At 39.6% G+C, this 56,846-nt stretch overlaps 1 protein-coding gene across 1 annotated transcript; it reads left to right on the top strand.

Annotated features, from left to right (window-relative positions):
* Positions 1-24,694: 24,694 nt before the first annotated feature.
* On the top strand, positions 24,695-50,962 carry LOC308351421 (olfactory receptor 7A17-like; the record flags this gene model as incomplete). The annotated part of the gene is made up of 2 exons (XM_080817059.1): positions 24,695-24,898; positions 50,171-50,962. 2 exons carry the CDS (start codon positions 24,695-24,697, stop codon positions 50,960-50,962), a joined length of 996 nt encoding a protein of 331 aa, XP_080673185.1.
* Positions 50,963-56,846: the final 5,884 nt, after the last annotated feature.

Here is a 56,846-nt window from a genome sequence, read left to right as displayed (position 1 = left end):
ACTCCAAAACTGCTAGAACTTATACAGGAATTCAGTAAAGTGTCAGGATATAAAGTCAATGCACAGAAATCAGTCACATTTCTTTACACTAACAACAAGACAGAAGAAAGAGAAATTGAGGAGTCAGTCCCATTTACAATCGTACCCAAAACCATAAGATACCTAGGAATAAATCTAACCAAAGAGGCAAAGAATCTATACTCAGAAAACTATAAAGTCCTCATGAAAGAAATTGAGGAAGACACAAAGAAATGGAAAAATATTCCATGCTCATGGATTGGAAGAACAAATATTGTGAAAATGTCTATTCTACCTAAAGCAATCTACACATTTAATGCAATCCCTATCAAAATCCCAGCCATTTTTTTTAAAGAAATAGAACAAATAATCCTAAAATTTATATGGAACCAGAAAAGACCTCGAATAGCCAAAGGAATATTGAAAAAGAAAGCCAAAGTCGGTGGTATCACAATTCCAGACTTCAAGCTCTATTACAAAGCTGTCATCATCAAGACAGTATGGTACTGGCACAAAAACAGACATATAGACCAATGGAACAGAATAGAGAGCCCAGAAATAGACCCTCAACTCTATGGTCAACTAATCTTTGACAAAGCAGGAAAGAATATCCAATGGAAAAAAGACAGCCTCTTCAACAAATGGTGCTGGGAAAATTGGACAGCCACATGCAGAAAAATGAAATTGGACTATTTCCTTACACCACACACGAAAATAGACTCAAAGTGGATGAAGGACCTCAATGTGCGAAAGGAATCTATCAAAATCCTTGAGGACAATGCAGGCAGCAACCTCTTTGACCTCCACCGCAGCAACTTCTTCCTAAGAACATCGCCAAAGGCAACAGAAGCAAGGGCAAAAATGAACTATTGGGATTTCATCAAGATCAAAAGCTTTTGCACAGCAAAGGAAACAGTTAACAAAACCAAAAGACAACTGACAGAATGGGAGAAGATATTTGCAAACGACATATCAGATAAAGGGCTCGTATCCAAAATCTATAAAGAGCTTATCAAACTCAATACCCAAAGAACAAATAATCCAGTCAAGAAATGGGCAGAGGACATGAACAGACATTTCTGCAAGGAAGACATCCAGATGGCCAACAGACACATGAAAAAATGCTCCACATCACTCGGCATCAGGGAAATACAAATCAAAACCACAATGAGATACCACCTCACACCAGTCAGAATGGCTAAAATTAACAAGTCAAGAAATGACAGATGCTGGCGAGGATGCGGAGAGAGGGGAACCCTCCTACACTGTTGGTGGGAATGCAAGCTGGTGCAACCACTCTGGAAAACAGTGTGGAGGTTCCTCAAAAAACTGAAAATAGAGCTACCCTACGACCCAGCAATTGCACTCCTGGGTATATATCCTAAAGATACAAACGTGGTGCTCCGAAGGGGCACGTGCACCCGAATGTTTATAGCAGCAATGTCCACAATAGCCAAACTGTGGAAAGCGCCTAGATGTCCATCAACAGATGAATGGATAAAGAAGATGTGGTATATATACACAATGGAATACTATGCAGCCATCAAAAGACATGAAATCTTGCCATTTGCGACGACGTGGATGGAACTAGAGGGTATCATGCTTAGCGAAATAAGTCAATCGGAGAAATATAACTATCATATGATCTCTTTGATATGAGGAAGTGGAGATGCAAGGCGGGGGGGGGGGTTGGGGGGAGGTAGGAAAAGAAAAAATGAAAAGATGGGATTGGGAGGGAGACAAACCATAAAAGACTCAATCTCAAGAAACAGACTGAGGGTTGCAGGGGGGAAGGGGGATGGGAGAGGGTGGTGGGGAAATGGACATTGGGGAGGGTATGGGCTATGATGAGTGCTGTGAAATGTGTAAACCAGACGATTCACAGACCTGTACCCCTGGGGATAAAAATACATTATATGTTTATTAAAATAAAAAAATTAAAAAAAAAAAAACCTTACCAAGATCTTAACCTCCATGTTAAAAAAAAAAAAAAAAAAAAAAAAAGGACAGGACCCATCCATATGTTGTCTACAAGAGACCCATTTTGAACCTAAGGATACACCCAGACTGCAAGTGAAGGGATGGAGAAGCATCTTTCATGCAAATGGGCCTCAAAAGAAGGCCAGGATAGCGATTCTCATATCAGATAAATTAAATTTTAAACTAAACACTGTAGTCAGAGATACAAAAGGACACTACATCATTCTTAAAGGGGATATCCACCAAGAGATGATCTAACAATTGTAAATATCCACACCCCCAATATGGGAGCAGCCAATTACAAAAAAAAAAAAAAAAAACAACTATTAATCAAGATAAAGAGTCATACTGCTATGAATATATTAATAGTAGGAGATCTTACCAGGCATCTCTCAGAAATAGACAGATCATCGAAGCAGAAAATCAATAAAGAAACGAGAGCATTGAATGACATATTGGACCAGGTGGACCTCATAGATACATACAGAACATTCCACGGGTATTTTTCAGAGAGCTGGAGCAAATAATACTAAAATTTGTATGGAATCAGAAGAGACCCCGAATTGCTAAGGAAATAAATAAATAAATAAATAAATAAATAAATAAATAAAACTGGCAGCATCACTTTACCGATTTCAAGCTTTACTACAAAGCTGTGATCACGAAGACAGCATGGTACTGGCATTAAAACAGACACATCGACCAGTGGAACAGAGTAGAGAGCCCAGATATGGACCCTCAATTCTATGGTCAAATAATCTTCAACAAAATGGGAAAAAATATCCAGTGGAAAAAGGACAGTCTCTTCAATAAATGGAGCTGTGAAAACTGTACAGCTATATGTAGAAGAATGAAACTCGACCATTCTCTTACACCGTACACAAAGATAAACTCGAAATGGATAAAAGACCTCATCGTGAGACAGGAATCCATCAGAATCCTAGAGGAGAACATAGACAGTAACCTCTTCGATATCAGCCACAGGAACTTCTTTCAAGATATGTCTCCAAAGGCGAAGGAAACAAAAGCGAAAATGAACTTTTGGGACTTCATCAAGATCAAAAGCTTCTGCACAGCAAAAGAAACAGTCAACAAAACAAAGAGGCAACCCACGGAATGGGAGAAGATATTTGCAAAGACGGTGCAGCCAAAAAGTTGATATCCAGGATCTATAAAGAACCCCTCAAACTCAACACACACGAAGCAGACAATCATATTAAAAAATGGGCAGAAGATATGAACTGACGCTTCTCCAATGAAGACATACAAATGGCTATCAGACACATGAAAAAATGTTCATCATCACTAGCCATCAGGGAGATTCAAATCAAAACCACATTGAGATACCACCTTACACCAGTTAGAATGGCCAAAATTAGCAAGACAGGAAACAACATGTGTTGGAGAGAATGTGGAGAAAGGGGAACCCTCTTACACTGTTGGTGGGAATGCAAGTTGGTGCAGCCAGTTTGGAGAACAATGTGGAGATTCCTCAAGAAATTAAAAATAGAGCTTCCCTATGACCTTGCAATTGCACTACTGGGTATTTACCCGAAAGATACAGATGTAGTGAAAAGAAGGGCCATCTGTACCCCAATGTTTATAGCAGCAATGGCCACGGTCGCCAAACTGTGGAAAGAACCAAGATGCCCTTCAACAGATGAATGGATAATGAAGATGTGGTCCATATACACTCTGGAGTATTATGCCTCCATCAGAAAGGATGTATACCCTACTTTTGTAGCAACATGGACAGGACTGGAAGAGATTATCTTGAGTGAAATAAGTCAAGCAGAGAGAGTCAATTATCATATGGTTTCACTTATTTGTGGAGCATAACAAATAACATGGCAGACATGGGGAGATGGAGAGGAGAAGGGCTTGAGGGAAATTGGAAGGGGAGGTGAACCATGAGAGACTATGGACTCTGAAAAACAACCTGATGGTTTTGAAGGGGTAGGGGGTGGGAGTTTGGGGGAGCCAGGTGGTGGGTATTAAGGAGGGCACGTATTGCATGGAGCACTGGGTGTAGTGCAAAAACAATGAATACTGTTACGCTGAAAATAAATTTAAAAAACATAGATTAGGCATGAAATTATCCCAAACAACAGTTTGAAACACAACAATCTAAAACTAACTTTCTAGACAGGCATAAAATAGTATTAATTTAGTGACACCAGCATCGGTGTCTAATTCAAGAGTAAAGTACAAAAGACTTGGAAACAGGGGCACCTGGCTGGTTCAGTCAGTAAAGAGTACAGGTCCTGATTTTGAGTTTGTCAGTTTGACACCCACATTGGATGTACAGATTACTTTTTAAAAGTTATAACAAAACAGTGGTTAGGAAGCATTATCTAAAGTGATGCCTTAATTTCCTATAAAGTTATGTATTATTTCATATTTATTTAAGAAGGTGAATGTTGGTCAAATGACAAAAAGGAATACCTTAAAAACATTGGCTGCCAATGACATGACTGAGAAATCACAAAGGGCCAAAAGGTACAATAAGGAATAATAGAAATGTGAACACAGGGTGAAAATATGTATAAAGGGGGATTTATTACTTTAGATGTTGCAGAACCATCTACACTTAAACTAGCAAGAGGGGGAGGAAAATATGATCAAATGATAGGTTTGAGCACACAAAATGTATTAACTTTCCTACTACCCTCGGATACATCTACACATATATAAAGGAACTGAAGGTCAGATAACAAAGTTCAAGGAAAAACTTCAATTCCTATGCTTGAAAAAATGCAACCAAAAAGAGGAATATGAACACTTGAAAGCCACAAAACAAAAGAGAAAACAAACGTCTAAGAAACACACTAATATACTCATCCTCACCAGGAAGGAAATAATTGTAATGTAAAGCTTTTCTTCTATACCCCTTTCACATATTAATTTAAAAAATTTATTGGACTGCCCAGGAAGGAAAAGGTCACTGTGAAATGTATGTCTTATGATCCATTGGTCTGGGTCTTTCTCATCAATATGGGAACATACTCAAATTTTCCCTGGCTTAAAATAATAAAAGAATGCCTTCATTTGACTGCCTAGCCATTGTAGCTAATACCCTATAACTTTATTCCTCTTAATTGCAAAGATTCTTGGACTGGTATTCTACTCACTGCAACCACTTTCTGTCACCCATCACCACTCTTCCATTAAGACTACTTAATTCTCAGCATTCTCTCCTGCATGGCTGATTTTGGTGTTTACTTTTCTTTTTAGGATCATAACTAAATCCAATCATTAACTAATCAAGCAACCCTACAACCTTAGCAATGTCATGGTGCCGGGCTAGGCTAAGGTGGCTCTCAGGTGGTTTCAGGTAAATGTTCTCACCCTTCTATTCTGTCTGGCCCTTTCTTGCAATGTCTGCTGGGCTCTCAGACTTACCTTTGTGGGGGTCTTTATGTAGAAGTCCTGATTTCTCCCTAGACAGTTGATGATGGACACTGAAGTCTGTTCTCAAACAATACAGCAGGCATCTCCTATCCAAAAGAAATAACCATGCTCCAGCAGCACAAGATTGCACCTGTTGAGAGACAACAGCAAAAGAGATATTTACAGCTCTCTATCTGCTCCTTAAGTGTATTTCCCTCCTGTTTCTCCAAACTTTGAGCACATCATCCCCCATGGGACATTGCTCTGGACAGATAGGACTTTTTTTCAGTAGTTTTTTCTGGTCCCAAGAGACCAAATTACAAGTCAGGAGAATCCAGTTATTATTATATCCTGAACTCACCTGCTTCCCATAGAACTAACCTTCTAGCACCTTATCCCAACCCTGATTTAAAGATTTCTCCAAATCTAAGAGTGAAGATCTGTTCGTTACTAGGATCCTTGGGCCTCCAAAATATAGGTTTGTGATGGAACACAGAACTGGTATCTCTAGAAAATGGCTATCCCCTCTTCCGTGAGGTGAAGAACTGTATTCCTCTGACATAAAACCATAAGTACTAGGTCCTTGGCTTCCATGACAGTTTTTCCAAAACTGTTAAGAATTAATGCTTTAAGATAAATTAAAAGGTATTGTTTCTTCTTTTTTATAATTTATATTATATTTTGGTAATTAAAAATATATATTTAGGTTTAGAACTTGAGGTTCACTAGAAGAAAAAATTTCTGGAGATGGATGGTGATGTCAGCTCACAACAATGTGAATGTATTTAATCCCACTGAGCTGTGCACTTAAAATGGTTGAGGGGCACCATGGTGGCTTAGTCGCTCCAGCCTCTGACTCAGGATCTCAACTCAGGTTTTGACCTCAGGTTCCTGAGTTCAAGCCCTGTGTTGGGCTCCCCACTGGGCATAGGGCCTACTTAAAAATAAAACAAACTGAGGATTTTGGATGGGAAGGGTTTGGGGAGTGGGGTGAGCCTAGTGGTGGGAATTAAAGAAGGCACACATTGCATGGAGCACTGGGTGTGGTGCATAAACAATGAAATTTGGAACACTGAAAAAAATAAAATAATTAAAAAAATAAAAATAAATGGTTAAGAGGTGGCTAAAATAGGTCATTGGGATTGAGCAGCACACTTGATTTGATGAGCACAGGGTGATGTGTGGAAGTGTTAAATTACTAAATTGTACACTTGAAACTACTATTCTGCTATATTTTAATGAAATGGAATTTATTTTTTTATTTAAATTCAATTAGCCAACATATAGTGTACATCTTTGGTTTTTGGTGTAGTGTTCAGTGATTCATTACTTGTGTATACCACCCAGTGCTCATCACATCACAGGCTCTGGAAACTTATAAACTACCAAGACTGAAACAGGAAGAAATAGACAATCTGAACAGACCAATAACTAGCAAGTAAATTGAAGTAGTAATCAGAACCTTCCCCAAAAACAGGAGTCCAGGGTCAAATGGCATCCCCGGGGAATTCTACCAAAATTTTAAAGAAGAAATCATACCTATTCTACTGGAGCTGTTTCAAAAAATAGAAATGGAGGGACAACTACCAAACTCATTCTATGAGTCCAGCATTACCGTGATCCCAAAACCACACAAAGACTCCATCAAAAAGGAAATTACAGACCAATACCCATGATGAACACGGTCCCAAAATACTCAACAAGTTTCCAGTTAATTCTTCTCTTAATTAATATTATATTCCACCATCGCTTCACCAATATGCATTTTAACCAACAGTACAAATAGTTCCAATTTCTCAAATCCTCACTGTTTTATCTGAATTTAAGTTGATTGGCAGCCCTGTTCAAGCTGCCACCTTAATTCTCCCTTGCAATATACAATATCATGTGCATGGGTACTGGGGATTAGGATGTGCACATATTTGGGAGGTCCTTATTCTGCTTTCTAAAATGGTTTTTCTTTTCATTATTTGATTAACTTAGTTCACTTAGCATAATGCCCTCCAGTTCCATCCATGTCCATGTAAATGGTGGGTATTCATCTTTTCTCATGACTGGGAAATATTCCATTGTATATATGAACCACATCTTCCTTATCCATTCATCTGTTGGAGGACATCTCAGCTCCTTCCACAGTTTAGCTATGGCGGACATTGCTGCTATGAACACTGGGGTCCAGGTGTCCCTTCTTTTCACTACATCTGTATCTTTGGGGTAAATAACTACTTGTGCAATTGCTAGGTCATAGGGTAGCTCTATTTTGAACTTCCTGAGGTACCTCCATACTGTTTTCCAGAGTGGCTGTATCAGCTTGTTATCCCATCCACAGTGTGGGCAAAGAGTTCCCATTTCTCCACATCCTCGCCAACACTTGTTGCCTCCTGTCTTGTTAATTTTTGCCATTCTAACTGGTGTAAGGTGGTATCTTATTGTGGTTTTGATTTATATTTCCCTGATGAGAAGTGTTGGGGAGCATTTTTTTCATGTTTCTATTGACCAATGTATGTGTTCTTTGGAGAAATGTCTGTTCATGTCTTCTGCCCATTTCTTGACTGGACCATTTGTTTTTTGGTTGTTGAGTTTAAGAAGTTCTTTACAGATCTTGAATACCTTGCCTTTCTCTGATATGACATTGCAAATATCTTCTCCCATTCAATAGGTTTCCTTTTAGTTTTGCTGATTTTTTTCTTTGCTGTGCAGAAGTTTTTTATCTTGATGAAGTCCCAAAAGTTCATTTTCGCTTTTGCTTCCCTTGCCTTTCAGAGACATGTCTTGAAAGAAGTTGCTGTGGCTGAGGTAGAAGAGGTTACTGCATATGTTCTCCTCTAGGATTTTGATGGATTCCTATCTCACATATGATCCTTCAACCATTTTGAGTTTAATTCACTCACTTTATTAAGATTCTGCTCTGTCTGATACACACAGAGTTTCCCCTTTGTCAATTACATGCCTGCTATGATTCACCAACAATGGATCACAAATGCCTAGAAAATTCTGTATCTTACCTGGGGCAATTAGGATTCTTAAAACTAATTTCATTTCAAATGAAACTATTTCATTTGAATTGAATTGTGACATGCCAAGTAAATTATGCCTAGATTTCCCAGGAGAATAATCCTGAGATGTATTCCTCATATTTAAGAAACTATATGTGGCCACTGAGCCCTTCACATAACTTTGTTGTAGAGGAATATACAAAACCTCAATTTTCACCTAGAGTCTGTCAGTTCTTTTACATCAATACCCTCACTCCTCTTCCTGATAATGTGGACTCTAACATCCTTCCCTTTAAGTCTCAAGCTATAGACAGGGATGCTCAGACTAGGAAAGCCAAGTTACTCCCCTGTACTCCTGTGCATGTGGACATTCCCACAGAGACTTCCCTCACCAAAGCCTCTGCTATTGCTGAACCGGTCCTTAGGTTCTTACTGTGATTGCAAGACACACCTCAGCAACACCCATCTGGGAAGTCTAACAAAACCAGGTATATTTTTCACAGGTCCTGGAGGGCAGAGGGGATGCCCAAAGGACATTCAGGGAGGTCTCAGAAGGAAAGAGAAGCATTGAGAGGGAGGGAAAGAGATTGCTGTTGGAGGATCTGTACTTATCCAGGTCCATGGCCAGGATGGTAAGGGACTGTATGATCAGGGTTTATTGGAAAATTTTATATGAGTAGAATTTAGCTGTGAAGAGGAAAGCAGAGTCACTCATGTGTCAGTATGGAGGTTACCCAAGGCTTTCTGAAGAGGTATTTCATGATTGGGGCAGCCTGAGTGTTTCTCTGGTAATTGTGTCCCATACCTGACAATGTGTTTACTCCACATGGTTGTCTCTGAAATAACCAGAAACTTAATATGAGGCACTTACTCTACAGACATCCTACTGTGTTCTAATGAGTCTCCTGTTTTTACTCGGTGACTCAGCTTAGTGTCCAGAAAACCTACCATAGCCCCTGCAAACACTGATTAGCAAACATATATCTCCCAATGGAGACTACATGGAAAAGACAAATTTGAATAAATAGATGAACCTGTTATGTTCTTAGTGTCATGGTGATCATAACTATGATGAAACAAAATTTAAAAATACTCATTTTGTTACTACTCAAATATTTCTTTTCTTTTTTGCATTTTTTATATCACAGTTGATGCTGCGCATCTATTTATTGAAACATGGAACAGCGGTGTCTGCAATGGAAGGGTTTATTCATTGACATAAAGGATTGCTTGGTGTCTTGTAGGTTTTATCACCAAGTGATCTTCCTGTTTCTACATGAACATTTCCACTGCTCCCTGCTAATACGATTCTCTCTATGGTTACATGAGATAACTCCCTTTTCCATTTGCCACAAATGCTAAGGGATCTTAGTATCATCTATTTCATACTTCCTTCCTGCTCAGAAATCTCTTCCACCTGTGTGATCAGAGGATGTTTCACAGGAGAGCTGGATGTCCTGCCCATCATGTAGTTCAGGGTTACCAGTTTTACTGCACAAAAGTTAAATGTGTATGTCATTCAAACTCTTCCAGTGACCCTGAAGGAAGCCCACATACAGTCACTTGTTCATAAAGCCATTGGAAATAAACTTCAGTAACTGCTCTCCTCATTGGTCAGATCATGGGCCACAAATAAAGAGCAGCACATGCTGTAGTTGTCCCATGTGTGTTCACGTGGATTAATAATGTCAGTCAGCACTTGCTGTGTAACAGGTTGTCCTTTTCAAAGGGAAGAGCAAATGATGCAAGCTCTTGGAACACACTAGTCAAGAGAGAATTCTTGAGCCATTTCACAAAAGAAGATTCTTTTATTATAGCATAAGAACAAGACCCCTGGACAGAAAGAGCTGCACTGAGATTGTGAGGAGAGACTGGTTACTTACTTTTAAATTTGCAGAAGGAAGGGTAATAGAGATAACGTAAGTTTCTAAGGAATTTCTGTATGCTGAATGTGAGGTTTACAACCTTACAATGTAAGGTTATTTTAGTCACTACTGAAACACCAAGATTAAGGCAGCCATGAGTTTCTGGGGTGATGTCACACTCTGAATGTCTAAATGATTCTGCAGGGACTGAAGATTATAAGGAGATAGACTCTTTATTTTTTCTTTTAAGCATAACATTATTCATTATGTTATGGAGCACACCCAGTGGTCCATGCAATATGTGTCCTCCCTAATACCCACAACCTGACTCCCCCAACCTCTGACCCCCGACCAGTTCAAAATCCTTACGTTGTATTTCAGAGTCCATAGTCTCTCATGGTTCATCTCCCCATCCGATTTCCCTCAACTCCCTTCTCCTCTCCATCTCCCTATGTCCTACATGTTATTTCTTATGCTCCGCAAATAAGTGGAGCCATATGATAATTGAATCTCTCTGCTTGACTTATTTCACTCAGCATAATCTCCTCCAGTCCCGTCCATGATGATACAAAAGTTGGGCATTCATCCTTTCTGATGGAGGCATAATACTCCATAGTGTAGATGGACCACATCTTCCTTATCCATTCATCCGTTGAAGGGCATCTTGGTTCTTTCCACAGTTTGGCGACCGTGGCCATTGCTGCTATAAACATTGGGGTACAGATGGCCCTTCTTTTCACTCCATCTGTATCTTTGGGGTAAAGACCCAGTAATCCAATGGCAGGGTCAAAGGGAAGCTCTATTTTTAATTTCCTGAAGAATCTCCACACTGTTCTCTGCACCAACTTGCATTCCCACCAACAGTGTAAGAGGGTTCCCCTTTCTCCACATCCTCTCCAACACACGTTCTTTCCTGTCTTGCTAATTTTGGCCATTCTAACTGGTGTAAGGTGGTATCTCAATGTGGTTTTAATTTGAATCTCCCTGATGGCTAGTGATGATGAACATTTTTTCATGTGTCTGATAGCCATTTGTATGTCTTCATTGGAGAAGTGTCTGTTCATATCTTCTGCCCATTTTGTGATACGATTATCTGTTTTGTGTGTGTTGAGTTTGAGGAGTTCTTTATGGATCATGGATATCAATCTTTTGTCTGTACGATCATTTGCAAATATCTTCTCCCATTCCACGGGTTGCCTCATTGATCTGTTGACTGTTTCCTTTGCTGTGCAGAAGCCTTTGATCTTGGTGAAGTCCCAAAAGTTCATTTTCACTTTTGTTTCCTTCGCCTTTGGAGACATATCTTGAAAGAAGTTGCTGTGGCTGATAACAAAGAGGTTACTGCCTATGTTCTCCTCGAGGATTCTGATGGATTCCTGCCTCACGTTGAGGTTTTTTATTCATTTCGACTTTATCTTTGTGTACAGTGTAAGAGAAAGGTTGATTTTCATTCTCCTACATATAGCTGTCCAATTTTCCCAGCACCATTTACTGAAGAGACTGTCTTTTTTCCACTGTATATTTTTTCCTGCTTTGTCGAAGATTATTTGACCATAGAGTTCAGGGTCCATATCTGGGTTCTCTACTCTGTTCCACTGGTCTATGTGTCTATTTGAATGCCAGTACCATGCTCTCTTGGTGATCACAGCTTTGTAGTAAGGCTTGAAATCAGGTAACGTGATGCCGCCAGTTTTCCTTTTGTTTCTCAACATTTCCTTAGTGATTCAGGGTCTCTTCTGATTCCATACAAATTTATAATTATTTGCACCAGCTCTTTGAAAAATACCAGTGGAATTTTGATCAGAATGGCATTAAAAGTATAGATTGCTCTAGGCAGTAGAGATATTTTCACAATGTTTAAACTTCCAATCCAAGAGCATGAATGGTCTTCCATCTTTTTGTGTCTTCTTCAATTTCTTTCATGAGTGTTCTATAGTTCCTTGAGTACAGATCCTTTACCTCTTTGGTTAGGTTTATTCCCAGGTATCTTATTGTCCTTGGTGCTATAAAAATGGAATTGATCTCTAATTTTCCTTTCCATGTTTTCATTGTTAGTGTATAAGAGAGCCACTGATTTCTGTACATTAACTTTGTATCCTGCCACGTTACTGAATTGCTCTATGAGTTCTAGTAGTTTGGGGGTGGAGTCTTTTGAGTTTTCTTTTTAAAGTATCATGTCATCTGGGAAGAGAGAGAGTTTGATTACTTCCTTGCCAATTTGGATACCTTTTATTTCTCTTTGTTGTCTGATTGCTGTTGCTAGGACATCTAATACTATGTTGAAAAAGAGTGCTGAGAGTGGGCATCCTTGTCATGTTCCTGATCTCAGTGGGAAGGCTGAAAGCTTTTTCCCATTGAGGATGATATTTGCTGTGGGTCTTTCATAGATAGATTTGATGAAGTTCAGGAATGTTCCCTCTATCCCTATACTTTGAAGCATTTTAATCAGGAACGGATGCTGGATTTTGTCAAAATCTTTTTCTGCATCAATGGAGATGATCATGTGGTTCTTCTCTCTTCTCTTATTGATTTGTTCTATCACATTGATTGATTTGCGAATGTTGAACCATCCTTGTAACCCAGGGATGAATCCCACCTGGTCAGGGTGGATAATCTTTTTAATGTGCTGTTGGATCCTGTTTGCTAGGATCTTGTTGAGAATCTTAGCATCCATATTCATCAGTGATATTGGTCTGAAATTCTCCTTTTTGGTAGGGTCTTTGCCTGGTTTGGGGATCAGGGTAATGCTGGCTTCATAAAAAGAGTCTGGAAGTTTTCCTTCTGCTTCAATTTTTTGAAACAGCTTCAGGAGAATAGGTGTTATTTCTTCTTTGAAAGTTTGATAGAATTCCCCAGGGAATCCGTCAGGTCCTGGGCTCTTGTTTTTTGGGAGGTTTTTGTTTTGTTTTTTTTTTAAAGATTTCATTTTATTTATTTGACAGACAGAGATCACAAGTAGGCAGAGAGGCAGGCAGAGAGAGAGAGAGGAGGAAGCAGGCTCCCTGCTGAGCAGAGAGCTCGACGTGGGGCTCGATCCCAGGACCCCAGGACCCTGGGATCATGACCTGAGCTGAAGGCAGAGGCCTTAACCCACTAAGCCACCCAGGTGCCCCTTTTGGGAGGTTTTTGATCACTGCTTCAATCTCGTTACTAGATATCGGTCTATTCAGGTTGTCAATTTCTTCCTGGTTCAATTTTGGGAGTTTATAGTTTTCCAGGAATGCATCCATTTCATCTAGGTTGCTTAGCTTATTGGCATATAACTGTTGATAATAGCTTCTGATGATTGTTTCTACTTCCTTGCTGTTAGTTGTGATCTCTCCCTTTTCATTCATAATTTTATGAATTTGGCCTTTCTCTCTCTTCTTTTGGATTAGTGTGGCCAATGGTTTATCGATCTTACTGATTCTTTCAAAAAACCAGCTTCTAGTTTCGTTGATATGTTCTACTGTATCTCTGGTTTCTACCTCGTTGATCTCTGCTCTAATCTTGATTATTTGCCTTCTTACGTGTGGAGTTGGTTTGATTTGTTGTTGATTCTCCAGTTCTTTAAGGTGTAGAGACAGCTGGTGTATTATGGATTTTTCAATTTTTTTGAGGGAGGCTTGGATAGCTACGAATTTCCCCCTTAGGACCGCCTTTGCTGTATCCCATAGGTTTTGGAGTGAAGTGTCTTCATTCTCATTGGTTTCCATAAATTGTTTGAGTTCTTCTTTGATCTCCTGGTTGATCCAAACATTCTTAAGCAAGGTGGTCTTTAGCTACCAGGTATTTGAGTTCCTTCTGAACTTTTCCTTGTGATTGAGCTCCAGTTTCAAAGCATTGTGATCTGAGAATATGCAGGAAATAATCTCAGTCTTTTGGTATCGCTTGAGCCCTGATTTGTGACCCAGTATGTGGTCTATTCTGTAGAAGGTTCTATGTGCACTTGAGAAGAATGAGTATTCTGTTGTTTTAGAGTGGAATGTTCTGTATATATCTATGAGGTCCATCTGGCCCAATGTGTCATTCAATGCTCTTATTTCTTTATTGATTTTCTGCTTCGATGATCTGTCTATTTCTGAGAGAGGCGTGTTAAGATCTCCTACTATTAATGTATTCATATCAATATGACTCTTTATCTTGATTAATAGTTTTCTTATGTAATTGGTTGCTCCCATAATGGGGGCATAGATATTTACAATTGTTAGATCATCTTGGTGGATAGTCCCTTTAAGAATGATGTAGTGTCCTTCTGTATCTCTGACTACTGTCTTTAGTTTAAAATCTAATTTATCTGATATGAGAATCACTACCCCGGCCTTCTTTTGAGGCCCGTTGGCATGAACGATGCTTCTCCATCCCTTCACTTTCAGTCTGGGTGTATCTTTAGGTTCAAAATGGGTCTCTTGTAGACAACATATGGATGGGTCCTGTCGTTTTATCCAGTCTGCAACCCTGTGTCGTTTTATGGGTGCATTTAGGCCATTCACATTGAGAGTGATTATTGAGAGATACGTTTTTATTGACATTGTGTTATCTTTGAAGTCTTTCTTTCTGTCGATTGTCTCTATATTTCTGTTCAATGCTATTCTTAGGATTTTTCCTCTTTTATAGAACCCCCCTTAATATTTCCTGCAGTGTCGGCTTGGTGGTCGCATAGTCTTTTAAGCCTTGCCGGTCTTGGAAACTCTTTATCTCTCCATCCATTTTGAATGTCAGTCTTGCTGGATAAAGTATTCTTGGCTGCATGTTCTTCTCATTGAATGCCCTGAATATATCTTGCCAGCCCTTTCTGGCTTGCCAGGTCTCTGTGGACAGGTCTGACGTTATTCTGATGGGCTTTCCTCTGTATGTAAGGAGCTTCTTTGTCCTAGCGGCTTTCAAGAGATTGTATCTACAATTATGATTCCTCAATTTTACTATGAGGTGCCTGGATGTTTTTTTTTTTTGAATTTATAATCTTGGGGGGGGGCCTTTCTACTTTTAGTACATGAACACTTGTTCCATTCGCAAGATTGGGAAAATTTTCATGAAGAACTTGTTCCACTATATCTTCTAGACTTCTTTCTTTCTCCTCTCCTTCAGGGATTCCAATAATTCTGACGTTGGAACGTTTCATGGCATCATTTATTTCCCTGATTCTGTTTTCGTGGCTTCTAAGCTGTTTGTTCCAGGCTTCCTCCTGATCCTTTCTCTCTATCTGTTTGTCCTCCAGATCACTAATTCTATCTTCTGTCTCAGTTACCCTAGCTTTTAGAGAATTTAGATTAGATTGGAACTCATTGAGAGCATTGTGAACCTCATCCCTGGTGGCCTTCAGCTCTGCCCTAACATTATGAACATCCTCCCTGGTCGCTTTCAATTCTGCCCTAATCAATTCCGTTTGGTCATCCATGGCTTTCTCCAACCTAGCTATTGTCTGGATAATTGTTATCCTGAATTCTCTTTCTGACATATTGTCTATGTTGATAGCCGTTAGCTCTGTTGCAGAAGGCCCATCCTCTGTATTTTTCTTCTGTTGGGGATTCCTCCTCCTAGTCATTTTGGTGAGAGATGACTGGACAGATGTAGCTGGATGTATTGACCGTGGTGCAGTCAAGGTGCACCCTGGAACGCTTCTGAGCACTCAGGATTCCCCACCCAAACGAGAGAAAAAAGAAAAGAAAAAGAAAAAAGACAGAGAGAGAGAGAGAGAGAGATACAGGAAAAAAAGGGAAGATAAAAGAGAAGGTTCAGCCCAAATGGGCTCCAGGGTAAGATTTATGACGTATACAAACAAAAACAGACAAACAAAAAGACTGATAAAAGTATATGACGAGAGAAAATATATATATATATATAAACAAAAAAAGGAGGAGCCTTGTCAAGAAGAACCCCAAGTATAAGATTTATATACTATCAGGACAAACATAAATACACAGAGACACTGGCAGAAGAAAAGGATGGGAGCATGGTTATAGATTCTCGGTGTGGGCGAGGAAGGTTATTTTGATTCTTCCTGGATGTATCTTGATATCTTTGTTAAAGGACTCAACTTTCCTAAGAAAAACGGGGATTAAAAATTGGTTCACCTATAGGGGTAGCATTGCTTGGAGAAAGGGGGTTACCTTGAAGTTTGACTCTATATGAATATTAGAAAATAAAAATAAAAAAGGAATAAACTGGACTAAACTAAACTAAAAATTTTTTTTAAAAATTAAGAAAATACAAAAGCAAAAGAAAAACACATTTGTATGTATCAAAAAATTCAGATTAGAAGTTTATTATGGAATTTGATGTACTGGACATTTCACTGTGATAGTAAATAGGGTAAAAAATTACCTATATAAAAAAAGAAAAAAAAATGAACCAGAATAGTGGGAAAGAATTAAAAATAAAAGTTGTATCTATGAAGTAGTGGTGGTTGTTCTCTTGTAGTCTTTTTTTTTTTCTTTCCTGATTTGTTTTCTGGGGGAGGGGGCTGCCACGTGGGTTTTCAGTCAATGATGTTCCCTGAGTTAAGTCCTCCCGACCCCCTCAAGGGGGTGGGCTCTGAGAAAAACAGTTTCTTCAGGTTTTTGTTCTCTGGAGTTTTTTATGTTTGTTCACTTCTTTTCTCTCGCCTTGACAGCTTTTGATGGTTTTTGGAGGTTTAGAGGAAAGAAAACTGCACCCCAACCTCCCTCTCAGAGAGAAGCCTCAGTCTGCTCCCCTGCAGGTGCTGCAGCCGCTGGGCCACTAGCAGAGCAGGTTCTGAGTCGCGGTCCCTGGGGATGCAGGATCTCCTGCTTGTACGCAAAACCAAGGCAGCTGTGGCTGTCTGGGCAGCTCCAGACCACCAGAGAGGTTCCAAGCAGCGATCGCACACTGAGATTTTCCTGCTGGCTGGGGCTAAGAGCGCCGGGCTTGCGCGCACCTCTCCCAGGGGAGGGTTTGGGGTGCGGCGTCTCCGGCTCTATCGGCTCTATCGCCGCATGGGTCCGAGAACATCAGGCTGGGCGTTCGTGCACCTCTCTCAGGGGAGGGTGAGGGTAAGGTGCGCGTTCTGCCGTCTGGTGTGGCTCCCAGCCCCTCACGGGAGCCGGACTCCACCCGTTCTCGGGCTCACTGGCGGCTCAGGGACAAAGACCAGGTTTCTCCGCCGCACTCTCTCTGGCTCAGCGCCAGGGGAGGCTGCCCTGGGTCTGGGGACTTAAGCCCCTGTCCCTAGCTGCCCCGATTCCCACAATTTCCCCCCACGATCCTTTGCTCTTTTGAGTGCTTTCAACAAGACTCCAAGTTAATGCTGGTCCCCAGATGCAGGGCACTCTCGTATTGGGGTATTATTTTCCAATCGGTCGCCTCTGGTGGCTCCCTCCCCCTTTTGTTTATCTTCCGATATCAGTCCAACGTTCCCACTCCACTTTACCTGCCCACTGGTGTCTTCTGCCCCCTGTAGAGATCCAGACGTGTATAATTCTGATCTCAGGCTGATTTCATGGTGATCGGAGTTCTTTGGTAGGTAATCAGCTCACTTTAGGGTACAGGTTGAAAAGGCGCCTCCTCCTACTTCCCCGCCATCTTGTCTCTCCCATAGATACCATAATTCTTCATTCTTATTATTATGTGTCTCAAGGAATTTCGGGAATCTACCATCTTGGGGGGAGACCGTTCTGCCTCTAGTCCATGAACGCTGGTTCCATTCACAAGATTGGGAAAATTTTCATGGAGAAATTGTTCCACTATATCTTCTAGACTTCTTTCTTTCTCCTCCCCTTCAGGGATTCCAATAATTCTGACGTTGGAACATTTCACGGCATCATTTATTTCCCTGATTCTGTTTTCGTGGCTTCTAAGCTGTTTGTTCCAGGCTTCCTCCTGATCCTTTCTCTCTATCTGTTTGTCCTCCAGATCACTAATTCTATCTTCTGTCTCAGTTACCCTAGCTTTTAGAGAATTTAGATTAGATTGGAACTCATTGAGAGTATTGTGAACCTCATCCCTCGTTGCTTTCAGTTCTGCCCTAACATTGTGAACATCATCCCTGGTGGCTTTCAGTTCTTCCCTCATCAATTCCATTTGGTCTTCCATGGCTTTCTCCAACCTAGCTATTGCCTGAATAATTATAACCTGAATTCTCTTTCTGACATATTGTCTATGTTGATAGCCGTTAGCTCTGTTGCAGAAGACCCATCCTAGTATTTTTCTTCTGTTGGGGATTCCTCCTCCTAGTCATTTTGGTGAGAGATGACTGGACAGATGTAGCTGGATGTATCAACCATGGTGCAGTCAAGGTGCACCCTGTAATGCTTCTGAGAACTCAGGATTCCCCACCCAAACGAGAGAAAAAAGAAAAGAAAAAGAAAAAGAGAGAGAGAGAGAGACAGGAAAAAAAGGGAATATAAAAGAGAAGGTTCAGCCCAAATGGGCCCCAAGGTAAGATTTATGAAGTATACAAACAAAAACAGACAAACAAAAAGACTGATAAATGTATATGACAAGTAAAAATATATATATATATATATATATTTACATATATATACGAAAGCAAAAGAAAAAAAAAAAGAACCTCTTCAAAAAGAACCCCAAGTGTAAGATTTATATTCTATCAGGACAAACACAAATACACAGAAACACTGGTGGAAGAAAAAGTTGGGAGAGTGCTTATAGATTCTCAGTGTGGGCCAGGAAGGTTATTTTGATTCTTCCTGCATGTATCTTGATATCTTTGTTAAAGGACTCAACTTTCCTAAGATAAAGGGGGATTAAAAATTGGTTTACCTATAGGGGTAGCATTAATTGGGGGAAGGGGATTACCTTGAAGTTTAACTCTATATGAATATTAAAAAATAAAAGTGAAAACAAGAATAAACTAAACTAAACTAAATTAAAATTTAAAGAAATTAAGAAATAGAAAAGCAAAAGAAACACACAGGTGTATGTATCAAAAAGTTCAGGTTAAAAGGTTATTATGGAATTTGATGTACTGGACATCTCACTATGATGGTAAATAGGTGAAAATATTATCTATATAAAATTTTAAAAAAATGAACCAGAATAGTGGGAATGAATGAAAAATAAAAGTTGTATCTAAGAAGTAGTGGTGGTTGGTCTCTTGTGGTCTTTTTTTTTTCTTTTTTTTCCTGGTTTGTTTTCTGGGGGAAAGGCCTGCCACGTGGGTTTTCAGGCAGTGTTCTCCAAGTCAAGTCCTCCCACCTCCCTCTATGGGGTGGGCTCTGAGGAAATCGGTTTTTCAGGCTTTTTTTCTCTGGAGGTTTTTATGTTTGTTCGTTTGTTTTCTCTCGCCTTGACAGCTTTTGATGGTTTTTGGAGGTTTAGAGGAAAGCAAACTGCACCCAGACCTCCTTCCGTCTCAGAGAGAAGCCTCAGTCTGTGCCCCCAGGGTGCTGCAGAGCACATAAGTTCCCCCTTGGCCACTGGCAGAGCAGGTTCTGAGTCACAATCCCTATAAGATGCAAGCTCACATTATAGTACATAAAATGATCTAAACATGTCTGTTATAATTACAATTATTTTATGACAAAGTACTAAGTGATAGCCCTTTACTTGTGTAAAGTAAGAAATTCCTAATTGTAACAGCAAATGTGTCTTGAAGCCAATGTGTGTAGTGGCCAAAGTTTATTATCAGAAGAGCCCTCTTCTCTGCCTTATTGAAAAGAATAACAGACTATGTCTGGAGATAGCAGGGCTGGGTCTCCACCACATATCAATGCTTTGAAGATAAAGAGACCTAATTCAGGTGGTCACTGGGTCATAGACTTAGAGAAAATTGTAACTTGAAGCTGAGGTGAGATGCCAGAAGATTCACATATCAGGAAGGGGGCAAGTTCACGGAAAGACACTAGAAAAGAAAAGGAAAACTGATTTCACATGACCTCTAACCCAGTCTTTTGGGAACTGAGGTTCATTGGAAAAATAACCTTTCTGTCCAGATGACTTTCCCACTTGGGAATCATGTGCTTAGAGTTTGGAGTCATGAGAGGGAAGCGTGTCTAATGAGCAGACACAGGAAGTTGTAAATACCTTCTCGCCTCCAGTCCACCAGTCCTGGAAACTTTGGACAGGAAGGGCCATGATTCTTGCCTATTTGTTCCAAGTCCTTATTCTGGCTGGAGGCCAATGTTTCACTCCTTCTTGCTGCCTCAGCTGAGGACAGAGCTTAAGTCCCTATCACGTGTCATCCAGGCAGGAATTCAGACTTCCACAAGGACACCTTCCTGTCACACACCACAGCCAGGTGAGTCCAACATCCCAGTGGTCCATGGATGACAGGGTCAGAGAGAATGGAAGCCAAGAACATTGACCCACCACCATGTGAGAGCCAATTCGACCTAGCCCAGAACAACTGACCACTGTATTTGTCTGTTTGCTTGATTAAGTAATTAATGTATTATTAGTGCTAATGTCAATTTCACAGAGTGACTTCTGCTCACACTTTTGAAGGTCATTCATATACTTTATTATTAAACTGCTAATATAGCAATGCTAGAAAAAGTATGCTGAGATTGTTACACTCAATGTGTGGTTCTAATTGGGTTTGATTTTGTCCCCTAGGGGTTATTGATCCCTGCCTGGAGCCAGCTTTGCCTATCACACTGGAGAAGGATTCGTGGAGGACAGGAATATCTAAACATCCTACAATGCACAGGACACACCCCACCCCGGGGCATACTCTGAGCAGAATGTCCATGTGCAAAGACAGAGAAACCCTGAGGTAAAGAATATCACTATTTGGATCAAGCTATCTTTAGGTTCTGCCTTCAAACTTGTAACACTTATTTCCTGCTAGCAAATTCACAGTAACCCCTTGGCTATCAGTTTAAAAGTTTTAACCACAGTGGTACCTGGGTGGCTCAGATGGTCAAGCATTTGCCTTCAACTCCGGTAATGATCTCTAGGTCCTGGGATCCAGCACCACAGAGGGCTTTCAGCTCAGCAGTCAGCTTCTCCCTTTTGCTATGCCTGTCCACAGGCTTATTCTATCTCTGTCTCTTAGATGAATAAATGAGATCTTCAAAATAAAATTGGTTTCAACCACAAACAATGCAACAGCTCTGTAATTCCCCCCCCCCCCCAGGCTGCTGGTGATAGAGATGTTTCTTGTTTTCTTAAAGTGTCCTTCGGATTCAGCAAACTTCATATATTTGATAGCTATTCTGACTGGCCTTTATAATTAGATGCCCGTATGTTATTCTCTCTCTGTGTGTTTTTATTTTTAAAACATTATCAGCATTTCAAATTATTTCCTCTGATCATTGTTTCTCAATTGACATTTGGAACATATTTTGACCATTAAATCTTTACATTTTACGTAAATATGTCTAACTTCTTTTTTTTTTATTTATTTATTTGAGAGAGAGACAGAGTGAGAGAGCATGAGAGGGGAGATCAGAGGGAGAAGCAGACTTCCCATAGAGCTGGGAGCCTGATGTGGGACTCGATCCCATGACTCCGGGATCATGACCTGAGCTGAAGGCAGTTGCCCAACCAACTGAGCCACCCAGGTGCCCCTCTAACTTCTTACTTCTGAATTTCTTGCTTTATTTAGTGGTGTTGCCCATCTGTAACTTTTATATGTAGTTTTATTGATGTTCTACTGTATTGTTTGGTTACACTCACCCTGAGGTCTAAGCCCTGTGGTTTTTTGTAAGGTCTGAGGGAGGGAACAGATTTCATATTCTTCCAGACAGATACCCTTTATGCCAGCATTTACTGAGAAATTCAACCTTTTCCTAGAAAACTGAAATACAAACTTACCATGTGGTAAATGTCCTTATACATTGAGACCTGATTTCTAACTCATTTAACAAATAAATACCTAGAATTCTAGGAACATTATATATTATATTCTTTTGTGTCTAGGACTTCTACAATTTAATTATTAACCCATATTGACATCATTAATGATTGCTATTTTATATTCTATTTTAGTTCATTTTTTTATTGTTCATAAATTTTTATTGGCAATTTTTTTAAATTAAAATTTTTATTTATTTTCAGCGTAACAGTATTCATTGTTTTTTCACCACACCCAGTGCTCCATGCAATCTGTGCCCTCCCTAATACCCACCACCTGGTTCCCCAACCCTCCCACCCCCGCCCCTTCAAAACCCTCAGGTTGTTTTTCAGAGTCCATAGTCTCTCATGGTTCACCTCCCCTTCCAATTTCCCTCAACTCCCTTCTCCTCTCCATCTACCCTTGTCCTCTATATTATTTGTTATGCTCCACCAATAAGTGAAAGGACGAATACCCAACTTTTGTAGCAACATGGACAGGACTGGAAGAGATTATGCTGAGTGAAATAAGTCAAACAGAGAAAGTCAAGTATCATATGGTTTCATTTATTTTAGTTCATTTTGGTTTTTCATGCAGTTTTGCCTAGAACAGGTGTTTTGAAATGGCTCAATTTACATTTTAACCTGGTTTTGTGATCCCCTCATTCTGTTCCTTCTATACATATCCACATTCAAGGGTATTTTTACATTAAACACATATATTCACAAAACTTGGTGAAAAAAAAAACAAAAAAGAACAAAGAAGGCAAAGTCCTTGCACTTTTGAATCATAAACCCTCACAATGAGGACAGAACACAATGAAATAAATGTGTGTATGAAATGATATCCACAGACAAAATGATATGAAGAAAATTATTTAGTACAAAAAGATAGAATTGTCATGATGTGGACAGGTGTGTAGAGCGTGGTCTATGGATCTCTTTGCACATTGGGTGAAATCCAAAATGAGAATTAGAGTGTGCCCACTGGGTTCATAAAAGAGAGATCTATACCCAAAGCTCAAAAATATCAATAAAATATGCCACATAGAGAAGGGAGAAAGGGACTAACCTCATCCCCTATCAGACCACATAGAAATGAATTGGCCAGAAATGATGCTGGAGGTACATGAAAAATAAGGCTTCTATGCTTGATATAAAAGTGCTCAACTTTTGTTGTGTTATGTACACTTCCTTTTTGAAGTGTTTTTTAACCCATTGCTCAATTTTGAGAAATATATATATATATGTGTGTATATATATATATGTATGTATGTATATAAAATATATATATACATATATATACATATATATGTATATATATGTATATAAGTATATATACATATATATACACATATATACGTATGTATGTATATACACACATACGTATATATATATATATACATATATACTTAGGCATATATGTGTATATATGTGTATATATATGTATATATGTATGTATATATATACATATATACATATGTGTATATATACATATGTATATATATACATACATATATACATATATACGTATGTATGTATATACACACATGTATATATATATATATACTTAGGCATATATCTTAATATTTAAATATATTATTTATCCATGGGAGGTTTAAGAATTGGCAACTCTGCATTTTGCAGGGGAAAGGTCACTGATCTGGCCTATGTGGGTTGGATCCATTCCTGGCACAATCATGATGACAGGGGCAGAGAAAGATAAGGGAATAACACAGCCAGGAAAGGATTGTGGGGTGTGTGTGTGTGTGTGTGTGTGTGTGTGTGTGTCTTGTAGAATGTGAGCAGTCCCCACAACAAGGTGCCAGGACTGGCAACTCCCAAGGTGACACAACACAGGGGCCAGAATTCAATCAAGAGAGGCCACTAAGAAGGCGATTTGGTTCAATTCATGAGATGCCTTTGCAACACGAGGAATACAGTGGGAGAGGCAGTGTGGACAAAGAGGCCCCTGTGCCTTGAGTTTTCAGAGTTAGCAGAGAGGTCACTTCTCTCCTCAGTGTGTCTGACGACTTCTTTGCTCAGGCTCCCTCGTGCTCATTCCCCTTTAGCACTGGCTTTGCTCTTTTGATTTGAGCATTGGAAAGAAGTACCGTACTTGAGGCCTTTGCCCTGGTCACTTTCTCTTCCAGGCACACACTTACCCCAGAATTCTTGATCTGCCTCCATCTCTTACTTCAGATTTTTGTTCCAATGTCACCTTGTTCACAGAATTGGCTTACATACCCAAGAAAATAGCATGCCCTATTCACTCTGCTTTATCCTTGTTTTCCTTTTCTTCATACCATCTGCCACCCTCTGAAATGCTATTTATTTTCTTATTTGTTAATGTATTCCTTCTCCATTATTGAGTGTTAGGGAATTTTGTTTTTTAGCACCCTATACTCATCGCCTAGAAAGAGTCTAAATCACGGCCAGGACAAAATTTGCATTTCTGGGACTTGGAAATTTTTTTTAATTAAAAGTGTGGACTACATGGCCTTTTGTCAATTAAGTGACTGAAACAAAAATCCCATAACTATGGTGGTACAGGGGATCCCCTGAATTGGATTATATCTATGTACAAAATATTAAAATGAACTTTTAGACTACAAAATTAAAAAGGTAGCATTTTAATTCTGTGAGTAATACAACTGTATGAAAATTAATCACGATATTTGCCTCTGTTCTTGAAGTCACCTCCACCACATGAAACCCAGCAATGATACAAGAATTTCAGAGTTTCTTCTTCTGGGGCTTTCAGAGGAACCAGAACTGCAACTCCTCATATTTGGGCTTTTCCTCTCCATGTACCTGATCACCGTGTGTGGAAACCTGCTCATCATCCTGGCTGTCCACTCTGACTCCCACCTCCACACCCCCATGTACTTCTTCCTGGCCAACCTGTCCTTTGTAGACATATTTTCCACTTCCACCACTGTCCCTAAGATGCTGACAAATATACAGACAGAAAGTAAAGTCATAACCTATGCAGGCTGTGTCACACAGATTTATTTTTTCATACTCTTTGCTGTGTTGGATATCTTTCTTCTGGCCATGATGGCCTATGATCGCTATGTGGCCATCTGTCACCCCCTACACTACATGGTCATCATGAACCCTCAGCTCTGTGGACTGCTGGTTCTGATCTCCTGGATCATGTGTATCCTGCATTCCCTGTTACAAACCTTAATGGTGTTGCGGCTATCCTTCTGTACAGAGGTAAGAATCCCCCACTATTTCTGTGAACTCAATCAGATGATCCAACTTGCCTGTTCTGATACCTTTCTTAATAATTTGGTGATGTATTTTGCAGCTGTCCTGCTGGGTGGTGGTCCTTTTGCTGGGATCCTTTACTCTTATTCTAAGATTGTTTCCTCCATATGTGGAATATCGTCAGCTCAGGGCAAGTATAAAGCATTTTCCACTTGTGCGTCTCACCTTTCTGTTGTCTCATTATTTTATTGTACAAGCCTAGGAGTATACCTTAGTTCTGCAGCTACCCAGAGCTCCCACGCAAGTGCAGTAGCCTCGGTGATGTACACTGTGGTCACACCCATGCTGAACCCCTTCATCTACAGCCTGAGGAACAAAGATGTAAAGAGGGCTCTGAAAACTTTCTTTGTGAAGGAGACTCTACATGGCCAATTGTCATAGGAAAGAACAAGTTCCTGAGATTGCTTAAGGTTAGCTTCCTGAGCAAAATGTTATTGAATAAGTGTTTTTATTCAGTTCCTAATGCCAATGTAAAATGACTACATTAGTGTTTAAAACACATTTATGCTCTGACAATTCAAGTGGTCAAAACTCTGAAATGGTGCTCAATGGGCTAAAAAAAATGTTTGCAAGACTTGGTTCATTCTGGAAGCTACAGGGAAGAATTCGTTTACTTTTGTATTCCAAAATTATTAAAATAGTGCAAAAAGCTTATAAATATATTTCTTATAATTAACAAATGCTTCACAGTAAGGGACGAAATGACAGCTCTAAATTTACAAGTATGAAATTCCTAATCATTTGGCAAATGTGTCAGAAAGCTGAGGTATGTCTTGCTCAAGGTTTTTTGTTTGTTTGATTGTTTTTTTAAAGATTTTATTTATTTATTTATTTGTCAGAGAGAGAGAGAGCATGCACAAGCAGGGGGAGTGGCAGGCAGAGGGAGAAGCAGGTTCCCCACTGAGCAAGGAGCCTGACGTGGAACTCAATCCCAGTATCCTGGGATCATGACCTGAGCTAGAGAGAGACATCCAAAAGACTGAGCCACCCAGGCATCCCTTGCTCAAGGTTTACATCAAAAAAGCTTAGTTCTCCTCGTTGAAAAGGAAAACAGTGATATTCTATAGATAGCAGGGCTGTGTGTCCAACACAAGTCAATATTTTGGAGATCAAAGGGATCTAATCCAGACACATTGCTCAGTCCTAGAGTTTGTGGAAAAGTTGAAGTCAGGGTTGGTATAAGGTGATGGAAGGTTGAACTCTGGGAGCAGCAGAGCTCCTGAGCAAGGGGTAATTAACTCTGGATTCACTTGGTTATAACCTAGTCTGTGAGGAAAACACAATCTCCAGGAAAATTTTCCTTCATGTCCACACCAGTGACCCATAGGAAAGTCATGTGCTTAGAGATTGGAGGAGCAGGAAGAAAACATGCATCATGAACAGACAGAGGAAGCTCTAAATATCTCCTGTGTAGCAGTCCCTCTGCCTGTGCCCCCTTGTCCAGAGACAAGATTGTTGTCTCTGGAATCCTAAGCCTGGCTGGAAAACTGATGCCAGCCTGCTTCCTGCCATCTTGTGAGGGGACAGAGTTTAGTCACTATCAACCCGACACAGGAGGAATTCAGACTGCAACATAGAGACCCCTCTTTCAGAGCCGCCATTCAGGTAAGTCCCAGAGCCCAGCGGGTCCTGCAGGCAAGGGTCAGACAAAATCCAAGTCTGCTGCATTTGCCTGAGGTCACCTGACAACCTCCAGCCTAGCCCAGAACCTAGAGATATCTATGCTCAATTGCTTACCTAATGAACTGATGAATGGATTCATTGATGATGTTAAAGAAAGAAGTGAATAGTGAGCTCAGCAGCATATGGGTGATTGCTGAAAATGAAGTGAAGGGATGGGAAGCATAAAGTACTTCTAGTAAAAATAGAACACAACCACTGAGTTTTGCAATTAAAGAGAATAAGAATATTAGGTATGAAGGGATGTCCAGTGAAGTCAGGACATTTCTTTTTTTTTCTTTAAAATGGGAATATTGGACTCTGTTTCCATACTGATGAGAAAAACCTAGACCAATTTATTTATTGCAGTAGGACCCTGCAACAGTAATTCATGAGACATACATTTTCACAGCATCCCCTGTTCCTCTGGGTATTCAAGTGAAAAAAATTATCTAACAATGAAAACTGTATGAAGGAGATCTGCTTTGAAATGATTTCATTACTAGGGGAGCTGAATATATTTGTGGATTAGTTATTCATTTTTTCTGTACTGTACATTGTCTCTACTATGTCGTTGCATTTGTACAGTGGAGTCAGGGTGGTTTATTCCTGCTTTTGATTGCATTCTTTCAAACAAGGAATCAGAAGAGGGGTTTCTATTTGTTTTACCAACTCTGTTGTTTGCATTGTGTTCTAGTGTGTATGTATTGACATATATGTGTTGAATTGTGTTATTAGTAGTATAGGCTCAGATCTGTCACTCAGTATATGGCATTCTTTATATTGCTTTTTTTTATATTATCCATCCTGAAATATTGAGCTGTCACTAATATTTTTTAATTGGCAGTCCTTGTAATAAACAAAAATGAAATAAATGATATTTTGTACATTTAGTACTAATAAATAACCTCTATCTGTACTTCCCATTTGCTTTTGCATCTCTGTCATTCCCCATGTGTCCTTTGTCTCTTTATGATGAAATCCATTTCTAAAAGTTGCATCATCTTTGACCTTCATCTCTTCTTTACATTTGACTGAAGATTGCCTTTACCTTCATAAGCATATTTCAATCAATGTATCTTTATGTAAGAAAAAATGATCACTTAGTGCTTACTCCCAGTTGTAAAGATCATTCACTCATATTCTTTTATTCCAAGTCTTTGGATGTTTAATCTGGAATTAGTGACCCATCTTGACAGCACTGAATTATTACTTTATGTCTTTACATACATTAGTTTTAGATTCTCATTGAATTTTGTTTTACACAGTTGTTTTGAAAACAGTATACTTGACTAATTTCATTCCTCCTGACAATCTTTATTCCTTAAGTTCTTACCGTCTTTAAAAACTTCTCTTCCTGAGTGAAATAAGTCAAGTAGAGAAAGTCAATTATATGGTTTCACTAACTTGAGGAACTTAAGGAATAGCATGGAGGTCATTACAAGAAGGAAGGGAAAAATGAAGGGGGGGAAATCAGACGGAGAGTCAAACTATGAGAGACTGTGTACTCTGAGAAAGAAACTGGGGGTATTAGGGGGGAGGGGGTTGGGGGATAAGTTGGCCCAGTGATGGGTATTAAGGAGGGTGCATATTGCATGGATCACTGGGTGTTATGTGTAAACAATGAATCTTGGAACACTGCATCAAAAATGAATGACATACTGTATGGTGACAAACATACATAATAATACATAAATAAATAAAAAAATAATAAAACCTAAAAACTCTTCCTAGATTATGCACACATACACATTCATACACTATACAAATGGATAAGTAGTATCCTACTCTCATCATAAATTGTCTTAAGTTTTAGGGCTGTCTTTTTTTCTACCTGTTTCCATTCTTCCTTTGATTCAATAATACCTCATGAACTTGCCTCCAGTCAACTAGGGTAATGCTGATTCTTTATTTAGAGTCTGCATAATATCTCATGATGTGGCTATGCTACTCACGATTTGAAAGCTTTTTCCATTCTTTCTCAGTATATTGCTTTATAACAATTCTACAAAAATATATGGAGATTGTTATGTTAAAAACTGGGTTCTCAGGGGGGGACAATCAAGATGGCAGAGAAGTAGCAGGCTGAGATGATATCAGGTAGCAGATCAGCTAGATAGTTTATAAAACCATTGCAAACACCTGCAAATCCAACAGGAGATCGAAGAGAAGAAGAGCAGCAATTCTAGAAATAGAAAATTGCCCACTTTCTGAAAGGGAGGACCTGCGAAGAAATGAATCCAAAGTGATGGGAAGATAGACTGCAGAGGGAGGGGCTAGCTCCCACCAAGAAGCGGAGCAATGGAGCACAAAAACAGAACTTTTAAAAGTCTGATTCACTGAGGGACATTGCTCCAGAGGCTAGCCGGGGTGAAGCCCTGGCAGGGACAGCGTGGTCTCAGGTCCTGTGGGGTCACAGAAGGATCAGAGGTGGCTGAGTGTTGCAGAGCTCACAGGTATTAGAGTGGGGAAGTCAGCTACAGAGACAGAGCTGAGGAGTGAGCTCTCAACTCAGGGTTACCTTAAACTGTGATCCATGGCACAGTCAGACCACTGCTCTTTGAGCTAGGACCCCACAAGACCCAGGGAGACCCCCCTGGAAGAGCTCAGAGATCTGCTCGGTTTGGAGACTCCAGGCGGGGCTTTGTGCCAGAGACAGAGACGCTTGGTCACAAGCTGGGTGAGCTCGGAGTGAAGCCAGAGGCCAGAGAAACGGGAAGATTGAGTGCTTTTCTCTGAGGGTGCACTGAGGACTGGGGCCCTTAGCTCTCTATTCCCTTCCATTGACCTACGTATCTGTTTTTATGCCAGTACCATACTGTCTTGATGATGACAGCTTTGTAATAGAGCTTGAAGTCTGGAATTGTGATGTCACCAACTTTGGCTTTCTTTTTCAATATTCCTTTGGCTATTCGAGGTCTTTTCTGGTTCCATACAAATTTTAGGATTATTTGTTCCATTTCTTTGAAAAAAATGGATGGGATTTTGATAGGGATTGCATTAAATGTGTAGATTGCTTTAGGTAACATAGACATTTTCACAATATTTGTTCTTCCAATCCATGAGCATGGAATATTTTTCCATTTCTTTGTGTCTTCCTCAATTTCTTTCATGGGTACTTTATAGTTTTCTGAGTATGGATTCTTTGCCTCTTTGGTTAGGTTTATTCCTAGGGATCTTCTGGTTTGGGGTGCAATCGTAAATGGGATTGACTCCTAATTCCTCTTTCTTCTGTCTTGTTGTTGGTGTAAAGAAATGCAACTGATTTCTGTGCATTAATTTTATATCCTGACACTTTACTGAATTCCTGTACAAGTTCTAGCAGTTTTGGAGTGGAGTCTTTTGGGTTTTCCACATATAGTATCATATCTTCTGGAAAGAGTGATAGTTTGACTTCTTCTTTGCCAATTTGGATGCCTTTAATTTCTTTCTGTTGTCTGATTGCTGAGGCCAGGACTTCCAGTACTATGTTGAATAGCAGTGATGATAATGGCATCCCTGCCGTATTCCTGACCTTAGCGGAAAAGCTCTCAATTTTTCTCCATTGAGAATGATATTTGTGGTGGGTTTTTCATAGATGGCTGATGTGTTTTGTTTTGTTTTGTTTTTATCCGTTCTGATACCCTGTGTCTTTTGATTGGGGCATTTAGCCCATTTACATTCAGGGTAACTATTGAGAGATATGAATTTAATGCCATTGTATTGCCTGTAAGGTGACTGTTACTGTATCCTGTCTCCATTCCTTTCTGATCTACTACTTTCAGGGTCTCTCTTTGCTTAGAGGACCCCTTTTAATATTTCCTGTAGAGCTGGTTTGGTGTTTACAAATTGTTTTAGTTTTTGCTTGTCCTGGAAGCTTTTTATCTCTCCTTCTATTTTCAATGATAGCCTAGCTGGATATAGTATTCTGGTCTGCATGTTTTTCTCACTTATTGTTCTGAATATATCATGCCAGTTCTTTCTGGCCTGCCAGGTCTCTGTGGATAAGTCTACTGTGAATCTCATATTTTTACCATTATATGTCACAGACTTTTTGCCACAGGCTGCTTTCAGGATTTTCTCTTTGTCGCTAAGACTTGTAAGTTTTACTATTAGATGACGGGGTGTGGACCTATTCTTATTGATTTTGAGGAGGGGTCTCTGAGCCTCCTGGATTTTGATGCTTGTTCCCTTTGTCATATTAGGGAAATTCTCTACAATAATGCTCTCCAATATGCCTCTGCTCCCTCTCTCTTTCTTCTTCTTCTGGAGTCCCAACTATTTTAATGTTGTTTCGTCTTATGGTATCACTTATCTCTCGAATTCTCCCCTTGTGGCCCACTAGATGTTTGTCTCTCTTTTGCTCAGCTTTTTATTCTCTGTCATTTGGTCTTCTGTATCACTAATTCTCTTTTCTGCCTCATTTATCCTAGCAGTAAGAGCTTCCATTTTTCATTGCACCTCATGTATAGCTTTTTTTATTTCAACTTGGTTAGATTTTAGTTCTTTTATTTCTCCAGAAAGGGCTTTTATTTCTCCAGACAGGTTTCCCTAATATCTTCCATGCCTTTTTTGAGCCTGACTAGCACCTTTAGAATCATCATTCTGAACTCTAGATCTAACATATTATCAATGTCTGTATTGATTAGGTCCCTAGCCTTTGTTACTGCCTCTTACTCTTTTTTTTTTTTTGTGGTGAGTTTTTCTGCCTTGTCATTTTTTCCAGATAAGAATATATGAAGGAGAGAATAAAATACTAAAAGGGTAAAAAAGACCCCAGGAAAATGTGCTTTAACCAAATCAGAAGAGACCCCAAATTGTGGGGGGAAGATAGGGGGCAAAAAGAAGTTCAGAAAAAAAATTGCAGAAAAAAAATAAAAATATAAAAAAGGAAATACATGTATTAGACTGGAGAATAGAACAGAGTTACCCACTTAATTTTGGGAGTATTTTGGTGTCTTAGAAGAAACTACTTCCCAATATTTTAAAGAATGAAAATACACACACACACACACACACACACACACACACACACACAAATAAGAGTAAACACGATGAAAGGATGGAATATGACTATAAAGATGAAAATATTTTTTAAAAATTTCTAAAAATGAGTTGATAAGATAGGTTGGTTGGGAGAATAAAGAAAAAGAAAGTGGAGAGAATTTGCTCAGGCTGGGGACTAGAACAAAGCCCTGTGCTAGATTTAGGGTATATTTTGATCTATTAGAAGTTATATCCCAAATTTTTTTAGAAGAAAAAACCCTCAAGCAGAGAGAGTCAATTATCATATGGTTTCACTTATTTGTGGAGTATAACAAATAACATGGAGGACATGGGGAGATGGAGAGGAGAAGGGAGTTGAGGGAAATTGGAAGGGGAGGTGGACCATGAGAGACTATGGACTCTGAAAAACAACCAGAGGGTTTTGAAGGGGCGGGGGGTGGGAGGTTGGGGGTACCAGGTGGTGGGTATTAGGGAGGGCACATATTGCATGGAGCACTGTGTGTGGTGCAAAAACAATGAATACTGTTACACTGAAAATAAAAAAGAAGAAGAAGAAGAAGAAGAAGAAGAAGAAGAAGAAGAAGAAACCCTATGTGTATACAAAAAATAAAGTTAGATACAATGAAGGATAAAATATGATTATAATAATGAATGTTCAAAAAAATTTTTAATGAAAGGTATTGTTAAGCTAAACTATTTAAAAAATATTAAAAGGGGGAAGAGTAAAAGTTAAAAAAATTTAGCATAAGAATAAAATAAAATTTAAAATAATTAATTAACTTTGCAAGACTAAAGAATCATGGGGATAAAGCTATGAATTTCATGCTTTGCTCTCTCCTCCTCTGGAATTCCACTCTTCTCCATAAGTGAACTTGGTTTTGGCTGGATTTCTTGCTGATCTTCTGCAAGAGGGGGCTAATTGTAGTGATTCTCAAGGGTCTTTGCCTGAGGCGGAATTGCACGGCCCTTGCCAGAGGCCAGGCTAAGTAATCCTTTCCGGCTCACTAGCTCTTGGGAGCTTTTGTTCCCTGAATACTTTCCGTAGAGTTCTGGAGGACAGTAATGAAAATGGCAGCCTCCCAATCTCCAGCCCGGAGGAGCCGAGAGCTCAGGGCCCCACTCCTCAGTGCACCCTCAGAGAAAAGTGCTCTATCACTCCCATCTCCCTGGTCTCAGGCCGTGCTCCAAGCTCACCCAGCCTGAGACCAAGCGTCTCTGTCTCTGGCACACAGCCCCACCTGGAGTCTCAAACCCAGCATATCCCTGCTGCTGTTCCAGGGGGGTCTCCCCAGATCTGCCACTTGTAGGGTCCCTGTTCAAAGAGCAGAGGCCTGACTGTGCCACAGATCACAGCTTAAGGTAACCCCTATTTGAGAGCTCACTCCTCAGCTCCGTCCTGTAGCTGGTTTCCCTGCTCTAATACTTGTGAGCTCTGTGATACTCAGACACCCCCAATCCTTCTGTGACCCCGTGGGACCTGAGACCATGCTGTCCCTGTGTGGGCTTCACCCTGGTTTAGTCTATTGAGCGATGTCCCTCAGTGGAGAAGACTTTTAAAAGTTCTGATTTTGTGCTCCATTGCTCTTCCACTTGCCAGAAGCCAGCCCCTCCCCCCGTGATCTATCTTCCCATCACTTTGGATTCACTTCTCCACAGGTTCTACCTTTCAGAAAGTGATTGATTTTCTGTTTCTAGAATTGCTGCTCTTCTTCTCTTCCATCTCAAAGGGTATGTTTTCTTCCTTAATTTCCAGCAATATTTCACCAGATAGATCTGAAGGTAATTCCTGATCCCGGTTCTGGCAGTGGGAACAAACCTCCCCACCCCCAGCCCATCCCCACTTCTGCAACACGCACAACTCTGCTTTGTCCAGTCCCAGGTTTAGTGCTGGTGAGGAGGAGGAAGTGGAGGAGGCAGCGACATGGCTGATCCTGGACCTCATCTTCTTTGTCCATTTGTCAGTTGAAGGCTATCTCAGCTCTTTCTACAGTTTGGCTGTTGTGGACATTACTGCTATGAAAATTGGGGTAGAGATGGCCCTTCTTTTCACTCCATCAGTATCTTTGGGGTAAAAACCCAGTAGTACAATTGCCAGGTCATAGGGCAGCTCTATTTTTAATTTTTTGAGGAATCTCCACACTGTTTTCCAAAGTGCACCAACTTGCATTCCCACCAACAGTGTAAGAGGGTTCCCCTTTCTCCACATCCTCTCCAACATTTATTGTTTCTTGTCTTGTTAATCTTTGCCATTCTAACTGGTTTAAGGTGGTATCCCAATGAGATTTTGATTTTAATTTCCCTGATGGGTAATGATGATGAACATTTTTTCATGTATCTGCTAGCCATTTCTATCTCTTCATTGGAGAAGTGACTGTTCATATCTTCTGCCCATTTTTTCACTTGATTACCTGTTTTTTGCATGGTGAGTTTAAGAAGTTCTTTATAGATCTTGGATATCAGCCCTTCATCTGTAGTGTCATTTGCAAATATCTTCTCCCATTCCATGGGTTGCTTCTTAGTTTTGTTGACTGTTTCCTTTGCTGTGCAGAAGCTTTTTAACTTGATGAAGTACCAAAAGTTCATTTTCACTTTTGTTTTCCTTGCCTTTGGAGACATGTCTTGAAAAAATTGTGGTGGTCGATGTCGAAGAGGTTACTGCCTGTGTTATTCTCTAGGATTTTGATGGATTCCTGTCTCACATTGAGGTCTTTCATCCATTTTGAGTTTATTTTTGTGTATGGTGTAAGAGAATTGTTGAGTTTCATTCTTCTGTACATAGCTGTTCAATTTTCCCAGCACAATTTATTGAAGAGACTGTTTTTCCACTGTAAATTTTTTCCTGCTTTGTCGAATATTATTTGACCATAGAGTTGAGGGTCCATATCTGGGCTCTCTACTTTGATCCATTAGTCTTTGTGTCTGTTTTTGTGCCAGTAACATGCTCTCTTGGTGATCACAGCTTTGTAATAAAGTTCGAAATCAGGCAATGTGATGCCTCTATCTTTGTTTTTCTTTTTCAAGATTTCCTTTGCAATTCAGGGTCTTTTCTGGTTCCATACAACTTTTAAAATTGTTTGTTCCAACTCTGAAAAATGACATGATATTTTTTGTGGAAGACCCAAGACTCCACCCCCAAATTACTAGAACTCACACAGCAATTCAGTAGTGTGGCAGGATACAAAATCAATGCACAGAAATCAGTTGCTTTCTTTTACACTAACAACGAAACTGTAGAAAGGGAAATTGGAGAATTGATTCCTTTTACAGTAGCAACAAAAACCATAGGATACCTTGGAAAAAACCTAACCAAAGTGGTAAAGGATCTATACTCAAAGAACTACAGAACTCTCATGAAAGAAATTGAAGAAGACACAAAAAGATGGAAAAACAGTACATACTCATGGATTGGAAGAATAAACATTGTTAAAATGTCTATGCTGCCCAGAGAAAGCTATACTTTCAATTTCGTCCTGATCACTCTAGAAACTACAGAATGCTTATGAAAGAAATCGAGGAAGACACAAAGAGATGGAAAAACATTCCATGCTCATGGATTGGAAGAATAAATATCATTAAAATATCTATGCTGCCCAGAGAAATCTACACTTTCAATGCAATCCCTATCAAAATACCAACGACATTTTCACAGAGCTGGAAGGAACAATTCTAAAATGTGTACAGACCAAGAAAAGACTCTGAATTACCATAGGATTGCTGAAAAAAAACAAATCAAATGTGGTGGCATCACAATGCCTGACTTCAAACCATTTTACAAAATTGTGATCACCAAGACAGCATGGTATTGTCACAAAAAAACAGACACATAGATGAATGAGACACAATAGAGACCCCAGAAATGACCCTCAACTCTAAGATCAACTAATCTTCAATAAAATAGGAAAGAACATCCAATGGTATGGTGGTTCTTAACTGGGGATATTTGGCCATGTCTGAAAGGCTGCTGCCAAACACCTGTAACCCACATGCCAGCACCCAGCAAAAGTAATTATCCAGCCCCACTGTGGACAGTGAGAAGGTGAGAAATAGGATTCTAGACCTGGTCTCACCTTCATTCTACACACAAATCACTGAGGTTTGTAGTTAAAATGCAAATTCTGACTCATCAGGTCTGCAGTGGGCCTGGAGACTGCATTTTTAACAAGATTTTATTTATTTGTTTATCTATTGAGAGCTGGGGGAGGGTCAGAGGGAGAAAGAGAATGTCAAGCAGACTCTGAGCTGAACAGGGAGCCTGACATGGGGCTCAATCTCAGGACCCTGAGATCATGACCTGAGCCAAATCCAAGAGTGGACACTTAACTGACTGAGCCTCCCCAACACCCATGAAGGCTCCCCTAGAGACAATGCATTTCTTTTTTTTTATCTTTTTTTTTATTTTAAAGCTTTTATTTATTTGAGATAGAGAGGGAGAATGAGATGGGGAGAGAGTCAGAGCGAGAAGCAGACTCCCTGGCAAGCTGGGAGCCCAATGTGGGAATTGATTCTGGGACTCCAGGATCATCACCTGAACTGAAGGCAGTTGCCTAACCAACTGAGAGACCCAGGAACTTAAGACCTTGCATTTCTAATAAGCTCCCAGGTGGTGTTGATGCTACACATCCTGGTCTGTGGAGCACAATTTGAGAGCAAGGCTGTGGGGCTGTGTTAGAGTCACATGTAGGTAGTTTCAGGGCTTCTCCACTGGGAATCTTCCTTGCACATATTTTTGAAAGAATGGTTTTTCACTCACTCTTTGGGTGGCGAAAAATTCTGCACTCAATTTTTTAAGTAAAAAGGCTCTTGGGAGATATCAAGTAATATATACTAAGAAAATTTTATAGTAGGCACAAGAAGGGCCTCCAAAAGATGTCATCCAGAAGAACATTTGAAAATGTTAGCTTACTTAGTGGGATAATTAAGATAGCAGATAGAATAAAGCTACTAGTCATTATTCTACAACAAGAAGATAAGCCTGGATTATCCATGTTGAACTAGAACAATTAAAATGGGCCTCTAAATGTGGAAGAGTGAGGAAGAAGAATGGAGTCGGAGAGACACCTGAAACTACTGTTGTGCTGGTTTTGCAGATGGAGGAAAGGCCATATGCCAAGCAATGCAGGAGCCACTAGACACTAGAGTGGAAAAGGGAATTTTCTCCCCAGAGCATTCAGAAGGATCATGGCCCACAGACATCATTATTTTAGGCCATCAGATGCCTTTCATGCTTCTGATCCCTAGAATTTTCAGAGAATTATTGGTTTTGAGACACTTACATGGATATTCATTATAACAGTAAAAGGAATCTATCACATATTTATCCAAGAAGATATTGTTCACAGGAACTGAGTTTGAGTCTCCCAAATCATTCAGTTACCTGACCTTGGGCCAAGGTATTTTGTATTGACTTCACACATTAAATAGAGAAATTGAAGTTAATTTTGGAGAGATTTGGCCCCATTCCATGGTACAGAGAATTTCCCACTGCATAGATATAAATATGGTTCTTATTTTGAAACCTTTGAAGCATTAAGGTAAAAGTAATTCATGATTAAAATTTAAGTTATGTGAAATTAATAAATCATTGAATGGTACATCAAAAACTGATGGTGTACTATATACAGTAGCTAACTGAACATAATTTAAAAAATGAAATTAAATTAAGTTGCCCTTAATTTTTTTAAGATTTATTCATTAATTTGAGGGGGGTAGATGGAGGATGAGGGATAGAGGAAGAGAGAGTGTGTACAGACTCTTCACTGAACTTGGACACTGATGTGAGTCTAGATCCCAAGATCCTGAGATCTTGACCTGAGCAGAAACCTAGTCTTGCACTTGACTGACTGCACCATCTAGCTGCCTCACCCTAAAATTTCTTTTACATTAAGTCGTCACTCACTCTACCTTTAATCTTTGTGTCAAAATGTCTACATTCTTTCCATTTCATGTTCGTGCCAGCATTCCTTTTCGTTTCAATATTCTGCAAATTTCAAGGTTTCTTTCAATATAATAGAAGAGACTATGAACAAGTGTGTATGTGTGCGAGCATGTTTATTTGAAAGAAAGATGTTCTCAGGCATCCACACTCATGTATATACACATACTCCTTACTCTCAGATATTTTCCCTGGACTTGACGAAGTGTATCCAACATTTTATTTATTCCTCACAAAATTCATTTCAAGCTCCACATTACCTTCAGAAATAAGGAAACAGATCACAGAAGGGAGGGAAAAATGAATGAGAAATCAGAGAGGGAAATAAACCATAACAGTCTCTGGATTCTGGGAAACAAATTGAGGGTTACAGAAGGGAGGAGTGTGGGTGGATGGGGTAACCAGTGATGGACATGAAGGAGGGCACATATTGTGATGAACACTGAGTATTATACACAACTAATGAACACGACATCAAAAACTAATCACTTATTTATGGAGCATAACAAATAATATATAGGACAAGGGTAGATGGAGAGGAGAAGGGAGTTGAGGGAAATTGGAAGGGGAGGTGAACCATGAGAGACTATGGAATCTGAAAAACAACCTGAGGGCTTTGAAGGGGCGGGGGGTGGGAGGGTGGGGGAACCAGGTGGTGGGTATTGGGGAGGGCACAGATTGCATAGAGCACTGGGTGTGGTGAAAAAACAATGAATAGTGTTATGCTGAAAATAAATAAAAAATTTAATTAAAAAAAACTAATGATGTACTATACGTTGGCTAACAGGACATTAAAAAAAAGAAATACAGAAATGGATGTCCAGGTAAATTACATTTTTAACAATACCATAAAAATGCAGGTAAACTTCAACTTCCTTTCTATCTTCTCTGGTTTCTACATATGGATCCATGCAGTATGCATGCTTAGTTCAAGTGCGATGACTTTAATGCAGAAAATTGTACGTGTAACATATGTGCAGCTTACTGTATGTAATTATGCTCCAATAATTTAGTTAGAATTTAAATTCTAATGGTGTATGATTTATGTCACATCAGGAGCACATGTAGCTGAGTCACACCTAACAGGGATGGGAGAAATGTCTTATAACTGGGAAGAAGAGAAAGTGTCACATATGGATATAGAAACAGCTAAATTCAATTAAGGCAATTTACATTTGGTAAATTATTTTTTCATAAACTGTAATATTAACCTACATATATAAATGAAATAAATATCATGTATTAGTTGAAGAAAGAAGGGAACTACAGCTCTACACAACATCATAGATGACCTTTAGAAATACAATATAGAGACTGATAAGTAGTGCAGAATAGATCAGAACAACTCCCCACCGGACAAACTCATTCAACTATAAAGGCATTATATGAAGACATGTGTTTTCAAAATGGCTATTTTCAGTCCTAGCAAAGAAATAAAATTATAAAAGCAACCAGAACTGAGAGATATGATGAAAATCTGCTTCTTCCCATTCTAGGCATTTTTACTGATAATTGGGGAAAGAATTCATAATTACTTTGTTATTGAAGTTTATCAGAGAGAGCAGAAGATTAAAAATGTGTTACTTAAATGTATGGAGAAGTTGATTTCAAACAAATGAAAATGCTAGGAAATGAATAGAAGGAGCAGACTTTACTTCCTCAGTCTGATAGAAGAACAGCCATTACTGGCTCTGAGACTGTGAGCCCTGCAATCATGGGCACTTCTTTGGCCACAGAACGATGGGCCATTACATCACTAGAATGCCATTGATCTTCTTCAGCGCTTTCTTGTCTCTGTTCCTCAGGCTGTAGATGAAGGGGTTCAGCATGGGCATGACCTCCAATTACATCATTGAGATTTTTGCACCTGCGTGGGAGCTCAGGGAGCAGCAGAGCTAAAATACACACCTAGGTTGGTACAATAAAATAAGGAGACAACTGAGATGTGAGATGCACAGGTGGAAAATGCTTTATACTTGCCCTGAGCTGATGAGATTATAAGCATGGAAGAAACTACCTTAGAGTAAGAGTAAAGAGTAAAGTAAAATATCTTAGAATAAGAGTAAAGTCCTCAGGGAGGGAACTGCCAACCAGCAGTACAGCTGCAAAATACATCACCATGTTATTCTGAAAGGTGTCAGAATAGACAAATTGGATCATTGAGTTCACAGTTCACAATTCCATTATAAATGAAATTGATTCCTTAATTTCCCTTTCTTCAGTTACGTTATTAGTGTATAGAAATCCAGCTGATTTCTGTGCATTGATTTTGTATCATGCCACATTCCTGAATTGCTGTATGAGTTACAATAACTTGGGGGTGCAGTCTTTTGGGATTTCCACAACAAGTATCACATCATCTGTAAAGAGAGAGAGAGTTTGACTTCTTCTTTGCCAATTTGAATACCTTTTATTTCCTTTTGTTGTCTGGTTGCTGAGGCTAGGACTTCTAGTACTTTGTTGAACAATAATGGTGAGAGTGGAATCCCTGTCATGTTCCTGACCTTAAGGGAAAAGCTCTGTTTCTCCCCATTGAGAATGATATTCACTGTAGGCTTTTCATAGAAGGCTTTGATAATATTGAGGTGTGTTGCCTCTATGTCTATACTTTGAAGAGTTTTAATCAAGAAAGGGTGCTGTATTTTTGTCTTTTAAAGTGTGGAGAATCACAGGGAAAGGGAGGGAAAACTGGGAAGAAATCAGAGGGAAAGAGACAAACCATATAAGACTCTTGGCTCAGGGAAACAAACTGAGGGTTACGGAAAGGGAGTTGGGTGGGGGATGAGTACCTAATGAATCATTGAACACTACACCATATCTTTTTTTGGGGGGGGAGCTTTCTTTTTTTTCCCAAAGATTTTTTTTTAATTTCTTTTCAACATAACAGATTCATTTTTTTGCACCAAACCCAGTGCTCCATGCAATACCTGCCCTCCTTTTTTTAAAAAAATTTTTTAAGGAGTTTATTTATTTATTTGACAGAGAGAGAGATAACAAGTAGGCAGAGAGGCAGGCAGAGAAGGGGGGGTAAGCAGGCTCCCCACTGAGCAGAGAATGCCCGATGCGGGGCTCGATCCCAGGACCCTGGGATCATGACCTGAGCCGAAGGCAGAGGCCTTAACCCACTGAGCCACCCAGGCGCCCCTACCTGCCCTCCTTAATACCCAACACCTGGCTCCCCCAACCTCCGACCCCCTGCCCCTTCAAAACCCTCAGGTTGTTTTTCAGAGGCCATAGTCTCTCATGGTTCACCTCCCCTTCCAATTTCCCTCAACTCCCTTCTCCTCTCCATCTCCCCATGTCCTCCATGTTCTTATGCTCCACCAATAAGTTAAACCATATGATACTTGACTCTCTCTGCTTGATTAACTTCACTCAGCATAATCTCTTCCAGTCCCGTCCATGTTGCTATAAAAGTTGGGTATTCGTCCTTTCTGATGGAGGCATAATACTCCATAGTGTATATGGACCACATCTTCCTTATCCATTCGTCCATTGAAGGGCATCTTGGTTCTTTCCACAGTTTGGCGACTGTGGACATTGCTGCTATAAACATTGGGGTACAGATGGCCCTTCTTTTCACTCCATCTGTATCTTTGGGATAAAGACCCAGTAGGGCAATTGCAGGGTCATAGGGAAGCTCTATTTTTAATTTCCTGAGGAATCTCCACACTGTTCTCCAAAGTGGCTGCACCAACTTGCGTTCCCACCAACAGTGGAAGAGGGTTCCCCTTTCTCCACATCCTCTCCAACACACGTTCTTTCCTGTCTTCCTAATTTTGGTCATTCTAACTGGTGTAAGGTGGTATCTCAATGTGGTTTTAATTTGAATCTCCCTGATGGCTAGTGATGATGAACATTTTTTCATGTGTCTGGTAGCCATTTGTATGTCTTCATTGGAGAAGTGTCTGTTCATATCTTCTGCCCATTTTTTGATATGATTATCTTTTTTGTGTGTGTTGAGTTTGAGGAGTTCTTTATAGATCCTGGATATCAACCTTTTGTCTGTACTGTCATTTGCAAATATCTTCTCCCATTCCGTGGGTTGCCTCTTTGTTTTGTTGACTGTTTCCTTTGCTGTTCAGAAGCTTTTGATCTTGATGAAGTCCCAAACGTTCATTTTCGCTTTTGTTTCCTTCGCCTTTGGAGACATATCTTGAAAGAAGTTCCTGTGGCTGATATAGAAGAGGTTACTTCCTATGTTCTCCTCTAGGATTCTGATGGATTCCTGTCTCACATTGAGGTGTTTTATCCATTTCAAGTTTATCTTTGTGTACGGTGTAAGAGAATGGTCGAGTTTCATTCTTCTACATATAGCTTCTACATATAGCTGTCCAGTTTTCCCAGCACCATTTATTGAAGAGACTGTCTTTTTTCCACTGGATTTTTTTTCCTGCTTTGTCGAAAATTATTTGACCATAGAGTTGAGGGTCCATATCTGGGCTCTCTACTCTATTCCACTGGTCTATGTGTCTGTTTTTATGTCAGTACCATGCTGTCTTGGTGATCACAGCTTTGTAGTAGAGCTTGAAATCAGGTAACATGATGCCGCCAGTTTTATTTTTGTTTTTCAACATTTCCATCAAAATCCTAGATACCTCTTTGATATCAGCCACAGCAACTTCACTCTCTTTCTTATTTCACTTTTCAGTGGCTATCTGCCTTTTTTAAAAAATTTCTTTTCAGCATAACAGAATTCATTGTTTGTGCACCACACCCAGTGCTCCATGCAATCTGTGCCCTCCATAATACCCACCACCTGGCTCCCCCAACCTCCCACGCCCCGCCCCTTCAAAACCCTCAGATTGTTTTTCAGAGTCCATAGTCTCTCATGGTTCATCTCCTCTTCCAATTTCCCTCAACTCCCTTCTCCTCTCCATCTCCCCTTATCCTCCATGTTATTTGTTATGCTCCACAAATAAGTGAAACCATATGATGATTGACTCTCTCTGCTTGACTTATTTCACTCAGCATAAACTCTTATCTTCCTTTCTTGTTTGGTGGCCCTTCTTCCACCTTCAAAGCCCATGGCCCAAAGTCTTAAAATGTCACTCTGATTCCAATTCTTTGTCCTCCTTCTTCCACATTTAGAGTGCCATTGTGATTACACTAGTATATCTGGATAATCCAGGTTAATGTTTTTATACTGAAATCAGTGATTAGTAGCCTTTATCCATCTTCTGGCTGAATTCTCCTTGCAAGAGAAAAAAACATTTTCAAACACTCTTTGGATTAAGATGTGGACATCTTTTGGAAGCCCATATTCTGCCTACTATAAAGTCTTCTTCAAATTTATAAATTTTTGATGTCACTTAAGAGCCTTTATATAAAAGAATTGAATACAGAATATATCAAACCCTATAGACTTATGTGAAAGCCTTTTCTTTCAAAATTACAAACACAGAAGATCCCTTGTGGAGAAGACCTAAAACTATGTACCCATCATCTAACACAGGAACACAGCCTTGCTCTCAAACTGTGCCCCACGGACTTGGTTCTATGTGTCAACACTGATAACTTGTTAGAAATGCTGAGTCCCTAGGCCCACAGGAGACTTGGTGAGTCAGAATTTGTGTTTTAGCTACAAACTTAGATGATTTGTATGCATAATGAAGGTAGAGAAGTGCTCCTCTAGAATCGTATTTCTCACCTTCTCAATGTTGATATTTGGAGCTGGATAAATATTTGTCTTGGAGATTATAAATGTTTAGTTGCATCCTTTCAGACATGACCCAAATATCCCCAAAGGTATACTATGTCTGGTTGAGAACCACTGTGCCAGAGTTTGATACAAGAAGCATTGTGACAGAAGTCCAATCAAGGCTTCTTCCAGTATAACTGTGATATTGTAATTTATGCTAAAAAATATATACATTTGGTCTTCATCCCCATTTCCAGCATAGAGCTTCTAAAACTTTGAATTTCCTAAGTGATGAGAGCCATAAAGATGTCTTTCAGTAGGTTAATGAAGTGACTTTAGGAAAGTAACTACGGAGAGGGGCAGCTTTCCAGGAGGACCAACCATGTGATTAGAGAACCAGAACTTCAGTTCCCATTCCCTGACTTCCTGGGATGGGAGAGGGGCTGGAGATGGAGTCTCATCACCAATGATTTAATCAATCATGTCTATATGAGGAAGCTTCCATGAAACCCAAAAGAATGATTCAGAGAACACTCAGGTTAGTGAACATATGGAGAATGGTAGAATGGTATACCTGGAGAAGGCATGGAAGCCCCATACATTTTCCCTATACCTTGGTTTATGCATGTCGTCCATCTGGAATCATCTCTCCCCTGAGGCAGCATGGTTCAGGAGGGAAATACAGAAGAAATGCACATAAACTTGAGCATGCACAAGGTCACCTACTGAGTCCATCAGGTGACCACCTAAGGTCAGACCTGAGGTGAGCATGTGGATTCTTGGTAGAGAAGATATAAAAATAACTATCCCTGACTCAAACACTGAACCACAGCCCTAGTACTCAAAGACTGGTTTACAGACAAGGACTGGTAGCATCAGTAGCAATTGGGAAACAGTTGCAATTACAGGATCTCTGGGCCTCACCCACATTCTGCCAAATCAGAATCTGATATTGAACAGGATCCTCAAGTGAATCAAACACATGTTAATGTTGGAGAAGTTCTGGTCTAAAATAGTGTTTCTCATCCTCTCCACTGTTGACATTTTTTTTCAATTTTTTATTTATTTTCAGCGTAACAGTATTCATTGTTTTTTCACCACACCCAGTGCTCCATGCAATCTGTGCCCTCCCTAATACCCACCACCTGGTTCCCCCACCCTCCCACCCCGCCCCTTCAAAACCCTCAGGTTGTTTTTCAGAGTCCATAGTCTCTCATGGTTCACCTCCCCTTCCAATTTCCCTCAACTCCCTTCTCCTCTCCATCTACCCTTGTCCTCTATATTATTTGTTATGTTCCACCAATAAGTGAAACCATATGATACTTGACTTTCTCTGTTTGACTTATTTCACTCAGCATAATCTCTTCCAGTCCTGTCCATGTTGCTACAAAAGTTGGGTATTCGTCCTGTGTTGACATTTGAAGTAGATAATTCATTGTGGTGGGGGTCATCCTGTGCATTGTGGGATATGGGGCAGCAACACTGTACTCAAGCCTCTAGGTGCCAGTAGCACCTCCCTAGTTATGACTAGTTATGACAAGATTTCTCCATATCTTGTCAAGGGTTCTCTGGAGGCAAAATTGTCCCTGGTTGAGAACCACTGACCTAGAGTGTGAGAACTAGAGATATCTTGGTGGAGTTCCAGTCAAAGCTCATTCCTCCCTCAACTCTTAACTCTGGGTAGCTCATTTGACACTTCTGAACCCCACTTTTCAAGTGTAGATTAAGGTTAATTATAGTACAGACCTTACAAAGTGGACTTTGCAAAAATGAAAAAAAAATTTCAAATAAGATCCTAACTCAGTGTGTGGCACGTAAAGCAATCCAAATATCTTATAATTAACAAACTTTTTAAAATTGGGCACTAAATGGCAGTTCTGAATTTGTGTCATCAGTATGATTCACATGATTGATCAGTCAAAAGCATCATGGAGACAAGGCACTGTATCCATATGTTTATGGCAAATTAACATACCCCTTTCACCTGTTGAAGAGGGGAATAGAAATTTTCTAGAGATATAAGAAGATCTTCTCTGCCATAACACAATACTTTGGAGGTCTATGAGACCCAGATAAGCAAATTCCTCAGTCCTAGATTTGGAAAAAACATTAACTAAAAATTGGGATAAGATGCAAAGTGGTTAGAGCTCTGGAAGGCAAGCAAGATTGTGGAGAAGTAATAACAACAAATTTCACCTGACTACTAATTTGGTCTCCTGGGAACATAGAATTGGCAGGAAGAAACTTTTTTTCCATCCAGACCAGTGGCCCACAGGGGAATAATATGCTCAGAGGTGGAGGTAACAATGCAAACAGTGCCTAATGACCAGAGACAGGGATCTGTAAATATCTCTGCTGCTTCAATCCCTTACCATGGTGCATCCTTGTGTGGGAAAGGATATGGTTCTTGTTTTGGGGTACTCTATGTCTGTCTGGGGGACCCATGCTTCACTCCTTCCTGCTGTCCTGTCAGGGAACAGAGCTTCTGCCTCCATCATCAGCTATCCAGGGACAAATTTTAACCTCCACAAAGAGACTTTCATCCTGCAGACCCAAGCCAGGTGAGTATCAGAGCTCAGCAGGTATTTCAGGGAAGGATCGGAGGGAATGGATTCTGACACTCTTTACCTGAGGTCAACTGAGAGCCCAGCCAGCCTATTCCAGAGTCAAGAGACTATATTTTTGTTTGCTGGGTTGATTATTAAGTTTAAAAATAATTAACTTAGTATATTTTATTATTATTAATTTTTAAAAGAATATAGATCTTCAAATTATTTATTATGTTTCTTATTTCAGCTTAAAGATTTTATTTAATTATTTGAGAAAGAGCAAGAAATAGAGAGCATGAGCAGAGGGGATGTGGGTGGGGGAGAAGCAGATGTCCCCCTTAAGCAGGGAGCCTGATGTGGGACTAGATCCCAGGACCCTGTGATCGTTACCTGAGCCAAAGGTAGATGCTTAATTGACTGAGCCACCCAAGCACCCTATTTAATATATTTTAGAAAGAAGTGTTCATTGGACTCAGCATTATAAGATCATGGTTAACAATACATGGTAGAAATCATGAGAGACTGTGGACTCTGAGGAACTAACTGAGGGTTTTGGAGGGGAGGGGGTGGAAGGTTGGGTGAGCCTGGTTGTGGGTATTGTGGAGGCCACATATTGCATGGAGCACTAGGTGTGGTGCATACACAATGAATTCTGGAACACTGAAAAGAAATTTTAAAAAATAAATAAAAATTTTTAAAAAACAATATATGGTGGGAATGGAAGTCCAGTTGGATGAGACTGTGCAAGTACTAGAGGGCATAAAGTGGTTCCAGTGAAATTAGAATATATTCAAGGATTTTTGCAGCTAAGGGAGTAGAGAAACAAGGCATTAGGCTCGGAGGTGTGAGCAGGGAGCAAGAACATTTTTTTTTAAATTTTCAGGTATTGGTGTATTTAGTTTGTTTTGTATTTATTAGAAAGATCCAGCCCCATGGATGGTTATACTACCTTGTGACAGCAGTTTCTGAGACATACATTTTACAGTATCATCTCTCCCACTGATATTCCCTAGGGTGAAAATGTACCTAAATGCAAAAGGGGATATGCCAAAGAGCATCACTTTGACACTATTTTATTACTGAGGAGGCTAATATATTTTTTGCTTTATTTTTCATTTACTTCCTATATGCAAATTGTTTTCACAAGTACATTGCTTTCATATACTGGGATCTGGTGTCTTTATTGTGTTTTGGTTGCATTCTTTCAAAAAAAAAAAAAGAATGGTAATGTTTTCACCAAGTTTGCTGTTTGCCTCTTACTCTTTGTATTGTATATAGATGTATTGATGGGATTCAGTGAAAGCCTACCTATTTCGTGTGGTCAGATCTATCATTTGGTCACATCGTGTTCCCCTCATTGCTTTAAAGTACTGAAATTCTTCTGCATCCTGAGTAGTAAGAGTTGATTTTTATACATATTGTCATCTTATTGCACATCTAATAGTCCCTATTTCTACCATTTTATATTTTGGAATTAGATCTGTTTTTTTTTTAAATAACAATCACCTTCTGTCATTATGTGAAACACACTCTTTTGTATTCAACTGAAGATCTCCTGCATCTTTACCATAAGCATGATTGAGTCCATTCATGGTCACATATGATCAAACTACAATTTTAGCTACTATCTCTTGCGATGTATATTAAAAAGAATGTTTTCCTATTCTTTTACCTCCAAGCTTTTATTTCATTTCATCCTGAACAAGAGTCCCATGTTGATGTGATTGTTGCTATTGAATATCTTGTTTGTAAGATGTTAGTATTAGATTATTGTTCATTTTGTTGAAGACAATTATTTGAATCCACCATATTTAACTTGATTTATTTTCCCTAGCTTTCTATTTAACGAATTCTCATTTCTTTTAAACTTGTTTCTATACAAATGTGCACTTTTGTGAACACAAAGAGTCAAACAAAGCAAGGGACGCCCTGCTCCTTTGGATCATAGGTTATAATGGAGAACAGGGAACTAAGTGCTAGTATGACACAAGGTCTTCAAGGATAAATCATATATAGAAAGGGGGTAGATTGTCACAGAACATGCCAGATTTTACAGAGTATGGTCTGACAAGGTTTCTTCATGACATGCAAGGAACAGAAAACCAGGACGAGTGAGGACCCATTGGATTTTGTGTCAAACAAAAATCAAAACCCAAAGCCCATCATAATAAAGGAAGGAATGCCATCAAGGAAAGTAAGAAGAGCCAAAATCATCCACAATTAGATCAGGGACATGGGGTAGACCCCATGAGGAGGACAGTGGAGCAGTCAAGATGGGATCCCTGGAGTCTGATGTAACCTTAGCACTCACACTGACAACCTTTTCCCTCTGCATACTGGTCTTCTGATAGACTCTTCATTGATACTCTTTTCCCACATTAGCCACCACTGGACTTCTACTAAAACCATTTTTTTTCTTTTACTGAAGTGGATTCCATTTTTTTTCCTGTCCACAGTAAACATGCCTTTTATATTAAGATGAAGTATATATGCACATGCAAACACACAAATCCACATGTATGTACACACACACACATAAACACAACTGAACAGAGAATAACCATTCATACACTAAGAGGAAGGAACTCTGCTCAACTTTTTACATATATGGACTCAATCTATTGACCATCTTAGGAGGATGGATACCACTACCGCCACTATTCTTATGAGAATATTACAATTTTAGAATGAGTTGGTTGTCTTCCCAAATTCAAACGGCTACTGTGTGGTAGATCCAGGATTCAAAACTCATTCACTAATCGCAAAATTTTGCATTCAATATCATTTGGGAAAGTATTTTACCATTTAATCTTGATTAATACCTTCTTTTTTTGTACCTTGTGTATTTCCTTTAGTCAATGTATTTTTCCTTTTATTCATATATCTAGTGGGTGTTCATATATTAAGGGTGTTCATACATTAAGGTTCATACATACATTAAGGGTGTTCATACATTAAGGTTCATACATAAATATATCACTCTTTTCTCTTTTAGACTAATGGGTTTTTGCTGCCTTATTAGTTATTCTGGGCATCAAAGGATTGGAAGACAGCCAGAACCAGGGAATATTTCACGTCTTCATGTTCTCTCAGGGACCAGCTGGGCTTATTAGACCTTTCTCCCCCTTCTTTTTCTCTTCCTTTAAAATTTTTATACTTCTCTAAATACAGGACAAACTGGTTGTATTTAAATGAAGCACCAATTTACATGTTCATGGGAGTCTTACCAACTGGAATTTGGGGACTTTTCTATATTCCTTAGGGTACTGATAGCTTGATGTTGAGAGCTTAACTAATATCATTTCTTTCCTAAATATGTAGCTGGAGGTGAGAAGATCCTGGTAGTTACATGGCCCCAGGAGTCTGTAGTGTGCCAATATGGGACCCTTAAAATACACCTCCAGGGTGTTAACCAACACTTGAAAATAAGGAATGGATCCCTCTTTATTGACAGTTTTTCTAGGAGAAAAATTAATGAAGTGCAAGGAACATCACATGAATGGACTCCCTTCCTTCTTGAAGTCTCAGGTGCCACCTTGTTCAACATTCCCTGACATCACCTCTCATCACTCTCCCTCTTGCTGGTCTCCTGACCACACTAGCTCCATTTTTAGACCTGTCTGAAACAAGTTCTTTCCTCAGGTCTTTGCACTGGCTCCTTTTCCTACAGGGCACACATCCCCCAGATAAACTTGTGTCTTCTGTGCAGATTTCCCTGAGGTCTGTCTTCAAATGTCACCTTGTGTTGAGGTCTTCCTGAAGTCCCAGTAAAGGGCACACCTCATCCAATTTCTTTAATCCAATTTCTTTAATGCCTGCATTTTTCCCTATATAAATATATTTTCCCATGTAAATATAGCACTTCTGCCATGTTACTAATGTCTGTTTGTATTAAAATTAATCATTTTTTCCTAATTTCAAGTCATTACAACCATGACACAGGACATGGCAATGATACCCAATTTTCAGGATTTCTTCTTCTGGGATTATCAAACAAACCAGAATTGCAGCTCCCCATATTTGGGCTTTTCCTCTCCATGTACCTGATCACTGTGTTTGGAAACCTGCTCATCATCCTGGCTGTCAGTTCTGACTCTCAACTCCACACCCCCATGTACTTCTTCCTTGCCAACTTATCCTTTGTAGACATCTGTTTCACAACCACCACCATCCCAAAGATGTTAGCGAATATACAGACACAGAGCAAAGTTATAACCTATATAGGATGCATCAGCCAGGTCTGCTTTTCCTTAATCTTTGCAGGCTGGGATGACTTACTCCTGGCTGTGATGGCCTACGACCGTTTTGTGGCCATCTGCCACCCCCTGCAGTACACGGTCATCATGAACCCCTGGGTCTGTGGAGTCCTGGCTCTGGTGTCCTGCATCATTAGTGTTCTGAATTCCTTATTACAGAGCTTGATGTTGTTGCATCTTTCCTTCTGTTCAGAGGTGGAAATCCCCCACTTCTTCTGTGAACTCCATCAGATGATCCAACTTGCTTGCTCTGATACCTTTCTTAATGACACAGTGATGTATGTTTCAGCTGTACTGCTGGCTGGTGCACCCCTTGCAGGGATCCTTTGTTCGTACTCTAAGATTATTTCATCCATACGAAAAATCTCATCAGCTGAGGGCAAATACAAAGCATTTTCCACCTGTGCATCCCACCTCTCAGTCGTCTCCTTATTTTATTGTACGGTCCTGGGAGTGTACCTTAGCTCTGCGGCTACCCAGAGCTCCCACACAAGTGCAGTAGCCTCGGTGATGTACATGGTGGTCTCACCCATGCTGAACCCCTTCATCTACACCCTGAGGAACAGAGACATAAAAGAGGCTCTAGTAAGATTCTTCAGGAGGGCACCTATAAAAGGGACAATTGTCCTGGTGGTGAAGAAGTGCCTTGATTGCAGGACTCAAAGCCATGATTTTTGATCATTGTGATATAGAGTCTGCTCCTTTTTCCAGGAACTTCTATTTCTTACAATTCAACTTCTCTATACAATTTCAGAATACTCCATTTAGTAAGCTTTCTGCTCTGTCTGAAAAACAATTTTCCCCTAGGTACATTTTCATATGTTACCACAGTTCTTCCAAAGCTTGGATTGGAAATATTTGAAAACTGTTTCTTTTACAAGACCACTTTGATATCTGAAAAATTTTTTCTTTTCAAACGACATATATCATGCCAAGTAAAATTTCCCTAGATTTCCTGAAGGAATAATCACGAGTTATATTACTTATATGGATAAAACTAACACTTGGTAGCTAAGGCAATTTATATAATTTCATCATAGAGGAAAATACAAAATCAGTTTTCACATTGGGTCTGTTATCATTCCTTTTTACTCCTTAACTGCTCTTCTGAATGATGTAGACCTTTTTTTCCATTTTATTTTATTTTATTTCTTTTCAGTATTCCAGCATTCATTGTTTATGCACCACACCCAGTGCTCCATGCAATACCTGCCGTCCATAATACCCACCACCAGGCTCACCCAACCCCTACACCCCTCCCCTCCAAACCCCTCAGTTTGTTTCTCAGAGTCCACAGCCTCTCGTGGTTCATCTGCCACTCCAATTTCCCCCAACTCACTTCTCTCCATCTCCCCATGTCCTCAGTGTTGTTCCTTATGCTCCACAAGTAAGTGAAACCATGACACTTGACTCTCTCTGCTTGACTTATCATCATCTCCTTTAAGGTTCAGCCAATGGATAGTGATGCCTGCAACACTCACCTGTGGCCACCATACTTGTAAGGCAGCCTGAGCCAATGTTACAGATGAACCATTCCTTGTCATTATTATTGTTGTTGTTTAATGTTAACATATAATTGACATCATGTTACATTAATTACATGTGTACAATGCAATGATTCAATATTTGTGTATATTGCAAAGTGATCAGAATAAGTTCAGTTAACATCCATTACAATATACAGTTACAAACTTTCCTTCAGAATGACAATCATCAAGATCACCTCTCCTAGCTTCTTTCAAATGTACAATACAGTTGTTGTTGTTTTTTTTTTAGCTAAAGTCACCATTCTAGACATAATATGCCCATGACTTACTCATTTTATAACAGGAAATTTTTACTTTTTGACATCATCATGCATTTCACCCACTCCTCACCTCCTAGCTCAGGCTACTACCAATCTGTTCTGCATATCCACAAGCTTGGCTTGGTTTTGTCTTGTTTTTAAGATTCCACATGTAGGTGAGATCATAGTATTTATCTTCTTCTGCCTGATTTATTTCACTGAACATAATGCCCTCAGGATCAATCCATGCTGTCACAAATGCCAAGATTCCACTCATTTGCATGACTAAATAATATTCCATTATATATATGTATATATACATATATGTGTATGTATTTTATATTTGCTTTTCTCTGGTGAATACCGATGTTGAGTATCTTTTCATGGACCTGTTGGCCAACTATATGTCTTCATTGGAAAAATGTCTATTCAGATCCTCTGTCCATTGGTTAATCAGATTATTGGTTACTACTGTTGAGTTGTAAGAGTTCTTTATATATTGGGGATATTTAACCCTTAGATACATTATTTGTAATATTCCCTGCCATCAGAAGGTTACTTTTTCACTTTGTTGATGATTTCCTTTTCTGTGCAGAAGTACTTACTTTGAGGTAGACCTTGTTTAGTTTTGCTTTTGTTCCCTTGCTTTGGTGTCAAATCTTAAAAATCATTGCCAAGGCCAGATGTTTTCTTCTAGGATTTTTATGGCTTCATATCTTACATTAAAGTCTCTAATCCATTTTGAGTTAATTTTGCCTGTGGTGTAAGATAGTGGTCCAGTTACATTTTTTTGCAGGTGGCTGTCCAGTTTACCCAACACCATTTATTTAATAGACAGTTCCTTCTTTTTTATATATTCTTGTGTCCTTTGCTGTAAAATACTTAACCACTAATCTATGGGTTTATTTCTGTACTCTCTTTTCCATTCCATTGACCTGTGGGTTTTTTCATGCCAATAGCATGCTGTTTTGGTTACCATAGCTTTGTAATACAGTTTGAATTCAAGGAGGATGATGGTCCAATTTTGCTCTTTTTCTCAAGACTGCTTTGGCTATTGGGGTATTTGTGATTCCATAAAAATTTAAGGAATTTTTGTTCTATTTCTGTAAAATATGCCACCGAAATTTTGACAGGGATTACAATCCACAGATTGCTTTGGCTAGTGTGGATATTTTAACATTACTAATTCTTCCAATCAATGATCATGGAATATCTTTCTATTTCCTTGTGTCTTCAATTTCATTCAGCAATGTCTTATAGCTTCCAGTGTACAGATGTTTCACCTCCTTGTTAAATTCATTCTTAGGTATTTTATTCTTGTTGATGCAGGTGTAAATGGGATTTTTTCTTAATTTCTCTTTCTGAGAGTTTCTTATTAGTGTATAGAGTTGCAACCAATTTTTCTATATTTGTATATCCTGCTGAATTCATTGATTACTTATAACAATATTTTTCTTTTAAACAATTCATTGAATTACAATGACATAGAAGAAACTAAGCAGATTTAAAATGTAAAATTTTCTGAATTCAAGTAATCATAAAACAATTAAGAATACATACCATCATGACTCCATTTATATATAATTCAAGAAAATGCACAAAGCTTTAAAGATTTATTATATATTGTAAAAAAAATTAATCAACCTGAAAACTCTGTTTCTTTATATCTAATTCAGGTGGGGGTTGCTGGGGAATAAATACAGTGCTTGGAAGTATTTGGTGAGTCCAATAAGTCTTTCATGGGTAAGAAGCATATGCACATATATGTATATGTGCATTTGTACATTACATCCTACAAATACACTCTTACATATGTATGTACAAAACAGACACAATAATCACATCTCTTATATTGAAAGGAAATCTGAAAGAAATTTGGAGAGGTTAGAAATCAAAAGACAATGTTTGAATTAGCATGAAATTAAAAGAATATATATTTAGACACAAAGGCTTAAGGTAGAATGTGCAAACATTAATTTTAGTAATGAATTCTTTTTTTACCTCAATGCAAAAATGTACCACAATCAGAATTTATAGTTTCTTAAATATTTTATTTATTTATTTTACAGAGAGAGAGATCACAAGTAGATATAGAGGCAGGCAGAGGGAAAGCCACAACATCATTAAACTTAGTAAGAAGGAATTCAGGATACATGTGACCTAGGACAGAAGAAACAGTAGTCCACAGAGCTGGGGATTCATGACTGTGTAATTCATGGGATGGGAGATGGCCACAAACCAGTCATAGGCCATCATGGTCAGAAGAAAGTCATCCAGTACAGCAAAGAGTGTGAAAAGTATATCTGTGTGAAGCAGCCTGCATAGGTTATGAATTTCTCTGAGTCTGGATGTTCCACAGCATCTTGGGGGTGGTGGTGTAGGTGGAACATATGTCTGCAAAGGACAGGATGGAGAGGAAGCAGTAAACGGGGTGTGGAGGGATGGGAGTCAGAACTAACAACCAGGATGATGAACAGATTCCTAAACACAGGGATCATGTACATGGAGAAGAAAAGCCCAAACATGAGGGTTTGCAGTTCTGTTTGCTCTGATAATCCCAGAAGATGAAATTCGTGTAACATGTCCTGGTTCTATGTGGTGGAGATGTCTACCAGGGAATAAAAAATAACATGACTAATTTTCTCAATGAGGAACATTATAAACATCATTGAAATCCTAAAATTTTCATTTTACATTCAGAAAGTGAATATCCATAGATTTTATATGGAAATTGTCCCCTCTCAGGACCCCACATTCCAGCTCTGAATAGGAATGTACATTCCACACTTGGCCTTTTCCCCAAGTACTCATATATTCTACACTTTCAAGGAGAAATTCTGTCACACATTTGGGGAATAAACTTTCATAATGACTAACCTCCAGGGAAATAGTATAGGTGTCAAGAAACAAAAGACTGCATAGTGCAGTGATGGAGAAGATAAGCAAATAAAAGATTAGATAGAATATCAGAAGGTGACAGGTGGTATGAAGAAAAATCTAGTAAAAAGGAAAAAGTGTATGGAGGTGCTGGTTTTTTTTACTGGTTGCTTGGATAGGCCAGCACACATTTATACAGAGGCCTCAAGAGGAGACAGCAGGAGACACAGGGTTATCCAGGGAAGTGTGTTCCCATCAGAGGGAATAACCTGGTCAGAGACTCTGAAAAGATAGGAATCCACAATGGTGGGGGAGTGGGAGACTTTAGTTTTGTCTGGTCCCAGAAATTCAGCTAGATAGCTATCAAATCATTATGAACACCTGCAAACTGAACCAGATATCTAAGAAAATAATAGCTACAGCTCTACAAATAGAAAATTGACCACTTTCTGCAAGGTAGGAGGTGTGGAAAAGTGAATCCAAGGCAATACAGGGGAAGATAAACTGCAGGAGGAGGGAACCTCCAAAAGCCTGCTATCAGAAAGTCATATGGGGAGGAGTCAAGATGGCGGAGAAGTAGCAGGCTGAGACTACATCAGGTAGCAGGAGATCAGCTAGATATCTTATCAAACCATTCCAAACACCTACAAATCCAACAGGAGATCAAAGAAAAGAAGAGCAGCAATTCTAGAAACAGAAAATTGACCACTTTCTGAAAGGTAGGACTGGCGGAGAAGTGAACCCAAAGAGATGGGAAGATAGACCATGGGGGGAGGGGCCCGCTCCCAGCAAGCGGTGGAGCAATGGAGCACAAAATCAGAACTTTTAAAAGTCTGCTCCACTGAGGGACATCACTCCACAGGCTAAACCGGGGTGAAGCCCACGCAGGGACAGCGTGGTCTCAGGTCCAGTGGGGTCACAGAAGGATCGGGGGTCTCTGAGTGTCACAGAGCTCACAGGTATTAGAGCAGGGAAGCCAGCTACAGAGACAGAGCTGAGGAGTGAGCTCTCAACTTGGGGTTACCTTAAATTGTGATCCGTGGCACAGGCCATTGCTCTGGGAGCTGAGACCCCACAGGATCCAGGGAGACCCCCTGGAAGAGCTCAGGGATCTGCGGGATTCAGAGACTCCAGGTGGGGCTGTGTGCCAGAGATAAAATAGCTTAGTCACAGGCTGGGTGAGCTCAGAGGGCGGCCAGAGGCCAGGGAGATGGGAGTGATTGAGCGCTTTTCTCTGAGGGCACACTGAGGAGTGGGGCCCGAGCTCTCGGCTCCTCCAGGCTGGAGATTGGGCGGCCGCCATTTTCATTCCCATCCTCCAGAAGTCTACAGAAAATGTTCAGGGAACAAAAGCTCCCAAAAGCAAACCCGAGCAGATTACTTAGCTGGGACCCTGGTAAGGGCAGTGCAATTCCACCTCAGGCAAAGATACTTGAGAATCACTACAACAGGGCCCTCCCTCAAAAGATCAATAAGAAGTCCAGCCAAGACCAAGTTCAATTACCAAGGAGAATAGCATAATTCCAGAGGCAGGGAAAGCAAAGCGTGGAATGCATGGCTTTCTCCCCATGATTCTTTAGTCTTACAAAGTTAATTATTTTTTTATTTTATTTTTTTCTTCTATTAAATTTTTTAACTTTTCCCCATTCCTCTTTTAAAGTGTTTAGCTAATTTATCTTAACAATACCTTTCATTTAAAAAAATCTTTTTTGAATATTCATTATTATAGTCATATTTTCTCCTTCATTGTATCTAACTTTATTTTTAGTATACACATATGATTTTTTCTTCTAAAAAAATTTGTGGTACAACTTCTTCTAATATATCAAAATACACCCTTAATCTAGTACAGGGCTTTGTCCTAGTCTCCATCCTCAGCAAATTCTCTCCACTTTCTTT

The sequence above is a fragment of the Martes martes genome, assembly GCF_963455335.1.
Source record: "Martes martes genome assembly, chromosome: 1".
In the NCBI taxonomy this organism is placed as follows: domain Eukaryota; kingdom Metazoa; phylum Chordata; class Mammalia; order Carnivora; family Mustelidae; genus Martes; species Martes martes.
This window is presented reverse-complemented; position numbering and strand designations above follow the sequence as displayed.